General features: G+C 44.9%; 2 long non-coding RNA genes across 2 annotated transcripts; both read left to right on the top strand.

Annotated features, from left to right (window-relative positions):
• The first annotated feature begins 23853 nt into the window (after window positions 1-23853).
• LOC310836029 lies at window positions 23854-28748 on the top strand. Its single transcript, XR_014559847.1, has 2 exons — window positions 23854-23917; window positions 28598-28748. It is a non-coding gene; the product is annotated as an uncharacterized lncRNA (long non-coding RNA).
• A 15646-nt stretch (window positions 28749-44394) lies between these two features.
• On the top strand, window positions 44395-56960 carry LOC310836001. The gene is made up of 3 exons (XR_014559820.1): window positions 44395-45723; window positions 54623-55260; window positions 55628-56960. It is a non-coding gene; the product is annotated as an uncharacterized lncRNA (long non-coding RNA).
• Window positions 56961-72089: the final 15129 nt, after the last annotated feature.

Raw genomic sequence — 72089 nt, 5'->3', positions numbered from 1 at the left:
AGTCAACTAATATCCCAACGATAAGAGATTGGCAAAGCAAATTATTCGAATACATAGAATTGGCAAAAATGACACAAAAAATTAGAGATCAGAAAGAAACAAAGTTTATTAAGGAATGGAACAAATTTATAATATATATTGAAGCAGATTTAAAAAATGTAAAGATCACAGTAGGCTCAATATAACCCTACGACGTGCAGATATTTTAAAGAGAAACTGTGGGAAAAATTCCTTTGTTACATAACCCAAAACCGAGGTGGAGGGAAGTCAATTAGTTATATGTTGTTTTGGTCTTCTGTTTTTTTTTCTTCCCCTTGTTAGTTTTGTTGTGTGTTTTGTTTTTATTTGTGATGAATTTGTTTTGTGTGTATTTGTGTGTAATAAAAATCAATAAAGAGAAATTTAAAAAGAGAGAGAGAGAGACCATGTAGGGACTTCTTCAGAGAACAAACAAATCCCTATCTTACCTGTACGCCATCAGGTTGAAGCATATAAAGTGATTCACCCAAGGATCCGTCCAAAAATGCTGTATTTACATCGTGATGAGAAATGTGTAGATTCTATTCTGCAGCAAGTTTGAGCATAAGCCTAATGCTCTCATACCTCACGGTGGGTGAGTAGCTCTCGTGATAGTCTTCACCTGGTACCTGTGAAAAACCTCTGGCTACCAATCTGGCTTTGTGTCTTGCCATTTTGATCTGTCTTCACTTTGAAGACCCATTTGCTTCCAAGCAGTTTCATTCCTGGAACTACTGGAACTAGCTCCCATGTTTTGTTCCTCTCTAAGGAATCAAGCTCAGCCTTCATGGCAGTTAACCATGGCTCAGCATCCTTTGAATCCAAAGCCTGGATCTCTTGGAAACTTGAAGGTTCAAATACCTTCTTGGAGCTATTAACAGCAGTTACAGCTTTTGCTGCTTTAGCAAATTCATCAGCAAATCTCTTTGGAGGTCTACCTTTTGTGGCACTCTCAGACCTGCGAATTAGTCGTAAGTCTTCAACGCTCTCCTCTTCTTTCTTAGGAGAATAGTGACCTATAGTGAACAATGGTTCCTCCAATTCTCGATCAGAGCCTTTCAGAGGGTCGCATAGAGGCTTTCACACTCTTGAAATCCTCTGAATCATCCGATTCAGTCTCTTCACTGCTGCTGCTTATCCTCAGTCTCTTCACTGTCATCAGGAGAACATTGGAAAATTCCCACATTCTCCCCCCACTTGGCATTGTACTCAACACTTCTAGTGAGCCTAATTGTCTTAGAGTCAGTCATCATTACTCTGTAAGAACCTTTCTGATACCCTAGAAAGATGCCATGCAATCCACGCTTGCCTAACTTGGAGCTTTGTGGTGTGTGAACCCACATGTCAGAACCAAAAATTCTCATGTGCTTGATGTATGGTTTCTTGCCAAACATCTTTTCATAGGGGGCACAACCAATCAATGATGATAATCTCCAATTATAACTGTAAACAAAACAGCTGAGAGATTCTGCCCAATAACTCTCTGGAAGATTGGCATCATGCAGCAAGGTTTTCAAGCCTTGAAGCAATGTTTGATTTGTTCTCTCACAAAGTCCATTCATCCATGGATAATGAGGACTTGACAAATCATGTTGAATTCCTTTCTCAGTCAGGAAAGCTTCAAACTGCTGAGAAGTGAATTCTCCCCCTCGATCTGTAAAAAGACACTTTACCTTCTTACCATGCACATTTTCCAGCCAAGCACAGAATTCCTTGAACCTAGGAAACGCTTCTGATTTCTGCTTGAGATTGAACACATAAATATACCTGGAAAATGAATCAATAAGGACCATGAAGTACCTGACTCCACCCAAAGAGGGCGATAGTGGACCAACGAGATCAGCATGCATTACTTGGTATGGTTCTGTAGCTTGTCTACTAGACACCTTACCTTTTGCAGCCATTTTGACCTTGTTTGCTGTGCATGCCTTACATTTCATGTGGTACCTGCAGGGTTTAATAGTCATACCTTCAACCAAGGCAGGCATTTTGGAAACTGCCTCAAAGTGTAAATGACCAAATTTCCGATAAAAATCATGAATACATCCTGCATGCAAAACCTTGTTAGTACCTGCAATACAAGTTTCATCCTGCACAACATCAACAGAATCATCATAATGCAATACAAACAAACGATCAACATAATCAGCATGCATTACATAATCGTTTTTCTTTGTGATGGTGCACTTCCTTTTTTTGAAGGAAACATCTATGCTCTGTTCAGTCAGCTGCGCAACACTCAGTAGGTTGTGTGCAGCATCTGGAACATAAAGAATGTTGTGTATCGACACATCCAAGCTGTGAAGAACAACAGTTCCGTAGCCTTGACTGGAGATCGTGCGGTCATCCGCCTGGTGAATCACACCTTGCTGTGGAGTAAAGGACACGAACAGACTTTTGTCCCAGCAAATGTGCCTGGTAGCGCCCGAGTCGACGATGAAGAAAGATCTAGATGTCTTCTGGACCTTTGGGACCTTTGGAGTGAAGCATGAGACCATTGCCTTGTGTTGCATTGTCCTGGACACCGGACCTTTGCCTTTGCTTTTTCCACGCGTTGAGCTTCCGCTGCGCTGCTCTGTTGCCTTGGCCTTGGGATACTTGCATTCCCTTTTCAAGTGGCCTAGACGTCCACACGAGTAGCATTTCACTGCCTTCAAAGCTTTGGCGCCATCTAGTGGTTCCACTGCATTCTGGGATGACGTCTGTGAAGACTCCCCCTTAGTGATGCAGCTAGCACTACGGCGATCCGCTTCATTCAATACCACAGCAGTAACATGTGCTACCGTTAGCTGAGCAGTTGGCAAAACAGCAAGCTGGCTGGCAATCGCATCCCAACTCGAACCCAAAGAATGTAGAATCATGAAGGAATACACAGCCTCTGGAAAGGTGATTTCCTCTTTGTTGCAGTTCATGTCTGAGATTCTGCATCTCCATCAGGTGAGCACACACATCTGCACCTTTAACAAGTGCCATATCATGCAACTTGGCATAGTAGAACAAAGAAGCACCCGCCTCTGTTCTCAAATGTGAGTCTTTCAAACTGTCCCACATTTCTCTGGCTGAGGCCTTGTCACGCAAAAGACATAGCTCTTCAGGGGACACAATCAGCGTCAGAGTTCCCCTTGCTTTTGAATCCTTAGCTCTCCATTCATCTGTTACAGGAGCTGGGGTGGCGTCCGTTATGACATTAAACAGACCCTCTTTTCGTAGCAGAGCCTCTGCATACTGTTAGAAATTCTGGCCCGGTCAGAGGTATGTGCCTATCTGTTCAGGCACCGGCTGAATTCCTTAGACCTCCCTCCGGCGACTCCCGGCAGGAAAAACATACGAGGTCCGTTCCGGCGATTTTCCTCAGGCTGTGAGAAAAACACACCAACTGCTTCTCCTCCTCCCTGCTCCCTGCATATCCCCAGGAAGGGGAATCAGACACAGACAGAAATGTAACTACATGCTTTTATTCCTGTCTTTAGCAGTCATACAGTAAAAGATGTCTGCTCTCTTCAACTAACAGAGAGAAACTCCAAACTCCACCCATGTACATCCTGTACAGGTCATATGACACACACTGAGCTCACATCCTGTGCTCAATAAGGAGAATGGACTGCCCCTTCGTTTTCATGGTAACAGTCACATACTTCCTGTTTGGCTTTCCAGCCACAAGCAGCAGACTGAGCTGCTAGAGCCTTTGCTTGCTGCAGCATTGCTGCTTTAGAATAACAAACTCCCCCTAAAGTATCAATGCGTGCTGCGAGCAAAGCGTCATCCAGAGAAGAAAACAAACAGTTGTTATACTTATAACATTCCCCTGTTGTTTCAGTTCCACCCTTGGAACTACCCGCCACTGGTTTTACCAATGTACCTCTCTGGTTGTGTGACTTCCAAGGAATGAGTGCTTCTGCATTACCTTGGTTAACAACTCTCTGTTGTGCCTTTGTCTCTGACTCAGACACAGCTTCAATTTGACCTTGGTCGTTTACAACAGCAACAGCTAAGTTAGCAAACTCTTGTGAATACCTCTTGGGTGGTACACCCTTCGTTGCTCTCTCAGACCTACGTAAGAGGTGCTGCTCTTCTTTGCTTTCTGGTTCAACCTTTGGACTCTTTGGAGAACCAGTACCAATTGTAAACAGTGGTTCATCCTCCTCTTCTGAGGGTCTAGTCATTATGTGAGATTTCCTCTCAATGACTGTGACAACTGAGCTGTCTGAGCTATCGCTGTCATCATCAGTACTACTGAACTCAATAAAATCAACATCATCATCATCATCAGAATCATCATCATCACCTGTGGGAAATGTGTGAACAATCACTCTCTCCTGTTCAGGAGCACTCTCTAGAAATTTTGTGAGAATCACCTTACCAGATTCAGACAAAATTACTCTGTAGAGACCCTTTTCATAACCCACAAAAATGCCTCTGGCATTCTTTACTCCACCCGGAGCTTCTGTCCTCACATGAGACCCAAACACCTTGAAATGGGCAACAGAAGGTTTTCTGTGGAACAGTTTCTCAAAAGGAGAACTTCCCAACTCTTTTGAAAACTTTCTCAACCACGTATAACAAAATGACATCAGCGACTCAGCCCAGTACTCATGTGGCAGATGTGAACTAAGCAACTGCGCATGCATTCCCTTTTGCAATTCTTTGTTCACCCTAACACACAGACACATCTGTTCCAAGCTTCTTCGGAACTAGCAATTTTGTGTCTTATCCCTTTCTTCTTCAGGAACCTCTGGAAATCCTGTGAAAGAAAAATTGGCTTCTCATCTGTGCAAAGACAATTTATGTCAGCATCATGCATATTTTTAACCTTGTCACAAAACTCTTTAAAACTTTCTAAGGCTTCTTGCGGTCTCTCCAAAAGATAAATCCAGACAAAACCTGTAAAAGAATCAACACATATTAGGTAATATTTTGCATTGCCTCTAGATGGTGCTAAAGGACCAATCACATCAGCATACACCCGCTGAAATGCCCTGTTGACCCTCGAGGTGACCTGCTTGGCGTTCTTCTTGGCTACACCTGCAAAAGAGTTCATGTTAGAATCACAAGAATTACATTCCATGTAATCACTTTGATCAAATGTCAACAAATACAGTCCATCTTTCTCTTTGGCAGAAAGATACAGCTCTCCATCTTTGTAGATCTCGCAGTTCTGATCATCATAGGACAGTTTTAGTCCCTTCTTGGCAATCTGCGAAACACTGAGCAGATTGTACTTCAACTCTGGAACCAAATATACATTGTTTATAGTCAAGTTCAGACTTTCAAGATACACAGTCCCAATTCCGGTGGCTTCCAGCTCTTGACCGTTGGCCTGTTGAACCGCGAAGCTTTGCTTCTTAAACGTAAAAAATAGTCCTCTGTGTCCTGTCATGTGAACTGTCGCTCCCGTGTCCAAAACGAAAGAATTCCCCACTTCTGGTGTGGCTTTTAGCGACATCAAAGCCTTTGCAGCCTTTGCCTTTGGGATGGTATGACTTTTGCCTGATGCCTCAGACTTTGCGGAGCTTCCCTTGGCTCCTTTCTGCTGACGTGGCTTCTTACAGTACCGCTGAAGATGCCCAGTTTGGTCACAATTGTAGCATCGGACAACGTTTAACGCTACAGCATTTTCTCCAGTAGCAACAGCAGTGGGGGTGTCAGAACTCCGTTCAAGTCTCCCCCTGTCCTTGACTTCCAGGGCGGCAAGTCTGTCCTGTTCATTCAGAACTACGGCAAAGACCCTCTCCGAAGTCAATTCATTCGCTGGGAGAGACCCCAGCTGACTGGCAACTGTTTTGTAAGTCCGATTCAGACTGTTGATCACCATGAAGCAAAACACTTCCTCATCCAGACGGAAATTGCGTTCCACCATCTGCTGACGCAGAAATTTCATTTCCGTCAGGTGCGCTTGAACATCTCCATCAGGCGCAAGCCTCAGGTTGGTCAGCTTCTCAAAATACAGCAACGCTGAAGAACCTGCATCTCTCTGATGTGTCCTTCTCAGCATGTCCCAAACATCTTTCGCGTGCTCTAAATGCTGTATGTGAATAAGCTGAGAGTCTGACACGCACAGAATTATAGCAGTTCTGGCCTTCACATCCTGTGACTCCCAAGCACGTGTTGGTGCTGCAGGGATTGGGTTCTCAATCACCCCAAACAGTCTCTGATTCTGCAGCATGGCCTTCATCTTAATAGACCAAGATGCATAATTGTCACTGGTCAGGAGGTCTGGAGAAGGCAGGCCTCCCCCCTTCTTGGCATCCATTTTGAGTCCTTGCATTGACTCTCAAACACAAGCCTCTAAAATCCAAAAGCTGGCTTGTTTACACTCTGTGCACCTGGCAGCTATAACACTGGCCGCTTTGGAAAGTCCCTTTCCAACAGTTCCTTTGGGCCTAAGTCAAAACATAGGCTGTTTTTGCCTCTCTGAGGCAAAGCCTGACTTCCAGCCCTCTCGTGAAACTGGCCTTCGTTGCTAAGCAACAGCATTCCTTTCCTTGGACAGGATTAACCACAGGAATGTTTGGAATGCAGAGCTCTTCTCTCTCGGAGCTGTTTTTCCCAAACCTTGCTCCCTTGAAGCAGAGAATGAATCAACCTGCATTCACACTTCCAAGCCCGAAAATCTCATACCTGGGCTCCGTTGCTTGGCTTTCAGCTTCTTCTGGTCAGCTTCTGGCTGCAGAGAAACAGCTTTCTCACCTCAGGCCTCCATGGAGCAATGAATACAGCAGCTCTGCCACTCTTTCTGCAGACTTCCGTGGATCGTAGAAACCATCAGCTCTGATACCACTGTTAGAATTCTGGCCCGATCAGAGGTATGTGCCTATCTGTTCAGGCACCGGCTGAATTCCTTAGACCTCCCTCCGGCGACTCCCGGCAGGAAAAACATACGAGGTCCGTTCCGGCGATTTTCCTCAGGCTGTGAGAAAAACACACCAACTGCTTCTCCTCCTCCCTGCTCCCTGCATATCCCCAGGGAGGGGAATCAGACACAGACAGAAATGTAACTACATGCTTTTATTCCTGTCTTTAGCAGTCATACAGTAAAAGATGTCTGCTCTCTTCAACTAACAGAGAGAAACTCCAAACTCCACCCATGTACATCCTGTACAGGTCATATGACACACACTGAGCTCACATCCTGTGCTCAATAAAGAGAATGGACTGCCCCTTCGTTTTCATGGCAACAGTCACATACTTCCTGTTTGGCTTTCCAGCCACAAGCAGCAGACTGAGCTGCTAGAGCCTTTGCTTGCTGCAGCATTGCTGCTTTAGAATAACACATACTGCACCGACTTCGCGAAATTCTTTTTGTTGAGCTTTGGAATCCCAAAAGCATCTGCTAATCTTGCACTGGCCATCTCTGTGTCTTTAAAAGCAAGCTGCGTCTGTTTACAGCTGCATTCCAAAAGCACATTTTCACTTTCTCCCGAGCTTCTGCCACAGCCTGTTAGTGCTTTGGCTTAAAAGTTCAAATAGCTCATGTCATTAATTGGGAACTGGCAGGCTTCCCGTGGCAAGAGCACATACCTCTCATCAATCTTCTTGACGCGCAGAGAAGATAACTTTCCGTTCCTCTGCTGTCCGTCATCTTGATTCCGTCCTTCTGGGCCCATAACCAAAAATGTTAGTTAAATTTCAGCTCCGGTCCTCCGAGCTGATACGGCTCATCTTGGCTTGAGTCCGCAACAGAAGGATGAGGCAGGTATGGTTACATTGCTGCGCTTTATTACTAAGCTATGCTGAGAGCATACAAATATACATCTTGTCTCTGTGAGAAGCAGAGAGCAACTCCAACAAAGAAACGACAGTAGAAAGGAAACAGGAAACCAGTAAATGTCACATCCCGTCTCCCTTTCCCATGGGAATACAACAGTATCTGGACTGTGGAATGAAAACATAGTCTTGTGACTACCAGCAGCTGCTCAGGGAGGGAAACAGAAACCAACATGTTGCACCTCCATAGCTGTTATTGGCGAGTTCAAAATTCCAGTTTTTTTCCTTAGGTATTATTGGTAGTTTATTTTTGCCCAAATAAGCAATTATTTTTTCTAGATTCTCTGGACCTTCTTTATATAGATTTCTGAAAAAAACTAGCAAAGTTTTTACTAATTTCCTTCAGTTCTTGAATCCATTTGTCTTCAATTTTAATTTTATTGATAATTCTATCTTCCTTTTTCAGTTTGCCTGATTTATTTGCAAACTCAAAATTTCCATGTCTCAGCCATTTTATCTTCCACTCTATCTCTTTGTTTATTATCATGGAGAATTGCGTCTGTAAAATTTTTATACTTTGCTTAATTAATTCATCATCTGGTTTTTGGAAAAGTATCCTTTCCTTTTTTCTAATTTCCTCCCAGATCTCCATTTTCTTCTTCTCCTTTATTTTCCTTTGGAATGCATTTTGTTGGATAAAGAAACCTCTTATAACGGCTTTACTCACGTCCCAAACCATCTCTAAAGCTACTCCTTGATTTAAATTAAACTTAAAATATTCTTCTAAGATTTGCTTGGCCTTCTGTACATTTTTTTCATCATTTAACATACTCTCGTTAAGTTGCCACCTTTAAACCTTTTCTTCTTTTCCTTTAAAGTTAACCCAGACCACGGTATGATCTGAAATTGTCCTTGGATGGATTTCTGCTTTTATAATATTATTTAATAAATCCTTTGTTGTCCAGATCACATCGATTCTTCCCGCAGATTTATGTGGCTCTGAATAATGTGTAAATTCTTTCTCTGTTGGATTCTTAAACCTCCAAGCATCAAACAAATTCAGGAGTTCTATTAATTGGACAAATGTAGTTGGGAGTTTGTTCTGCCTCTTTTCTTTCTTCTTTATTGTTCTGTCCATGTTTGGATTGACTACTCCATTAAAATCTCCTAATAATATAATTCCCCCCTCCCTAAATATTCTATGACTTTTTCTTCCAAAAACTGATAGAATTCAAATTTTCTTTCATTTGGTGCATAAACTCCAATAACTATCACTTTTTCAATATTGATCTTGACTTCTATAATCACTATTCAACCTTCATCATTGTAAAGCAGTTTTGGCTCCAACTGAGGTTTTACATAGATTACCACCCCTCTCTTTTTTCTTTACTTGATGTAATAAACTCAAGCGCCAATCTTCTATTTATTAATACTCCTTTATGTTTTTGCACTACATGGGTTTCTTGCAGACAGATTAGATCATATTTTTGCTTAACCAGAATATGTTCCACTTCATTCCTTTTTGATTTTTCATTTAAACCATTTACATTCCAAGTACAGTGGTACGTCAGGTTACATATGCTTCAGGTTACATACGCTTCAGGTTACAGACTCCGCTAACCCAGAAATAGTACTTCAGGTTAAGAACTTTGCTTCAGGATAAGAACAGAAATAGTGCTCCAGCGGCGTGGCAGCAGCGGGAGGGCCCATTAGCTAAAATGGTGTTTCAAGTTAAGAACAGTTTCAGGTTAAGAACGGACCTCTGGAATTAATTAAGTACTTAACCTGAGGTACCACTGTAATAAATTTATAATCCATACTTTATTTCTTATGATAAGTGAACAGGTTAAAAAAAATTACACATTCAAGGTCTCAATATACTTTAAATATTTTTTTTAAAAAAAAATTAATTCCCTTCTTAGATCTGTCCCCTAACTTTCAACTGTTTGTTCAATTTCCTCTGATTCTCCCAACAATTGTCTTTTTCCTCTGCACTCTTTCTGGTACTTTCTCCAGAACTTGTCCGCATCTAATGCCGACAAGCACGTTCTATGTTTCCCTTTAAAGAAAAAGGAGATGTCTTCAGGGTACTCCCACCTATAGTCCACCGCCTTTGCCTTTAGTTCCTTGGCTAGAGGTTTGTAAGCTTCTCTCTTTTTTGGGATAATCTTGTGGACGATAATATCATTTACTTCTGATTGAAATTTCTTCTTGTTATTTGCTTGTAAAATTCTGTTTCTGAAATCCATAGAGTTAAAAGAGACTAAACAGTCAGCCAGCCAGTTATTTGCTTTTGCTACATTAGATTTGACTCTGAATGCTTTTTCTATTTTTTGTGCCACTTCTGCTGTTGGGATACTGCCAGGGAGACAAAGGCCACCACTGCCTCCACGTCGACTCCCGACGTCCATCGATCTCCCGTAGATACAGTATCAGCGATTAGCGACACGAGCTCCAGAAATAGATTGCCACATTCCTGGGCTGATGCACACTCTATCAGCACAATTCACACACAGTGAAAGTTGCACTCAGGAGGGTATCATTTAGAATGTTTATTCAGCGTTGGTCAGAACAAAGAAAAGCATGACCGCCTGCGAGCGTGTTCTGGCGCAGAGAGAGAAAACGAAAGCAATAGCAAAAATAAACATCCTGTGAACAGGAAATACGCAGACTCTGTGACTCACAAGCCTGCTCCCTTTTAAGGTGGAACGGAAATATCCTAACATCTGCTTCTTCTAGGTCTAACCAAGCTACTAGATCTTTTGAGACCCCCCCCCCCCCAGTTATTTTCTCTGCGTCCTCTGTTAATCCTCTGAATTTTAGGGTATTCTCCCTTCTCTGCATTTGCAACATCACAATAGAATCCAGAGTTGAATCCTGCTGCACTTTCAGATCTGCTGTTTCTTTCCTTATCATATCGCATTCCCTTTTCAACTCTCTATTTTCATTTTGTAATTTTTTCTGAGCTTCCTCTAGATTCTGTGTTTTACCGTTAAGGTCTAGCACTATTTTTGTCAGTTCTGATTTTTTTTGTACTAAATTGTTGACCTGAGTTGATAACTCAGCTGTTATTTTCACATTTTCATCTATTTTAACTCCCATTGAAATAAGTTTTTCTTCTGTTGCTTTTGCCTTTTCATTTACATTATTTTTCAAAGAATATTTGAAAAATAAATATAGTAGTTTAAACTCTGTTGCAGCATTCAAGGAACTTCAGTAATAGTTGCAAGGTAGATATAAGAAATTAGTTATATTAAGAAAAAGTTTAATTATGATAAAAGTGTGTATTGGTAATAAGTAATATGAAATCGAAATATGGAATAGATGGGAGGTTGGTTCTTTAGTGTTAAGACCAATATATGTTTTATTGTTTGTTAAGAAAATTATGTGTCTATGGTTATTCCTGTGTGTAATTTGGTATTTGTGTTTTTTCTTTTTTCTTGCTGTATCAATATTTATTTATTTTTTTAAAAAAGGAAAGGACACATCATTCCCACTAAAGAAGATTGGATAATTAAATTATGTGAATTTAGAAGATTGGCCAAATTAATGGCAGCCATAAGAAATCAGTCCAACTAAAATCTAAGGAAGGAATGGCAATGTTTTGAGGACTATATGAAAAAACACTGCTCTAAGGATAATATATTGCTATGCGTAGAATAAGTATGTAAAGATGAATCAAACTAAGGTAAAATTAATAATGGATATATATTGGATAATACAAGACACAATGTTAAACTATTTATAGTATAAAGGATGTCGAGTTGTGGTGGAGGGAAGCTACACGGGTGAAAGTTTTAGTATTTCTTTATTTTTGTGTTTATGGGTTTTGTTTTGTTTTCCCCCGAAGTATGATATGCAAAATGTAATAATGATTTTTCTTTTACTTTTTCATTTTGAATAAATAAAAAAGTTTTTTTTTAAAAAAGAAAGAAACTAGCTGTCAGCCATCGTATACTATACTATACTATAGCATTTCCACATTAAGTAAGTTACTTGGTGTACAAGTTCTGTGAAAGGAATGATTTTACCTTAAGAGAGTGGACACTCAGACTGTTTTTAATTATCTTGTATCACTGCCCCCAATGATTATTGGTTATTTACCATCTGTTTGTTTCTTCATGGCCTTCATTATACAACATGAAGTCAATCTGCTTGTCTGGGCCAAACAACAACAAATCCATGGCTTGTTCTTCCAGCACCATCAGCAACATACAGATACCTACAATAATGAAAATGAGAAAGTTCAGAAGCTATCACTGGGTGTTGGCTTAACTCCCGATCTTAATCCACAACCAAAACAAAACCTACTTTTGTAATTGCACCTGCTAGCATGCCACTCAAACGTTTAATCTATGGAGCCCACCAGAGCTTGGGAATACAACTCCCATCATCCCTGGCAGCAGACCATATTGACTAGGGCTGATGGGAGTTGGGAGTCCAACAACATCTGGAGGGCATCATGCTAGCTTCCCCTGTTTTTCATTGCACATTTCTTTGAACAGGTTGCACAAACATAGTTGAGATGGTGTAATTTTAAAAAATGATATATGCAACAGTTCAATGCCACCAAAAAATGTCTGATACAGGTAAAGGAAGGAAAGTTTTCATTCTACAAGGGACAGGAGAAAAGGAGCCTGGGGGCGCAAGCCTGCAGCCCTCTAAATTCTATTAGATTACAATTCCCATCAGCCCCAACTGTCATAGCTAATAGTCCAAGATTATGATAAACATATTCCAGCAATATATAAGACCACAGGTTAGTAAGCTTTTAGCTATATGGACCAATGGTCAAATTCAGTGTAAGGTAGCATATGTGTGTACGTGTGCGTGTGTGCACTGGAGGGGAACACACACAGACTGATTGTGGGGTGGTTGTACCCATGTTCACCCCATGCCCATTTTGGGGGCACACACAGTGCTGGCATGAAGCCCTCAGAGGTGTTGTTATGAGCCAATTTTGCCCTTGCGCCAAAAGACAAAAAGGTTTAGCCATGTCTTCTGTACTACAATGCTACCACTCTCTATAGAATGGGGCATGCCTAACATCTCAGCTTGCTTTTACTCACCCAGCCAGTAGATTTTGTAACTGGTGGTATCATACAGATGGCGAGGCAACAAAATAAGATTTCCCTTCTCAACTACTGCAAGGTTATAAATATCAGAGTTTTCAAAGTGGTCCAGCTCTATGACTCTGAACAAGCACATCAACACTTCCTGGATGTTGTAATAGTCGTCCTTGTCCACCTTCCCCAGGATCCTGGCTTTCAGGATAGCCCACTGGTGAATCTGTGGGTTTGGAGGGACACTAGGAATTACTACAGTAAGGAATCACAACAGTAATTGTTAAGACAAATTGGGGCAGGAAGCAAGCTGGCATGAAAAGCAACTATTATGAAGCATAAGATAAAGGTTCAAATTCCAAACCAGACAGCCTAAATATCTATTTCTACAAATGCTTATTTGAAGGTTGTGAACTTCTTAGCCTCCTCATTTCCTGTAGGGATGATCGCGGAGTGGGCAGTGGGGTCCGGAGGGAGCACACTCCCCACCAGCAGGCAGCCACAGTCTGCCTGCACGCGTGACCTTGGGGTGCAGGGCACCCCCCCCAAACAAGCCACAGCTGTCTGAACATCGTTCCCTCTGTCTAACCTTTTGCGGTCTCAGTAGTCTGCGGTGTCCTGTCTGTAACCTTTGTCCCTGATACCTTTTGTCTCCTTCATCATACACTGTGCAAGGGGAAAATGACGCGGTGGAAACAGGTGCCAAAATAACTTTGCACCACCCCACGATCTCAGGACCGGAAGATGTGTAAAGGTCACAGCCCAAAATGTATCTGCTTGGGTTTGCATATTTGTCTCAATAAAAGGATGCTCCACAGGGCTGGCTGGCAGCTTGCATGCAGCCCACCTGTGCGCAGCTCACCTGCATTATCAACTCCTGCCTCATGTCCTTCACTTCACTTCCCAACCACCCTAGACACTGAGGGACAAGAGACCACCTTTTAACAACAACCTTTTAAAAAAAGATTCTGGGCAGAATTACTAAAAATAGAACTGTGTAAATAACAATGTAGAGCAGTTTGGATGTTACTTTGGGTTGTATCCTGTGTCAGTCCTACGCAGAGCAGACCCATTGAAACTGGATGTGTATGGTTGCTCACGAGTAAACAGCCAGGACTCCTACCTGTCTTTTTACAGGTTCTGAGAGTGGGTTCTTCCGTCCCCCCCCCCCGCATAAGAACCTGGACACCCCCAGCCTCCCCCTCTTTTCCTTACATTTGATTCCCTTGCGAAAATTAGGCACCGGAAGCTGCATGTCTGTTTCCCTATCAGCCTCTGTGAGCCTTTGCCTCACTTCCCCCCTTCTTTCCTCTTCCATTTTGCTCGAGGCTTCGCTCTCACCTCTGACGAGGTGTTACTGCTCAGCAAAGTAGGAGGCTCCCTGTAGGTTCCTGCCTCCCTCCCCTGACAGGCATGATCACTTCAATGGGTGTACTCTTAAGTATAAGTTAGTTCTCAATCAATCTCCTTTACTGACATAGTAAGAGTATATGTATACATGGATTGGAAAACAACACAGGTAACAAAACATAGTAGGAGGCACTTTAGGATAAAACTGTCAAGACATTGTGAGATACAAAGGTGGCTCTTAGGACCTATGGTGACGTAATTTCATGGCAACACTCCAAAATCTTGCCACATTCTCCAAGTCATTCCTACAATTATTCAACAGATAGGTCACCCTGGAAGAACTCCTCCTTCAATAAGGGGGGCAAATACTTATCATTTATTTTTGCATAAACTGGGCAATGAAATAAGACGTGTGTGAAATGAAATAAGACGTGTGTGATAGATACAGCCTGTTTTGTGTCACAAGGGCAGTAATGTAAATATGGAGGGCCCTGGCCAAATGAGAGTAGAATTCCCAACCCCAATGGGGAACAGGTTTTATTGGCTGTACTGCTAAGGGCTTGGAATTCAATCTCTAGGATTCTGCACTTGATTGTCTGGAATGCTTCCAATTGTGGGAGCATAAGCAGCGACTCGAGTGATAGGCCACAGGTTCTGATTCTGCTTTCAGTGCGAGTCAACCATTTGGAGTGGTGGGATTCCACCAGCATATGGAAAGTTAAAGAAGATGGGTCAGACTTCTTTATAAGCAAACTCGGCCAAGAGGAGCAAGGCCACCCAGTCATCCTGCTGGTAACTGACATAACAACACAGGTACTGCTGCAATGTGTTGTTGGTTCTCTCTGTCTCTCTGTTGGTCTCCGGATGATGAGCTGAAGAGAGGCACAGTTCCACGTCAAGAAGTTGCATGACCTTCTTACAGAATTGGGAGGTGAATTGGGTTCCTCTTTCAGACACAATCCACTGTGGCAGACTGTGCAGCTTGAAGACATGATCTACGAAGAACTTGGCTGTCTCTTAGGCTGTTGGAATCCCCTTGCAAGACACAAAATGTTCCATCTTGGTAAACAGGTCCACCACCACCCAAACAGGGGTTGCAGTAGCTCCACCAGGGCTTCTTGTGGCCGCTTGGCAAGCTGACAGGTTTTGCAGGCGTGAAACTACTCCTTGAAGTCCTCGCGCACCCGCGGCCACCAAAACTGCCGCATCCAAGATTGTCAGCTTGCATCAAGGTGCAAGCGGCAGGACACTGGGTCCCAGAGCACAACACAGCTGGCACTCTCCGATGTCATTCTCATAGCCGGAAATATCTGTTCGATAAAATGATTGGAATTGGATGATAAACAGACATAGCCTGGACCGAAGATGACTAAGGAAAAATCTGCAGAACTGTACAGTTCCTGGTGTTTAAGCTCGGACTTCAAAGAGATTCTCATCATGGCGTGTGGATTACGGAGGTGTTTGGTATGTCTTTTTTCTCTTCTTAACATCTATAATTGGTTTTCAATGCCAAGCCTCATTAAGAAACTTAATTTTTTAAAAAATGAGTAAAGATGGGCTTCCATTTATAATTAAGTATTCAATTGCACAGCTTTACTTAGACTTGAAAGACTTGATAAAGCTAAATGAAGAAACAAAATGGCGCTTGTTAATATGATGCAGCACGGAAAAATGAAAATTCCTCCCTTTTCGAGAGAAGCAGGAAATATTTGCTGGCTGACTTTGTAATGACTGGAGATAACAATTTGGGACAACATATAGTGCAGCTGTTTGCAGAAGTTTTTCATTATGAGCGAGAGAAGGCTGATGGATGTCTAGCAGCCCCCCCCCCATAGGGCACAGAGGGGGGGATTGTGTGGTCTCCAAGAGGCTGATCGATCGCCAAATGACTTATATCTGTGGAATACAGCTAATTTACATTGCATTATTGCAAACAGTATGCTTAAGAATTTACAGTAATAACTTAACAATGTGGAAGCTACTATGTTATTAAATCTCAAACAAAAAGCTTGGACAACAGTCCAGATTGGAAGATTGGAATGGAGTCAGGGAAAGCTGCGCTGGCAAATAGACAGTTGAAAAAATATATATACACAAATAAAACTGTATTTGACAGACAAAAGGATATATGATTTCTGACATGACTGAGAATCGCAGAGCCAGGGACGGAAAACTTTAAAGCGTTAAGATCAGAAGGCGGAAAATATGAAAACAAAGAGAAGAGGCAGGAACAAAGATTTGGAGATATGCTTCAAAGGTCCAGACTATGGAGAGCCCGGGAAAATTAATAATTACAATTTGGACTATAATTGATCGTTTTTTAAAATTTTAGTTTATTATTTTTAATTGGATTATGATCCGGATATGTTGATTGGCTGTTTTTATTGGAACATCAATAAAAATGATTTTAAAAAACCCAAAACCTTCCGCATCAAGTGATACAAGGTTTTATGCTGTCCAAAGTGGCCCGCCAGCAAGCTGCCGTGGCACTGACGTAGAACTTGGTCATCTTTCTCTGAAAAAAGCTCCATCCTGGTGCTTCCTTCCCTCGGCGCAGCCAACTTGTCTTTGGCGAAGGCATTGGCCGCCATCTGTTGCCGGAAATCACAGGAACCCCTCTCCCCAAACTCCCCAGCTCTGTTGCTTCCTTGCTAGTTCCCTCCATGGATTGCTCTTCCATGTCCTACCAGTCTGAACCAGGCTCAAAATCTTCTTCTTCCCCAGTGTCACTCCCTGTTCCCTCCTGGTTAACTAGCTGCCACCACTACTCATCTAGCCAGTCCCTGACATTGGCTTAGTGTGGGCATATACTCTGACAGGGTTACGTCTCCTGCTTTGCAAGACAGTTCTGTTCCAGCCCCTTTCCTGCTTGGCAGGGGGTTGGACTCGATGGCCCTTGTGGTCTCTTCCAACTCTATGATTCTATGATTCTATGATTCCCTCTCCCCTTCAGAGCTTGAGAGGGTAGAGCAAAGGGCAAAGCAATTTAGAGCTGAGTCACAGAAGGCTGCCGGGAGGGAGGGTTAAATGAGGGAAGGAGAAGTCGGAAACTCAGTCCTGCAACTTACTAATGTGGAGTGTGCCTGGCTATCTCTGTGTGTGAAGCAATAAAATGTTCATCGCTGGTCAAGTCTTTGTCGGCTTCTGAATTCCAGAAACAGATAATGGCTGGCTGGCTGTTCTGACAGCCTGACAAAAGTTTTCTAATGAGAAAAAGCAACCTTTCATCAATGTTCATTTGGGAGAATTTATTCCAGAGCAATTCCTTTGGGCTTGAGTCAAAGGCTCCCTTTTAGGTCCAAAAAGGCCATATACACTTTGACAAAAAATGAAATGTCTTGTGCAACAAATGGTCTTGAAAAAGTGTTTGATGTAAAGTATAAATAATGGAAGAAAAAATGTTTTCAGACCCATTTGATGTGTAAGGTTTTAATTCATAATTCTGTTTGATATGTATGTTTGATATGCATTTGGTTGTAATTCACCCTAAATAAAACCCAATAAAGCAGACATGTATGTACATTAAAAAAAAAGTGATCCCATTGAGATCCCAAGATGAAATTTTCTTAGAAATATTAAAATATAGTGCTCTTTCCGAAGTGTGCAGAGAGTTGACCACATCCAACTTACCCAGGTTCGTGGTTCTTACATTCCAGGTTCCTATGCAATATTTTTCTTTACAGCATTGGACTTTCCTTTCGCTTCCAGGCATAACCGCAACTGAGCGTCCTTTCGGCTTTGGCCCAGCCGCTTCATCAGCTCTGAATCTACTTGTACTTGTCCTCCGCTCTTCCTCAGTAGCATGTTGGACGCCTTCCGACCTGAGGGGCTCATCTTCCAGCGTCATAACTTTTATATGCCTGTTGCCTTTGTCCATGGAGTTTTCTTGGCAGGGATACTGGAGTGGCTTGCCGGTTCCTGCTCCAGGTGGATCACGTTTGGGCAAAACTCTCCACTATGACCTGTCTATCTTGGGTCGCCCTGCATGGCATAGCTCAAAGCTTCTCTGAGTTATTCAAGCCCCTTCGCCACGGCAAGGCAGTGATCCATGAAGGGGAAAGAGCAGTTACACACAGCTTATATACCCTTTCTGGTCCCCCTCAGGAATCCAGCCACGTCAGCTTATACACGTAAGTTGACATCCATGACCATAAACAGATGTTCCTGTTCCTGTACTCTTGACCATAAAAGGATGCTCCTGTTCCTGGATTCCTTATCTTGGGGTAAGAAGGTCACCAAATCTAAGAGCACTCCTGGCGCCATCCTCGAGCATGGGGGTGTCTTGCAAGGTCTGTGCATTAGTGTGTCAGGATATTTACAACCCACAAGATAAGATAAGCCCCAGCTCTGCCATCCTGTCTCCACTTTGGAACTGACAAGGCCATCCATTAAGCGTCATGGACTGATAAAGGAGAGGGCTTTGTTTATACAGCTGGGTTCCTGTTATACATTTGCTCAAGTGCTCAAGTTAATGGTTTTTAGCTAATGCACCCTTGGAGAAGGAAAAATGGGGATTTTGTGTTTTTTTTAAATAATATTTATTAAAGATTTTCAAATATAACAAAAAAAAGAAAAACATCCAAATTTAAAACCTTATTTTCATTGACATCTTTCCAGGACTTCCCCTCCCCTCCCCCTCTTGTATTCCAATTCTTTCAAATAAATTCAACAAGTTCTTACCCCCAATTTTAAACTTATTATCATTGACCCAATTTAAAAATATTTTCCCATCCCCTAAAATTGACCTGTTCCCTTCCACGAGTTCCCCTCTTTAATATGCAATACAGATTAGAATAAAAAAATTAAGAAAAAGAATAAGATATAATTTAACACCCTTTGGATTCCAAATTTCCCTCCCCCCTTTCCCGGTTGCGTTCCCAATGTCCATCAATGTCTACTGTCGTCCTGGAGCTCCCACACTTAAGCCATAGTCCTTCACCAGTCCGCTTTGCCGTCTTTTAAATAGTCTTTGCCGTCTTTTGGTCCTTTTTAGTTTCGAATGTCCAATCTTGGAAGGAGTCTGTCTCAAAAAGGTCCATTTTTTCCATCCAGATCTTTGTATTTAAGAGTAAAAACTCCAATTTTATTTCTTTAGACCTTTCAAATCTGGATGTCCCAAATGTTCCCACTTCCAACTTTATCCAGTTCTTGTTGTTCTTGTTGTTCTTGTTGATCTCTCTCCTCCTTTTTTTTTCTCCCCTGCTCTCCTGCACAAATGTTCTAATTCCAAAAGCTTCTAATTCCTCTGCAGAGGCTTTGTTATTCAGGAACAAAACATTACATCAAGTCCCTTCCATTCTTCAATAGATAAATCTATTGTCTCCTTTAGTGTATAGACCTCTGTAGACAAAATAGTGTTCCATTTCTGCAGTTTCCCAGGAGATAAAAAATCCTATTTCAAATTCCATGCCAACAATGCTTGTAGTGTCCCACAGCTCCTCTAGAGGGATTATAGTAACTCAGTTTCCTTCCAGATCACACCCAACAGTCAAAGTAACTTGTTATTCCTTGTTTTAAACAATTTATATCCAATTTGTAACAAATGTAACCGGCAAAGTCCTTGTAACAAAGTTCTCTTTTTATTCTTCCGCTTTGACAGCTCCTTTGACAGCTGTCAAAACCTCTATTTCTCCTCTCCCGGCGCTCTCACGGATCGCTCCCGGGGTTCGGGGGGGGGGGGGTTGCATTTTAATTCACATTCCACTTTTCTCCTCCAGCCCAGTCTTATAATTTTCCATCGCGAAATTAATAACTTTCTCAAAATAAGGTTACACTCGATCTTAGTTGTCAAATCCTTTGCTTTAACTCCTCTACAACAGGGGGGAGGCTGACTTCCTTTTTGCACCTCCCCCGCTCGCTCCGAATTTTTAACAAAATTTTTTTTTCTCCTTTTTAATCCAAGTTCCAATTACTCACGGGTTATTCTTTTAAGGCCAAATTTTCAATGGAAGAAGTCAGCGCTCTCCGTCGAATGGCATGCGGCTTCGCTCGGCAGGGAAAGCGGAGGACTCATAGCACCCCCCCCCCTGTCACCCGCTCCGCAGCCTTTAAAAAGGCTCCTTCGCGGGTCGGGGGGGCGCAAAAGGTGCCCGCCGAGTCACCATGCCCATGGGTTTCAGCGCCCATGGTTTTTGAGGGTCCCCGCGTCGCCGGCGCGGTAGGACCCAGCCCCTGCCGAGCAGGCTCCCTCCGGAGCTCGGAGGGAGTCCGCCATTCGGCGATGGCGCCAACCCGGAAGTCAGAAAAATGGGGATTTTGGGGCCCGTTTCAGACTGACTGCACAGTCAGATTTTAGATTTGGGAAACCCATTCCTTCACAGCAAGACCAAAATTGTTAATGTTTTGAAATTTCAAACCCTCATAACTGAAAAACAGGATGAGATAAAAAAAAATAGATTTAAACTTAGTTTTGATCATTCAACAAGTGTAAAAAATATTAAGAAAATTAGATCACTTGATATGGAATGACCCAGTTGGAGAAGTCTGAGTTGAGTCTGTAGTCCAGGGATTCTAAGCAGAAAAGCTTTGCTTACCGTCAGAATCAGAGCAGATGCGAGCATGGGACTGTTGAATTTGGTGGCCAAGGTCAAAGATAAATCATCTCTAACAGTGCAGTCGCTCATGGTTCGAGCTGGCTCAGTTCCATTGACAGGGGGTTCCTGAAGGGGGCGCATGGGAAAGGGGGAGTTGATAGTTAAGCTCACAGGGAGATGGTCACTCTCGATGAGGTCTCCCACTTAAAAGTTTTCAAGCTGATTTATCAATGCAGAGGAAACTAGGATGTAGTCAATCACACTGCTTCCTCTACCGGAGTGGTCCGCGTCCGGTCTGAGGCTGAAGCGGGGTCCAAGGCAGGGAGTTGGGCATGGTCAGGAACTCTGACAGAAAGCAGGACAGGGTCTTGGCAGGAACAGGTAACCAACGATGTTGCTCCCGCAACCTGGGACTGGGTGGGCTGGCCTTTATCTCCTCTGAGGCATAGGGCGGCCCCGGCCCACAGGTGACTCGCCTCTCCTTGCCTGGAGGCGAGCACGCCTCCTGTGAGAACCTAGTTCCCTCCGCCTCTCTGCCCTGAGCCTCTGCCGCTCAGGAGAGGCTGGAGGGTTACTGGACCCAGAGGCAACCTCACCTTACCCTGACAGGGCTGGGAGAGGAGCACCTACAGGCAATGAGTCCTTGATCACCTCTGGAGCCAGAGCGGATTCAGCTGGTGTCTGCTCCTGAGGATCCGGCACAGGTGAGGGCCCTTCAGGTTCAAGCCCCTGCCCCGGCTCAGCCGGCCCTGGAGGCGGGGACTTCTGTGCAGGCTGGGATTCCTCAGGTTCAGCCTCTGAATCAGATTCTCAAGCCATCACACCATCCCCCCTCCCAGGCCTCCCCCCTCAACCGAGGGTCCGGACGCGGCTTGCTGGGGTACGCCGCATGGAAATCACGGAGGCAGGCAGGTGTGTGGACGTTGGCCGCTGGTTCCCAGGAGTGGTCCTCGGGTATCATGAGTCCAGAATGCGCTCCACCTCGTACTCGGGCTCCCCCTGAACCAAAACTGGCTGCGGTCGGGGACGGTTTGGGTGGAACTCGTCAGGCGGGGCCACCGAACTCAGTAGGGACCTGTGGAATACCAAGTGAACCTTCAGAGTTGAGGGTAACTGGAGACGCAATGCCACAGGCGAGACCTGGTCCACGAAAGGAAACTGGCCGGGGAAGCGGGCGTCCAGCTTCCGCGAAGGCCGAGAGGGGTGGAGGTGGCGAGTGGAGAGCCATACCAGGTCACCAATGTGGAGTTCCGGCCCCACCTGGCGGTGGTGGTTGGCCTGAGCCTTGTATGCCTCCTTGGCCTGGTGCTCCATCAATAGTTGTTGCTGAGACTGGAGCTCCTGAAGCCACTCTTTCACCGCGGGGACTGCAGTTGCCGGCAGCACATCTGGGAACAACAGCAGATGGTAACCGTAACTGCCCTGGAACAGGGTCTGCTGGGTGGACGCGTTCATCGCCTTGTTGTAAGCGAACTCCGCTAACGCTAGGTGGTCGACCCAGTCATCCTGCTGGAAGCTGCAGTAACACCGGAGGTACTGCTCCAGCACCGCGTTCCCCCGTTCTGTCTGGCCATCGGTCTGTGGGTGGTAGGCTGACGATAGACAGGCCTCTGTCCTGAGGGTCTGGTGCAACGCTCGCTAGAAACACCACACGCTCAGGTAGGCCATGCAGGCGGAAGACATGCTGAAGGCATAGTTGAGCGGTTTCCTGAGCTGTGGGAACGGAGGGGCAGGGGGCACAGTGCACCATCTTAGTGAAATTGTCTGCAAAAACCAGGAGGCAGGTACAGCCACGAGACGGGGTTAAGTCCACCACAAAGTCCAGCGAGACCATGTGCCAAGGACGTGGTGGGACTGGCAACAGCTGGAGTAGGCTGGGGGGTCGTCTGGTAGGACCCTTGGCCCGCCAGCCAACGTCACATCCAGCGACGTAGCGAGCCATGTCAGCCTTCAGGCGGGGCCACCAAAACTCCCGGCTTACCAGATGTGTGGTCTGATACCGCCCGAAGTGTCCCTCTGCTGGGGCCTCATGGGTCATCCGGAGAACCTCAGCCTGCAGTGGTCCTGGCGGGATGTACAGGTGACCGTGGTGTAGCATTAGGCCCTGGTGCACGAGCAGCCTCGGATACTGAGGCATGACCCTTCGGCCAGTTCCCGGAGTCGTTCTCGAGCCCAAGTGTCAACCCGTTGCTGTTCCCGCACCCGAGCCCGCAGTGGCTCAGCCTCCTGAGTGGCCAGGAATGCGGCAGGTGGTAAAATCGTGGTTGGTACCGCTTGCAGTACCGTGTCTGCGACATCTTCGGGTTTCCGGAACAGGGCACCCGCCTTCTGGTTTTGGGAGCTAGGGATGTAGTGGATCTGGAACTGGAACCAAGAGAAGAACAGCGCCCACCGGATCTGCCTTTGATTCAACTTGCGGGTAGTTTGGAGGTACTCCAGGTTCCGGTGGTCGGTTCTCACTTCCACCGGGTGTCGTGCCCCCTCAAGATGATGGCGCCAGACCTCATAGGCCACCTTGATGGCCAGTAGTTCATGCTCCCACATGGTATAGTTATGCTCCGCCGGAAGGAGCTGGCGGGAATAGTAGGCGCAGGGTAACAGTGGAGCATCCAGTCCGTGCTGCTGGGACAAGAAGGCACCGAGTGCCATGCTGGAGGCGTTGGTCTCCACCACGAAGGGTCGAGAGGGATCAGGATGCTGCAGAATCGGTACCCTCTGGAAACAGGCTTTCAACCCCTGAAACGCCTCCTCTGCCTCCTTGTCCCAGGAAAATGGCATCTTGGGGCGCAGCAGTCGGGTCAGTGGGGTGGTGTGATGAGCATAGCCTGCAATGAAGGTCTGGTAATAGTTGGCGAACCTCAGGAACCGCTGTAGGTCCTTGCGGTTCCGGGGTGACGCCCACTCCCGAACCTCAGCCACCTTCCCAGGATCCACCTGCACCCCATCTGGAGAGAGTCGGTGACCAAGGAAGTCTACCGACCGCTGATGGAACTCGCACTTGCTGAGCTTAGCATACAGGTGGTGGTCCCGCAAGCGCTGCAGGACAGTCCGGTTGTGGGAGAAAATCAGAATGTCATCTAGGTACACCACCACGAACTTGTCTAGCAAGTCCTGGAACACGTGGTTGATGTACTGTTGGAACACGGCGGGCACGTTGCACAATCCGAAGGGCGTTACCAGGTATTCGAACTGTGAGGAGAACCTGAGCTTACAGGGTTAAACAGCTCAGAGTGTACGCCCTGCCTACAAGTTGGGAGGGGGGAGATTCTGCGTCATTTCCGAGAGTCTCCAGCCTTTGTTCTTTTTCTCTACTTTCGCTTTTGAAGAGAGTGGATGTGTTTTCACGATGCTGTTCGACAATGGATCGTCTGCTGTAAATAAAAACTGCTTTTAGCTGCTGAGATCCTGAGTGGACTTTATTTAAGCACACTGAAGAAAGCACTTGAGTTTGCAGCTTTCTCTGACCGCTGCTTATCTCTGCGTTTGCTCAGAGCCTTTGGAATGTGGCCTTTGAAGTCCGGAGGCTGGCTGGTAGCTGCACAGCCGAAGCGGGCTGGATGCCAAGGCTTATCTGAGCAATAAATATTCTTCAGGTTATGGACGACAGTAACGGCAATTGGGGAAAGCCTGCTTTGAAGTGCTGTGTGCTGTAAAAGGCTGTGAAAGTTGAGAAGCTGCTGTTTTTGCTGCCGGAAGAAAAAATCCTGCTTTGAGGCTTTGCCTGGGAGAAAGCAGGGAAACTGGCTGAAATGCTGTGTGCTGCAAAGAGCCACTGGAGGCCTCTCCTTTGAAGCTGGCTGGTACGCGTGAGTACTTCAAAGCCCCAATGGGAGCACTGGGGGAGGAGATGGCTGAGCTCCAGGACTTTTATGATGTCCCGTTTGAAAAGCTCACAACCCAGTCCTGGGATATCTGGGTTAGGAGAGTAAGGGGGTGGTTTTTGGCCAGAGGGCTCTGGAGTATAGCCCAGAAGGAGCCGGCCCCACCCATGCCAGTTGCTGCTGAAGATGGCGCAGCAGACCTGGAGGCTGCTTTGCTGAAAGATAGAGAGCAGAGAATGCAAAGAGAGCTCTGCATGTTGAGAGCAAGCGTGGACGCTTTGCTGTTGCCCCACCTGGAGGGTGTTGAGTCAGCTCAGGCCGCCTGGCAGGTGCTGAGGAGTCTGTGTGAAAGCTCAGCAGGAGCCCAGGGCCGGGAGGAAGCCGAGAGCAGGGAGGAAGCTGAGAGCCCAGTGGTGGCCATGTTGCTGAAGTTACAGCTGGGAGTAGCTGCTTTGTCTCCAAGGGGCTGTGTGATGTAGAGGCCCGCAACCAGAGTGCTGGGGAGCGTGCAGGCCCAGGCTGTGCACCCAAAGGTGGGGGTGCTGGGAACGCAGAAATGGCTGAAGAGGGAGCTGTGAGAGCTGTTGCTATGCGTCGCCGCTGTTATCGCTGTGGCTCCCCCTCCCATCTGGTGAGAGAATGTCCAGTGGAGGCACAGGAACAGCCGAAGGCCGTCTCCCGTAGCAACTAGATAAAGGGCTCTTCTTCAAAGCGTGGGAAAGGCAAGCCGAAGGCAGCTGGCAGAGACACTGAATATAAACATTTGGCAGCCTCTATGGCTGCAGTCAAGAGTTGTCAACAGGATGCTGTGCTGGCTTTTGTAATAGACAGTGGGGCGTCCCATCACCTAGTGCCATCTAGAGAGTGCCTGGAGAACTGCACCTCTGTAACTTCTGGGAAGACTGTCTGTTTAGCAGATGGGACTCAACACCCACTCACGCAGACTGGCTCACTGTTTTGTTCTTTCTTACAGGATTCAATCCAGGCTTCTGTTGTTCCAGGACTGTCCTGCGCGTTGCTGTCTGTCAGCGCCCTTCTTGCTGAGAACTACAGAGTGTGTTTTGAGAACAATAAGTGTTCTATTTCTAAGAATGGACAGCAACTAGTCAGTGTTGAATGTAAAGACAGGTTGTTTGTGATAGATGCTTCTTTTGCAGGTACAGGTGACACGGAGGTGGCTCAAGCACAGTGTGCCAACGTTCCAGTTCATGATGCGTGTGCTCACTTATGGCACCGACGCATGGCTCACGTGTCCTGGGGGTCAGTGAAGAAGATCCCAGAGTGTACGCAAGGGTGCAAAATGAAATCATGTGCTAAGTTTCTAGATTACAGAGCGTGCAAGTCTGCAAAGGTAAAAAAGTGCACATACCCTAGGTCTGAGAGGGTGACCACTAGGGCTTTTCAGTTAATTCATGCAGATTTGTGTGGTCCGATGTCTGTGACCAGCATGGGCGGAGCCAAATATGCGCTGGTTCTGATTGATGACCATACACGCAACTCCTGGACCTTTACGATCCAACACAAAAATGAAGCTGCGCCGCTAATCAAAGACTGGATTGCGGCTGTGGAACTGCAGTTTTCTACACGGGTGCAAAACTTTCAGAGCGATCGCGGTGGGGAGTTCACCGGGTCTGCACTGCAAAGTTTCTTCCGAAAAAAGGGGATTCAACACAGATTGTCCTCTCCACACAGTCTCCAACAGAATGGGATTGCGGAAAGACGGAACAGGACTCTAGGGGAGATGTCTGCAGCTCTTTTGTTTGATGCCGGGCTCCCACAGCGCTTTTGGGGGGAGGCTTGGCGAACGGCCAACTTTATTCTGAACAGGTCGTTCAATTCAGTGGTAGGTGACACACCGTACTTCTTGCTGCACGGAAAGGAGCCGAAAGTGCACTACTTCCGTGTTTTTGGCTGCGAGGCTTGGGTCCTCATACCAAAGGCCAAATGCAAGAAAGGTGAACCCAAGTCCCAGAAGATGATTTTCTGTGGGTATGAGCCAGGGACCAAGGGGTGGAGGTTTGCTTATCCGTCAGGGAATCAGTCCAGGATTCTGCTCAGCAACAGTGCTGAATTCTGTGAGCAGAGTGGCTGGGCAAGGATACATGGGAACCCTGACATCCTGTCAGAGAGTCTGCTTGACTCTGCCGATGAAGGACAGGAAGAGGTTGAACCTGCTACTGAGGCTCAGAGTTCAGACCCAGTGCAGGCAGAGGGGAGAACTTCTCCCAAGGCTGTGAAGATGGAGCAACGCAGTGCTCCATCTTCCCCCACAGGTTCGGCTGAGAAGTCCAGAAGGCGCAGTAAGTCAGAGGGGGAGCTCTCTGATGCCAAGGATGTTCTGGCTGGCCCCAGTGGGTCAGAGGGGGTTCCTGAAGTAGTGCTGCGCCGTTCAGCTCGGACAACCAAGGGGAAACCTCCTGAAAGGTTTGCCGTCACTAGCGTGTGGGTTGGAATGGCACAGTGTGAACCCGAGAGTTTTGAGGATGTTCAGAAACTGCCTCAGGAAGAAGCCAGGAAATGGCATGAGGCGATGCAGAAGGAAATGAACTCAATGGAGTCTCTAGGTGTGTTCTCCCTCACGAAGTTGCCGGTGGGCGAACAGGCCGTGGGTAGCCGCTGGGTTTACCGTCTTAAGCCCACAGCGACAGGAGAACCGCAGTATAAGGCCAGATTAGTGGCGAGAGGATTCACGCAGCGCAGGGGGTTGCATTATACGGAAGTTTATGCTCCCACCTGTAGGAGTGAATCTCTACGTTTGGTCTTGACCATTGCTGCACAAAGAGGGTTGCTGGTGCATCATTTTGATGTGGACGTTGCTTACTTGAACTCAGACCTCCAGGAGGATCTGTACATGCTTCCTCCTCCAGGGTTTGAGGGCAATGAGCAAGGTACTGTGTGGAAACTTCACAAGTCAATTTACGGTCTGAAGCAATCGGCCAGGAATTGGAACTTGTGCCTGAATGAAGCTTTGGAGAAGCTAGGTTTCAGGAAGAGTCTTGCTGACAGTTGCCTGTTCCTTAGAGGATCAGGAGACTCACAGGAACTGGTGTTATTTTACGTTGATGACATCATCCATATTGGAAAGGCAGACAAACAGGTGCAGAAGTTTGCCAAAGAGCTTGGGAAACGGTTTCAGCTCAAGAACCTGGGTGCAGTAAGGATCTACCTGGGCGTGCAGATAGCGAGAACTGAGGATGGTAGCTTCTTGCTCAGTCAGAAAGGCAAGATTGAGCAGTTGCTTGAGAAGTTCAGAATGTCAGATTGTGCAGGAGTTCGGACACCCATGGAGATGAACTTTGTGAAAGAGAGCCAGCAAGCAGAAAGTGCCGAGTTTGAGAATGCTGAGCTCTTTCAGTCAGCTCTAGGTAGTCTGTTGTATCTGTCCCAATGGAGCAGACCAGACATTGCCTTTGCTACCAACCTGCTAAGTAGGGAAGCGTCAAAGCCCAGTGTGAGTGCTTGGCACGGTATCAAGTGGGTACTGTGCTACCTGCAGCATACCAAAGACGTCTGTCTTAGGGTGCCAGCTGAAGGTGAGGCGAAGCTCACATGCTATGCGGACAGTGACTGGGCGAATTCGCAGGACCGCAAGTCTGTGTCTGGGTTGGTGGTAAAGTTTGGGAAGTCACTAATTGGGTGGAAGTCCCGGAAGCAAAGTCTCATTGCGCTGTCTTCTACTGAGGCTGAATTCAGTGCACTGTCTGATTTGTGCCGGGAACTAGAGTTCTATAGATGCTTGGTGCAAGAGATCTTTGGGGATTGTAGCTTGCCCATCACGGTTTGGGAAGACAATCAACCTTGTTTGAAATTGGCTGAATCTGCGCAATTTAAGGCCAGAACCAAGCATCTGGACATATGTTTCCAAAATGTGTGTCAAAGTGTTCAATCAGGTTTGATTCGGCTGAAGTATTGTGCCAGTCACATTAACTTGGCCGATGGATTTACCAAACCTTTAAGCTTCCAGCGTCATGGGGAGTTTTGTGGTGGTTTGGAGTTGGGGGTAAGTTCTGTACATACTTTCCCCACAGTAGCGCAGGGCGAGAGGGGGTGTGAGGAGAACCTGAGCTTACAGGGTTAAACAGCTCAGAGTGTACGCCTTGCCTACAAGTTGGGAGGAGGGAGATTCTGTGTCATTTCCGAGAGTCTCCAGCCTTTGTTCTTTTTCTCTACTTTCGCTTTTGAGGAGAGTGGACGTGTTTTCACGATGCTGTTCGACAATGGATAGTCTGCTGTAAATAAAAACTGCTTTTAGCTGCTAAGATCCTGAGTGGAATTTATTTAAGCACACTGAAGAAAGCACTTGAGTTTGCAGCTTTCTCTGACTACTGCTTATCTCTGCGTTTGCTCAGAGCCTTTGGAATGTGGCCTTTGAAGTCCGGAGGCCTGGCTGGTAGCTGCACAGCCGAAATGGGCTGGACGCCAAGACTTATCTGAGCAATAAATATTCTTCATGAACTGCCCATACTGGGTCCCGAATGCGGTCTTCCACTCATCCCTGGCTCGGATCCGAATCAAATTGTAGGCCCCCCGGAGGTCTAGCTTGGTGAACACCTGCGCCCCTTGCACCCTCTCCAGCAACTCCAAGATAAGGGGCAAGGGGTACCAGTCTGGGATAGTAATATTGTTCAGGGCCCGGTAATCATGGCAAAGACGAAGCTCCCCACACTACTTCTTAACGAAGAGCACTGGAGCGGTGGTGGGCAAGGTGGAAGGCCGAATGAACCCATGCTCCAGGTTCTTGCGAAGGAAGTCCTGCAAAGCTTCGCGCTCTGGCTCCGTAAGAGAGTATAGGCAACTCACAGGCAGGGGAGCCCCGGGCTCGAGGTCTATGCCGCAGTCGAAAGACCGATGGGGCGGCAGCTGGTCTGCCCCCTGTTCCTCGAACACGTCTTGGTAGTCCTGGTAGACAGCAGGGAGCATTGATGCAGCCTCCCCAGTGGGGGCGGCCGCTAGCATCTCGGACCGAGCATGGGGACACGGGTCTGGGAAGTGCACAGTCCAATTGAACCAGTCGATCTGAACATTGTGAGACTTCAGCCAGTCCATCCCGAGCACCAGGGGAAACCGGGGCATGGTAGCAATGTCCAAAGTTCGCACCTCCCAGTGCTGCTGGTGACATAGAACCAAGGGCTGGGTCTCCTGAGTAACGGTGCCCGAGCGCAGAAGCCGGTCGTCAATTGCCTCCACCTGTACCGGTTCTGGCTTGTCCTGAAGTGGCACCTGATGATGGGCGGCAAAGGCAGAGTCCATATACGAGCGGGTTGCCCCTGAATCCACCAAAGCATGCGTGAGAATCCAGGGCCCGCCAGGGGAGTATAGTCGCACCGGAACCATGAGGTGTCGTAATTCCACTGGTGAGGGCCCCTCTTGAATGGTTTGGGACCCCAGGTAACCAGGGCCTTCGGCTACCGGGGTTGGCGGTTTCCCTGCGGCTGGCATCTTCTCGGGACAGGATCTGGTGTAATGTCCACTCCCACCGCAGTAGAGACACAGGTTCCCCTCCGCATCTTCTCTGAGGGGGAGAGGCGAGGCGACGCTGCCCCGAGCTGCGTTGGCTGGTCCGGCAACTCGGCTGTAGCCGTGCACCTGCTGGGAAGGACTGGAGCCAGAAGCCGGGAGTGCTGGCAGTCCCAGGCCTGGTGACGGTCCTCCAACTGATCGTCTATCTGCAGGCTCCATTGAATGAGGGCGTCCAGCGTGGTGGGGCAATCCATCATGGCCAGCTGGTCCAGTATCTCGTCCAAAAGCACCTCGAGATACTGGTCCCGAAGTGCAGAGTTATTCCAGGACAAGTCCCGCCCAGGAGGACTCTCCTGTGTGAGTGTCTGAGGACCCTGCTCTTGCCGCTTACCACCTGGCCCAGGACAGGGCCTGACAGGCCTCGCAGGGACGGTTGCTGTCACTGCTGCTGTGGCCCAGGGGGATCCGAAGGGGCGCAGAGTTCTTTTTAAAATGTTTTAAAATTTTCCTTTTCCTTTTTATTTATTTATTTATATATATTGTATAAGCGGGGATGGGGGTGGGATGGATGTTTAGTTGGGAATTTGTTTGATTTTGATGGATTTGTAATTTTTACAGTTTTTTATTTGTATTGTTTTCTGTTCTCTGGGGTTTTTTTGTTTTGTTTTGCTTTTATTGTTTTAAGGTCTTACTTTGTTCTTAAGGGGAGGGGTCAGGGCTGCCGGGGAGTGGGTCCCAGCCAACAAAATGGCTGGGGCATGTTCCACAGAGGGGGATGTGCTGGGACAACCGATCTCAGTGATCATGGGTAGGAGGAGGAGTTACGCTAAGACCAGACCATGTCATTACAGAGGAAGCAGGTTTAGTCGTTGTCTGAGGACTATCCCTGCCTCCAGGTCTGGTCCTGACCGGACGGATACTAGAATCAGCAAGGGATACCCACATGACCTGAAGGTGCTGCTGTGCAATGCCAGGTCAATGATTCATAAGACCACTGCCATCCATGATTTGATCATGGATGGAGGATTTGACCTGGCATGTGTAACAGAGACTTGGTTGGATGAAGCAGATGGGCCTGTCCTTGCCGCTGCTTGTCCACCAGGTTTCTCTTACACACAGCAACCCAGGCCTTGTGGGCGGGGACGGGGGGTTGCAGTGATTTTTAGGAAGTCATTAGTTTGCACCAGGCGTCCTATTGGGAAGACCCAGTTCTCTGAGTGCATGTTCTGGAAGTTGGGCAATAGGGGCAGTACAGGATTCCTTTTGGTGTACCGACCTCCCCGCTGCATCAAGGATTCCCTGCCCGAGCTGCTTCAGGTCATGGCGGATGTTCTCCTGGAGACACCTAGTTTGGTTGTCCTAGGGGATTTTAACATCCATGCTGACACGACCTTACAAGGGGCTGCTCGGGATTTCGTGGAAAGCATGGCCTCCATGGGGCTGTCCCTGAATAAGTTTGGCCCAACTCATAGCCGCGGACATGCCTTGGACCTGGTGTTTACCTCTACGGATGTTGGTGATCTGACACTAACTAAAAGTGAAACAAAAGAAGTGCCATGGTCAGATAACTTCCTGGTGCAACTGGACTTCTCCGCGACCCTTCCCCTCTGCAGGGAGGTGGGACCGATTCGGATGGTCCGGCCCGCCACTTAATGGATCCAAATGGTTTCCAGAGAGTGGTAGGGGATGCTTTATCCCATGTTGATGGCCTTTCAGCTGATTCCCTGGTGGCCCGCTGCAATGTGGAGTTAACCAGGGCTATTGACTGTTTGGCTCCGAAGCGCCCTCTCTGATTGCATGGAGCCCGGACAGCCCCGTGGTTTTCCACGGATCTGAGGGCAATGAAACAATCGTTGAGATGGCTAGAGCGCCAGTGGCGGACGACCCATTCTGAAGCTGACCGGACCCAGGTTAGAGCTCAATGTTGAGCCTACCAAGTGGCGGTAGCGACGGAGAAGAAGACTTTCTTCACCGCCTCTATTGCATCTGCAGAAAACAGCAGCAGGAGACTTTTTCAGGTGGTCCACAATTTAGCGGAACCACCTGCTACATCGGGGCCCAGTACGGGCCACATGATCTCCTGCAATGATTTTGCAAAGTTTTTTGCAGATAAAGTCGCTCAGATTCGGGAAGAGGTAGACGCCACCGCGGGAGCAGGGCCGGGGCGGGAGAGTGCTAGAGTCCTGTCTAGTCAAATTGCGTGGGATCAGTTCCAATCTGTTACCTCCGAGGATGTGGACAGGCTGCTTGGACGAGTGAAACCAACCACCTTTCTCCTTGATGCTTGCCCATCCTGGCTTATAAAAGCTAGCCAGGAAGGGCTGGGCGATGGGCTTCGTGGGGTGGTGAATGCTTCCCTCCGTGAGGGAGCCTTCCCGGACCCGCTGAAAGAGGCGGTTATTAAACCGCTTCTTAAAAAACTATCTTTAGATGCGGCCACGATGGCCAACTATCGCCCAGTCTCAAATCTTCCATTCTTGGGCAAGGTGATTGAGTGAGTGGAAGAAGTGGACCATTTGGATCCCTTCCAGTCAAGATTCAGGCCTCATCACGGGACTGAAACTGCCTTGGTCGCACTGGTTGATGATCTCCGGCAGGCTAGGGACAAAGGTGAGAGCTGTTTCATAGTTCTGCTGGATCTCTGAGCGGCGTTTGATACCATCGACCATAACATCCTTCTGGACCGTCTTGAGGGGCTGGGAGCGGGGGGCACTGTCATACAGTGGTTCCGCTCCTTCCTTCTGGGCCGTGTTCTGAAAGCGGTGGTGGGGGATGAGTGTTCAGACCCCTGGGCTCTCACTTGTGGGGTGCCTCAGGGTTCTGTCCTCTCCCCCATGCTTTTCAACATCTACATGCAGCCGCTGGGAGAGATCATCAGAAGGTTTGGGCTGGGTGTTCATCAGTATGCGGATGATACCCAGCTCTACCTCTCTTTCAAATCAGAACCAGTGAAGGCGGTGACGGTCCTGTGTGAGTGTCTGGAGGCGGTTGGAGGATGGATGGCGGCTAACAGATTGAGATTGAATCCTGACAAGACAGAAGTACTGTTTCTGGGGGACAGGAGGCGGGCAGGTGTGGAGGATTCCCTGGTCCTGAATGGGGTAACTGTGCCCCTGAAGGACCAGGTGCGCAGCCTGCCAGATATATCTTGAAATCATTCTTTGCCACTCCTTGAACACGCTTGTTCCCCTGATTATAGGGATCGTTTGAAACAGAAATAGCATCTTTGGAAGCACACACATTTTAATCGTTGATATTCTGCCCCAAAAAGACAGTTTCATTCTACTCCAAGTTTCTAAGTCTTTCTTGATGCCGTTCCACACCGGTATATAGTTGTTCTGATATAAGTCGATATTTTTGGGGGTCAGCCAAATTCCTAGATATTTTATCTTTTTAGCCACTTCAATCCCTGATTCTCTTTGCATTTCTTCTACCAGACTTTGATCTGTGTTCTTAACCATTATTTTGGTTTTCCTCTTGTTTAGCGTAAATCCAGCCACTCTACCGAATTGGTCAATTTCATTTAACACCTCATTTAAGCTATTTTTGGGGTCTTCAATCGTTATTACTAGGTCGTCGGCAAAGGCTTTAACTTTATATTCATTTTGACCGATTGTTACTCCTTTTATTATTTCATTATTCCTTATTGAGCACAAAAGGACTTCCAGGACTGTTATAAATAACAGTGGCGATAGAGGACACCCCTGTCTGGTACCTTTTCATATCTTGACTTCTTCTGTGAGAATATTATTTACAATCAGTTTGGCTCTTTGTTCTGAGTAAATTGCCCTTATTCCATTATAAAAGTCATTTCCGACTTCCATCATTTCCAAATTTTTTAGCATAAATTCCCACGATATATTATCAAAAGCCTTCTCTGCATCCACAAACATTAGTATAGCTTGTTTCTCATTCCTGGCAGACAGATATTCCAAAATATTTTTTATATTTCTAACATTATCTGTCTGCCTGGAAGAAAACCTGCCTGATCTGCATGTATAACTTCCTGCAGAATCTTTTTTAATCTTTTTGCTAATATTTCAGCAAATATCTTGTAGTCTGTGTTCAGCAGAGAAATTGGCCTATAATTCTTCACTTGTGTCAAGTCGGAGTCATGCTTGGGAATGAGTGTGATAAAGACATCTTTCCATGTTTCGGGAATATCTTGTTGTTTCAATATACTATTCATAACTTCCTTCATTGGTGCCGTCAAGGTGTGCCTCAATTCTTTATAATAACTTGATGTAAAACCATCCGATCCTGGTGCCTTTCCTTTTTTCAATTCTTTTATGATCTCAATTATTTCCTCATTTTCGATTGGAGCATTCAGTCTGTCTTTCTTTTCTGTCGGGATCTTTTGCACCTTTTTTTCTCTTAAAAATCTTTCAATTTTCTTCATGTTATTCTTTTCTCTGTTATTGTATAAATGATTGTAAAAGTCCAAGAATCCTTTCCTGATGCCCTTTGGATTTTCTACTTCTTCTCCATCCACCATAATTTTGTTAATTGTATTTTGTTCCTTCCTTTTCTTAATTTGCCATGCGAGCCATCTGCCTGATTTATTGGCGAACTCAAAATTTCTTTGTCTTAACCTTTTAATATTCCATTCCACCTCTTTGTTTATGATCATTGCAAATTGTGTCTGCAGGGCTTTGATATTCTGTTTTATTTTCAAATTATTCGGTTTCTTAATTAGTTTTTGTTCATTGTCCATTATTTGTCTTAAGATCTCCTTCCTTCTTTTCTCTCTGTTCTTGTTTTTAATCGCATTCTGTTGGATGAAGAACCCTCGCATTACTGCTTTGCTTGCATCCCAGACTATACTCATTTTTGTGCCTTTATTCATATTGTCCATGAAATATTCCATCAGCTTCTTCCTTGCCTCTTGAATGACTTTTTGGTCGTCCAGGAGATAATCATTGAGTCTCCATCTGAAAGATCTTTCTTCATATCCTTTAATCTCCATTTTTATTGGATTATGGTCTGAGATTGTTCTTGGTTGAATTTCGATTTGTCGGATTCTTGGAGTTAATTCATTAGAGACCCAAATTTGATCAATTCTTGACATTGACTGATTTGGTTCTGAATAAAACGTGAACTGTTTCTCCAATGGGTGTCTAAGTCTCCAAATATCGATTAGGTTGCAGTTTTTTGTCATAGAAAAGAAAGTCTTAGGTAATTTCCCTTCCCTGCTTGCCTCTTTTTCTCTTAATCTGTCCATTTCCAATGAAACTACACCATTCATATCACCCATCAGTATCATTTTCTGATCCATATAATCGAACAGCTTTTCTTCCAAATTTTTGTAAAAATCAGTCTTATTTCCATTAGGTGCATAGATCCCGACAATTATTAATTTTTCGCCTTGCCATTTGACCTGTATTGCAATTATTCTTCCGTCTTCATCTTTGAAAATTTGTTGAGCCTCAATATTTTTCTTTACATATAATACGACCCCTCTCTTTTTCCCTTTGTCAGAAGATATAAATTACTTTCCCAATCTGTTATTGATCAAAATTTTTCTGTGTTTCCTTGCCACATGTGTTTCTTGAAGGCAGATGATGTCCAGATTTTTCTTTTTAAAATATTGTTCAATTTTATTTCGTTTTTTCCTATCGTTCATTCCATTAATGTTCCAATTCCAAAGTTTCAGCGCCATCTTTTCTTCCTGATTAAAATTTATTTATTTAATTATAATCTAGCTTCTTCTTGTTCCTCTCCTTCTTCTTCTTCCTCCGTCTCTTCATTTTTTTCTCCCTTTTCTTCCGGAAACTTCCTCCCCAATGGACCAGCTCCTCCTATCGCTCCTCCTTCTTCCTCTTCTTCTTCCATCAGTTCCTTGTAGCGCCTCTGGAATTTACTTATATCCTCCGGGCTAACAAGTCTGTGTTTCTTGCTCTTGTATACAAAGGAAATCCCCTGAGGGAATTCCCATTTAAATTCAATCTTATTCTTCTTGAGAATTTGGACCAGTGGCTTATATGGGTCTCTTCGTTTCAACAGTCTGACAGGAATGTCTTTAAAAATAATTATATAATTCCCTTCAATATTTAATCTTGTTTCTCTATTTTTTTGAAGAATTAAGTTTCTCATATCTTTGTCTTTAAAAGTAATCAGACAGTCTCCAGGCATTTTCCTTGTTTTGGTTGTTCTCACTCTCATTCTGAAGGCATTCTGGACTGATCTTTCAACTTCTTCCTTTTGTAGTTCCAGCCATTGTGCAATTCCTGTTATCAGTTTCTCTCTGATGTTCTCACCTTGTGTTTCCGGGACCGCTCTCAGCCTCAAATTCACTTCCCGCTGCCTCAGTTCATTCATGGCAATTGCATCCCATATCTCCTCCTGTGTCTTATTAACTTCCGATAATCCTGCTTTTATTTTCTCTTCTTCCCGCTTCATTTCCTTCATTTCCACTCTTGTCTTCTTCATCCCTTCTTCCAAAGATTGTGTTCTCTTGGAGACTTATTTAATTTGGCCTTTCAATTCTTTTACAGTTTCATCAATTTTTTGGTCCATTTTCCCGATTCTCGTGTCTACCTGTTCTATTCTTGTATCCACATGCTCCAACTTGTCCTCCATATTTTTTTCACTCTGTCTAATTTCCGCAAACATTTTCAAAATTTCTGCCTTAAAATCTGCTTCTGGTTTTGACCCTCTTCTATCTCCTGGTGTTCCTCCCTCCCCTCCCTTCTTAGGTATATGAGACATTCTTACAATATATGCTTCAAAACATAAAGGTAGTCACAGATCAGATACCACTTAAATCTTATATGCGCTCAACCCCAGTGCACATATATCATTTAAAGTCAGATTCTCTAGTTCATATAGTTCATATAGTTCATATAATATCCGACTTAAAGTTGTCAGTTTTAATACTTTTTCAAATTTGTGGGATTTACAGCCCACTCCGATAAGTTCAGGAAAGAATAATTAGTTAATTAGCTCCACAAGTCCTTCAAAATATATTCTTCTTGCCACCAATTAGGCTAATCCATTTAAAAATCGTAATAATCCTTTGTTAATCAATATTTATTTCAGTTAAATTCCACTTGTATCCACCAAAAGTAAAAGAAAATAAAAGTTCTCTCTTTTCTTCTGCCACCAATTTGGCTAATCCTTATAAAACCTTGTGGACTGGTTACAAATCCAAATGAGGGGAAAGCAAAAGGAGCACGCGAAACAAGTAAAAAACAGATCGTAGTAAAAAAAAACAAGTTGTAGTTATCCTTCTGACCACTAGGGACCCAAAATCTCCAAAAGTTAAAGGAACAAAATATAATGACAAAGAAATGTTTCCAAATGATAGATTAATAACCCAATTCTCCAGTGACTGATAGTTGATGAATGTTGGATATTAAATAGTTTGTCTAATGGGCAAAAGAGGGAATCCCTTTTAAAAAGCAGAAGGCAAACCAAAGATCAAACGTCAGTGAACAATGGAGTCGAGGACTCTTCTCTTGTTGCGCAGTTGTTGTTTTTTTATAAAGGTAAAGTCTCAGTCAATCTCTCCGCTTTCCCTTCCACAAGTCCAAAGAGGACCTAAAATGTAGCAGATCTAAACCTTCTGTCCCCCCTTTTAGCTTGCATTCTTCTTTTGCAATTCAGTATCATTTGCAATTCAGTATCTTCAAAGAAAGGTAGTTTGTAACAAGTCTAAAAGGGAGAAAGAAACAATAGCCGCGAGCAGCAAACTCACTTTCACTTTTGACAGCTCTGCTTTTTGAAATGCGTAGAAGCTGATTGCGGATAATAGCTGGTCTCGTAGTTCCTTACTTTTCATCCGGTGCCTTCCCTTTACTTCAGGTTGATCTTTTGCAAATATTTTAGGTCCGAATTCCTTGTAATCGAGAGTTAAGTGCTCCCCCTGCAAGCTCGGGGTTTCGTTTTCCGGAGTTAGCTATGGCTTCCCTTCAGCCCGCTCCCCCCCCCCCCCCGCCGCCGCTCTCTTCGCTCCTTTTTGGAGTTACCTGGCGGCCGGGTGGTCTGCGTTTCGGCTCTCCGCGGGAACCTGAGTGTCTGAACACCCTCCAGACACTACTTCGGGGGGTCACTGCGCCCTGTGACACCCCTAATTCCTCCGAAAAACCCGGGATTCTCCACGAGGAAGAAATCCCCGCTTGCAATGGAGTCACTCTCAACCGGAAGCTCTGGGGCTTTGCTGATTTTAAGTTTAGAGATTAAATTCAAGATTTCATCGGGGTCAGTAGGAGACCAGATGGGGAGATGATCAAATACATCATCAAGAGCATTGGTATTGGGTTCTGGTGACGCAAAATATTTCCTTAAAAAGGATTCCCAGACCGGGGCAGGAATTATTGTTAAGGGGTATCTCCTTGATCTTCTATTAACCAATTGCCAAAATTGCCGTGAGCTACATGAACTAGAGGCGACTATAAGCGCCTGCCAGCGATTTTGTTGCCACTCTTGCTTAGCCATTCTCTGGGCTTGCTTATATGCTGTTTTTGCTTGTTGGTAATTCCTAGGTAATACTAAAGCACCAGAAGATTTATATTCATTGTAAATGGCACAGAGATGTCGTCTAGCTTGTTTGCATTTTAAGTTAAACCAGGGGGCACCGGTCTTAAAATGGGCCCGATTTACTTGGATGGCTGGTACTGTAAAAAAGGACATAAGATCTTCTGTAAGCAGAGAGAATGAATTAATAATTTGTTCATGCCCATACAGATCTAAATCTAAAACAACATGAGTTTGAATTCTCTCTTGTTGGAAAAATTCCATATATTTTTGGGCTTGAGTTACTGACCATTTTATTCCTCTCACTTGTTCTGCAGTATTTATTCCCATATATATGGGGTGTCTAGACTTGACAGACTGCCAGTCTAGGGAAAGCTTGGCACTAGAACAGAGCCAAGATGGCGCCGAGGCAAGTCACGCTCCCCGGCGCTCCCCGGCACTCACTTTTATTCTTTTAAAACCTTACCTTAATTGCCCTCCAGATGCCAATTTTTAACAAACAGAAAACATTTTAAAGACTCTGAGTACTTTTACAATTCCTGCTGGCTCTGCGAGCTTCAGCCTGTCTTCAGCTTGTCTCAGCCTGCTTCCTCCCTCCTTATCAGCTGCCTGGTCAAGGTTGCCAGGGAGGAGAGAACGCTGCCGCCTGTACTGAGAGCAGAGAGAAAAGAGGTCTAAAGATAGAACTGTGAACTGCTTACCCGACCGACGGTATCTGGAGAAGGAGGGAAGTTTCTAATCTACACAATAACTTTACAAAAGTGCATCGGATAGGACCCTCTGGAGGTCTGGTAACCGGCTTCAGCACGACTTCGTTCTGGGCCCGGCCTCAAGTGGTAGGCCTTGAAAGACTGCTTAGAAGGAATCAGTGAACCAGCCCACAGAAAGTCTCCCTTCTGGGGCTCTTGGCTCTTCAACGAACTGTGGAGAAATCCCTGGAGCTAAACACTCAGCTGTATAGCTAAATCATTGACTGTGGTAAGAAGTCCCCTTCTTCTCTCCTGTATTATTTACATTATTTAGCTCATATATACTGTGGCTATGGGCAAGAGGAAACGCCTCAGAGAAGCAGAGGAATTACTACTTCTCCCTAGCCCTAAGCTACAAGCTAAAGAAAGAAGAGACCAAGCAGCAGCTATTACATACAATAGATTCCTTCCACTAAGTGACTTGGATGTAGCTAATAACATTCCCAAGTCCCAAAATACCACCCTACACACTTGTAATCTAATGAGCACTCCCATCAAGGGTGGGCCCGAGCTGGATGGGGAAAAGTTCCGAGACAAAGAAAACCAGCTGGGAAATGAGTCCTCCCATTTACAACTAGTCATTACGACACTGGACTGTATTTTTAAAAAGATAGACTCTCTGACGGGCTCAATTTCCAAGCTAACGGAAAAAGTTATGGATATGGATGCCAAAATTGCCCCCATAAATAACTACCAGAGGGGACCTCCAGTGATAGCCCCGCCAAACTTCGGGGCAAAGGGGATGAGAAAATACAAACTAAACGATCTCATGTCTAAGCAAAATCTAACACTGCAACCTAAGAAGGTGTGCCTAACGATAAGGTCTGAGATATGTGATTGGTCAAGCTTGGAAGGAGCTAAAACTGCCCTAAGCAAAATCCTGAGAATAAGCATAGCTCATATCGATCTTTATGCTATACTTCCGCTAACTCAATCAAATGGCCCTTACAAAGTTATTTTAGCCTTCCGTTCGCTGAGACTACCCTTATTAATAATAAGACAAAAATGGGAATTTATAAAAACAAAAACATACCCACAAGGGTTTTTGCGGACAGTATAGTAAAACCACTACTTGTGGAAAAAGAGAAAGAGATATTAGATCCAGAAACAAGCTCTACAAAATCACTAGACAAAGAGATGTTGCTTTCCCCACTGAGAACGGAGGAGATTGCCTGCAGTCCACAACCAGGAACGAATTTGGGCGGCTCCAGAATATCCAACAATGAAAGCGCACTTATGAATTCATTTGACGAATTACAATCACAAGAAAAGGAAAAAATAATAAATAAATTAGATAAATTAAGAGAGAAGATGTCTCAGGCCAAAAGCAAAATAGGAAACAAAGGAATTCAAACCAACAGGGCTATTGGAGGCTCAGTGGACCTTCTCAAATTCAGCCCACAGCCCCAAAATAGGTCCATAAAAGCCAAGACAACGATACAGACAATTGTCTCGCCACCCCTATTAGCTAATCTGGATCCAGCTCTTTCTGCATCTGCTGAAATGGTTATACCTACTAAAGAACAGCCAAATATAAACAAAATTTCGACACATTCCTCAATGCCTGACCTGGAGTCATCATTATCGAACGGAGAATCTCTAGCTGATGATTTGGAAGTCCAATCTGCTATCGATACGGACTGGACAGAAGACCCCTTGGGCCATATAAATAAGATGATATACCCACGGAAGGAAAATCTAATAATAGTTAAAACTTGTACCGACTTAATCTCTGCTCCCCTAGATGATAAGCTCTCTGATAAAACAAGGGATTTCAGAGAGGAGACTAGACCAAACCAGGACACTACCCCTATAGGACCGGGCGAGCAGAGCATAATTACAAATAGCTCAAGAGGCACACCTGCGCCAAAAGGAGAGAAGTCATTTACTATTAGCCAAAGGAAAATTACTGACTTCTTTAAACTTGACAATCCACCAAGAGCAGCGTTCCCCCCTTCTCCATTGTGACTACCCAAACCTCAGCCAAACTCTCCCCCGTTCTCCCTTTTAAGCTGGAACATAGCAGGTTGGAAGGGGAAAAAATTCGACCCGGACTTTGTAAAACTAAGAAATTCACACCAAGTAATTCTCCTGCAGGAAACATGGGAAGAGGGGAGAGTAAATATTAATGGTTTTGATGCTATATCATTACCGGCATGCCCATCTACTAAAGGAGGCCGGCCTAGTGGAGGATTAGTCATAGCAATTTCCTTGAAAATACGGGCAAAACTCACGCTTGTAAATGCTTCCACCCTTGCAATTACAGCCCTGATTACGGGGAAAAACTTCGAACTTGCTATAACAAATGTTTATCTTCCTCCTGGAGGCAACATTGCAGACTTATACAATAAATGGGGAATCCTGGAGGAACATCTTATTCTTTGTCACTCCAAACACCCCAATATACCCAATGTTATAGCAGGGGATTTCAATGCTCGCATTGCAACAAACTGGGAGTCCTTAATCAAAGCCAAATGGTGGATAACCCCTGAATTCATTAATGACCTCTCCCTCCATAATCAAAGACTCTCCAAAGACAAAAGGGTAAATGAAGCAGGAACCCTTCTTTACCAATTGGTACTACGTCTAAACGTAGTGATTCTAAACGGGAACTGCCTGCCTGACATACCGGTTGAGTTCACACACATAAGCTCCTCTGCAAACAGTGTCCTGGATTATATGCTGGTATCTCATGATATATTCCCCAAATTTTCCCATTTTAAAGTTGAAAATATTCAACTGAGCGACCACCTACCGTTGGTCGCCACAATGACTATAGACTGGACCCCAGATGGAGACAGACATCCAACACATTTGATTACGAACTCAGTACTGCAAGTCAAAAGTGTAAAATGGTCCGAACTACAGGCTCAAAAATTCTCAGCATATTTACAACAAGGACTAAAACAAGCATATTCAGGCTTAATTGAGGATTATCATGATTATGACCAAACCCTAAGACTATTCTCGAATCTGTCGGAAGATCTAACGTCTTTTTTCTCTGTCCCGACGCATAAAATAAATCGAACACAAAGGAAGACAGGTGCATTGTGGTTCAACAGTGCTTGTAAACAGGCTAGACAACTTCTTGGTAACATCTACAAAGAGTATAAAGCCTCTGGGGCAACGGTCTTGCCCAAAGAATATTTCCAAGCAAAATCGGCCTACAAGCAAATTCAAAAGGGTGCCAGACTGGAATGGCAAGTGAATCAATGGCGGGCAATTATAGAAGCCTCATCATCATGGAACACCAGACAATTTTGGCTCCTGGTAAATAAAAGAACTAAAAGATACCCTTTAACTATTATTCCCGCCCCGGTTTGGGAATCTTATTTAAAAAATTACTTTGCCACAACTGACTGTATCGTTAACACAAGAGACGAATTTCAAGATCAGCTTCCCCTCTGGCCCCCTACCGATCCGGAAGACATCCATGACTTGATCGTCAAACTCAAAACAGGGAAAGCACCTGGGCCAGACCTGATCCCGGCAGAAGCTATAAAATACCACGCGGACTGGTGGGCCAAGGTCCTGGCGAACATCTTCGATGCAGTTAACCCGGAGGGTGATCTCACCAATTCAATTCCCATTAACAGAGGTGTCCGACAGGGTTGTATATTGGCTCCACTCCTGTTCAATTTGTTCATAAGTGACATGAGGACTCCCCTAATAGAGGCCCAAGAAAGGATTCATGCACCCCGCCTAGCACTTTATTGCTGCCCCTTGTTACTATATGCGGATGACGCAGTCATTCTTTCTTTTTCTAGAGTAGGTCTCAGGAGGGCCCTAAAATTTTTTGGAGCATACTGTAACGCAAATTCCCTTACAATTAATTATGGAAAATCTAAGATCCTGATTTTCTCAAAGAGCCGGAAACTCCATAATTGGAGAGTTGATGGGAGAGTCATCGAACAAGTCTATAGATTCCAATATTTGGGAGTTTGGTTACAACATAACCTCAGATGGAAGGCCCATGTAGCCTATGTTACAAATAGAGCCAAAGCTATCTCCTTGGTGATCTTGCGATTCTTCTTCATCGATGGGGCCCTTCATATCCCATCGGCGTTGAAAGTCTTCAAGGCCAAGGTGATCCCGACAATTGCTTATGCCATCTCAATTTGGGGGACTTTTGCCAACCTATCTCACCTGGAGGTAATTCAAAATCAGTTTTTAAGAGGGATATTGAAACTGCCCAGCTGTGTAAGTAATACAGTGTTACGCATGGAACTTAATATTGTATCCCTGGAAAATGCTCTGTGGAAGCACATACTTTGTCACTGGTTATCTCTATGGCACAATCTCCCAAACTTGTACTTGATACAATGTATGTGGAGAGATGATTTCCAGAGCCCATGGGTAAAAAATTTACAGCTGAAAATAACGGCAATGGGAATCTCCCCATCCAAATTACTAGAGCAGGACATAGTCCCAGCTAAAAGAACAGTAACCTGTAAGCTAGAGGAGATGGACTTGCAGCAGAAAATGATCTTGGGCAATGGTACCTGCTCACCTCTAAATCTTGGTTTATTACCCCTCTTAAGGCTCCCAAACTATTTGAATTCCTTAACTTCCTCAGCTCATAGATATGCCTTTGTAAAGGCAAGATTCAACACCTTCCCATCGAACGTGCTGAGAAATAGATTCTCCAATGGACAGATATCGCTCTTATGTGATTGTAATTGCGGGGCACCGGAATTGTTGCATCACATAATTTTTGACTGTGCTTTTCACTTACCGGCCAGGAGCAAGTTTCTTGCTCAATATCTTAAGGGAATTGCCGATGATACGATTGAAGCCAAACTGAGATATCTACTAATTGATGATGACCCCCTAAAATCACTCATGGTTGCCAGATTCCTGATCAGCGTCCTATCCCTAAAGAAGAGAAATGGTCTCCTGTGTGATTCGGATAACCCCTTTAAACCATGACCAACGTTTTAGGTGATATCACCATTGTTTTAAACCATGATCTATGTTTTAGGCGGTATCACCATTGATATCCTTGATTAATTTAGAGCAGAGGGCGATGTATAGGTTACAAATTTATTGTAATGTATGATGGTGGTTTTTGTTTTGCTTAGGTTACTGTTTGTCTTTTGTAAGTCTTTTGTAAGTTTTGGCGATTATAAATTTGGAGGTTTAAGTATAATATGTTGGTATGGGAAACTGTTGTGTAATGGGCCAATGGCCGTAATAAAGATCAATCCAATCCAATCTTGGCACTCAAGGGGAGATGGTCGCTCATTTGGACGTTTTCTATTTTAAAATAAGAAAAAATTGGGAATAAATCTCTGGAAACAATAAAATAATCGAGAACACTATTTGTAAGTGTGCTCAAATGAGTAAACTCACCCGGAATATCCGGGGGACAATTTCCGTTTAAAATTATCAAATTCATACGTAGGATCAGCTGATAAAGAAGGGTTCCCGCTTCATTGACCCTATTATCTTTGGATTTTCTCTGTATATGGGGGGAGAGATCCAAGTTCTGGTGATCAGGTATGTCCCACCATTTGGCCTTGCCTAGCGCTTCCCAGTTTGCAGCTGTACGAGCATTAAAATCACCTCCCATGACTGATGAAATGTTTGGGAACTTAGTGTAACAGGAAGCTAGGTGTTCTTCAAGTGTTTCCCATTTGGAATGGAGGTCCGCTACCTGCCCCCCAGGGGGGAAATAAACATTTGTTACCAGTAATTCAAATTTCCCTCCTGAAATCAATCCTGTAATCGCGTAAGGAGAGGAAGATTTAACAAGTGTAAGTTTTGCTTGCAGTTTGAGGGAAATGGCTATTACCAAACCTCCCCTAGGGCGTCCACCTTTAAGAGAGGGGCTAGCTGGAAGCAAAATGGTATCATATCCATTTATGTCAATCACCTCTTCTTCCCAAGTTTCTTCTAGGAGAATTACTTGGAATAAATTAACAAAATTTAAGAAGTCTGGATCAGATTTCTTCCCCCTCCATCCCGCAATATTCCAGCATAGAAATGACATCAAGGAGTGGCTGGGTTGGTCGTTAGGTAGTCAGAACATGTGGGAATGGGATTCTAAATTTGCGGGAGTTTCAGCTTAAAATAAATAAATCAGTAATTTTCCTTTGAGAAGGTGGCAATCGTGCTATACATCCCAACTGTTTAGATTTATTGGGGTGGTTTGGCTGTAAAGTCGTGCCACTCGTCTCGCTAAAGACAGATGTTAGGCCTAAGATAGTCGACTTTTCAGAGCCAGATGGTAGAATTAGGGGGGTATTACTTAGAGAGAGCGAAATTAAGTCAACAGGTATCGTGCCACTAGTTGAATGATCATTAATTGTTTGGGTAGTTTTGTTAATACGACCTGTCGGGTCTTCAACCAGATCACTCTTCGGGGCTGAAAATAAAATGGGGTCGTCTCTCATTTGTTGGGCTGGTTCAGCTGGTTCTGTTACCGGTTCGATGGTATCTATGGATTTATTCAACTTGCACACGTTAGAAGAGAGTGGGTTAATAAAGTTACAAGTAAGTGGACCCATATGGGGCACTTTACATGGAGAGCCTAATTCAGATTCGTTAAGTTCCCTCATTTTGTTTTTGTTTTTTAAAGATATTTATTAGCATTTCAAAAATTATACAGAAAAACAATAATAAAAACAAAACACAAACAAAAAACATATCATATATATATATATAAAAAAATACAAAACTAAAATCAATTTTAAAACAGGTAAATTTTCGTTCCCTTGTTTTCTTATAACTTACTTCCCAGACCTCCTCATACCTCCCCTTTTTGTATTCCAATTTCTAATTATTAATTCAGCAAATCCTCTCCCTTAATTTTCATTTAATTTTCAACCTTTCTTTTCTTTTTACTTAATCATTACAGCTGAAAAACCCCTTAATTTTCTAAACCAACATCATTCTAACATTCATTAATTCTGCAATATTTCCCAAGATAGTCCTTAAATTTCTTCCAATCTTCTTCCGCCGTCTCTCTTCCCTGGTCTCGGATTCTGCTAGTCATTTCTGCCAGTCCCATATAGTCTATCACCTTCATCTGCCATTCTTCCAAGGTGGGTAGATCTTGTGTCTTCCAATACTTTGCGATGAGTATTCTTGCTGCTGTTGTAGCATACATAAAGAATGTTCTATCCTTCTTTGGCACCAATTGGCCGACCATGCCCAGGAGAAAGGCCTCTGGTTTCTTCAGGAAGGTATATTTAAATACCTTTTTCATTTCATTATATATCATTTCCCAGAAAGCCTTAATCCTTGGGCACGTCCACCAAAGGTGAAAGAATGTACCTTCAGTCTCTTTACATTTCCAACATTTATTATCAGGCAAGTGCTAAATTTTTGCAAGCTTGACTGGGGTCATGTACCACCTATAAATCATTTTCAAAATATTTTCTTTTAAGGCATTACATGCCGTAAATTTCATACCGGTGGTCCACAACTGTTCCCAGTCAGCAAACATAATGTTATGACCAATATCTTGTGCCCACTTAATCATAGCTGTCAGGACTGCCGCTAGGTCCCAGCTCACAGAGGACCAACGCCCAGTGGATATTATATACAAAAGTCTTTATTGAAGTTTAGTTTCCATTTCCAAGCTCTGGGCGCGCAGACCCACGTCTTAACGCTAGACCGGCTAAGTCCCCTCTGACTCACTGCTAAAGCCACACCAGTTTAAGATTCTCGCTTTGCTCCACCTCCTACGCTGCTCCTTCCTACGCTGGGTCCTTCTGCCCTCTGGGGTTATCTCCTTCCTTGATTCCTCTGAAGCTGACCCCCCTGAGTCCCGCCCTTCCTTCCGGCAGGCTTTAGGACCTGGCTCCCTGTCAGGACTCCCTGCTGTGCCGCTCGCCTGTACATTTGAACTTGGCGCGCGCGCCCAGCCGGTAACCTTCCTTCTGACCGTTTCCCCGCTTCCGGATGTGGGCGTGGCCAGCCCTGCCTCCTCTCCTCCCGCTGGTGGCAAGAACACTGGTTCCGACTCCTGGGACTCCCCCTCCCCACTGCGCTCTGGTGGGGAAGCTGGTCCCGATTTCCAACTGCTGCTCAGGGACTCCCCGCTGGCCCCTCCCTCTTGAGGTTTCTCCCCTGGAATCTCCCTTGCTCTGGCCATCGGTGCTCCCTTCTGCGAGTCTTCCGATTCACTAGAGAGGCTTGCGGAATGACTCTGGCAGCTGTCACTTCCTGCTCCCCCTTCGTCCTCTTCCTCCTCACTCTCCATTTGCTCCCCCTCCTGTGTCTCTCCTTCTGAACCCCTGACATCCATCCCCCCCTCGAAGCCCCCCCTTCCCCCCTCCCCCTCTTCCGGTGCGGGTTCCGGGTGCTCCATTGTTGTAGGGGTGAGTCCAGGATACAGCTCGTCCCCTGAGGCTTGCAACCATCGAGATAAGTCCGGGAAGTCCCCCATGGGCTCGTCGACGACGACCTCCTCCGCTTCCATCTCCTGCGCGGTGTGCTCGAAATCTGAGCTCGACCCCAAATCACCCAAGAGCCCTCCTCCCCCTGTTGCTTGATGGGGGTCCACCTCCCAGGGTCCCTTCAGCATGTCTCTGCGCCAGCCCACTTCGGGTTGGTCCTCCCACCAATAAGATCCCCCCGTGCCAAAACCTGAAAGCGATCCCTCCGGGGAGCTGCCTCCCGGAGCCGAGTCCTCAGCTGACGAGAAACCCCGGAAAGTGCTGGCCGAGAGTGTGGGTGTGAACAAACAATCCTCGAAAAAGCCCGCCGGCATAGGCTTGTGCGGGAAAAGTGTGTGGAATTCTTCCTTGAGCAACTGCTCTTCCACTGCGTAATCCGGCACCCACCTGTTGGCGCTGGCCGGGGTGTCCTCTGTGGCGAGAAGATATTCAATCCCGTCCTCCCCCCACCTTGAGTCTAAAATCTCAGTGGCTTCATTAAGTGGCTCCCCTTTCGGCGACCCCCCTTTTTTGGGCGCTTCTCTGAGCGGGTCTGGCGCCTTCCCCGGTGCTTGAAACCTGTGGGGCTCTCTGTAGGGCGTGAGCACTGATCTATGAAAGACCGGGTGCATTCTGGAACCCTCCGGGAGTGTCAACCGGAAGGCCACTGGGTTGATCTGCGCCTCTACTTGGTAAGGCCCTAGCTGCTTGTGCCCTAGTTTCTTCTTGGCTAACGATCTGGCTGGAACTGCTTGTGCTGCCAACCAGACCCAGTCTCCCACCTGGATGTCCTCCCCAACCCTCCTGTGTCGATCTGCCTGCACTTTGTAAGCCTGTTTTGCCAACTCTAACTGCCGCCTGAGCTGCTCGTGGATCTCCTGCAACTCCGCTGCCACGTCCTCTGCTCCCTGTGGCTCCCCCTCCCGCACTGTGTCCAAACCCGGGAAGGTTCTGGGATGCCTCCCGTAGTTGGCGAAAAATGGTGTCACCCCTGTGGACCCGTGCTTCGTGTTGTTGTAGGCAAACTCGGCCAACGGTAGATAGTCCACCCAGGTCGATGGCTGCTGGTTCGCGTAGCATCTCAGGTACTGCTGCATGATGGCGTTGACCCTTTCCGCCTGCCCGTTAGTCTGCGGGTGTCTCGCCGACGCCAGGCTGACCTTGACGTTCAGGAATCCCATCAGCTTTTGCCAGAAGTTGGAGATGAACTGGCGCCCCCGGTCGGACAAAATAGACCGTGGTAGGCCGTGCACCTTGAACACGTGGTCTATAAACATCTTAGCGGTCTGCTCGGCCGTGGCCACCTTCGCGCACGGAATGAAGTGGGCCATCTTGGTGAACAGGTCCACTACCACGAGCACTGCCGTCTTGCCCCTCGAGCTGGGTAGATCTGTGACAAAGTCCAGGGCCACCCTCTCCCACGGTACGAACGGTGTCTGTAGCGGTTCCAACAGGCCCGCCGGCGGCTGGTGCACAGGCTTAGCCCTTTGGCAGGTGTCGCACCTATTGACATAGTCCGCGACATCCCCCCGCATCTTAGGCCACCAAAAGTCTCTGGCTACTAAGTCCACCATCTTCTCCTTGCCGAAGTGCCCCGCGCTGGGCGCGTCGTGCAGCTGTTGCAGGACCTTCGCGCGGAGGCTGTCTCCTGGTACGTAGAGGACTCCCTTGCGTAGGAGCAGGCCGTCGCGCACTTGGAATTCGTCGCCCCTCGCCTTGCCGCTGCACACCTCCTCCATCTTGGCTCGGGCGAACGAGTCCGTTTGCAGCGCGCGGCGCACCGCGTCCAGGTCCACCGTGGCTGATGCGCATGCCCACGCCTGTGGTGTGAAAATGTGCTTGGCCGCCGGCGGTGCCTCTGCCTCCAGATACTGCGGTTTTCTGGACAGCGCGTCCGCCAAGACGTTGCTGTTTCCTGGGATGTACTCAATTCTGAAGTCGAAATCTGCAAAGAACTCCGCCCAGCGGATGTGTCGCTGGTTCAGGAACCTCGCCGTGCGCCAGTACTCCAAGTTCTTATGGTCTGTGCGGACCTGCACCGTGTGCTTGGCTCCGACGAGGAAGTGCCGCCACGCCTTGAAGGCTGCATGTATGGCCAGCAACTCCCTGTCCCAGATGGTGTAGTTCTGCTCCGCTTTGCTGAGTTTTCTGGAGTAGAAAGCGCACGGCCTCCAGTCCCCCTGGTGGTCTTGCTGCAACAGAACGGCTCCCACGGCCCTGTCTGAGGCGTCCGTCTCCACTCTCATGGGCCTGCTGGGATTTACGTGCAGTAGGTTCTCCTCGGAAGCGAAGAGCTGCTTGAGCTTCTGAAAGGACTGCTCCGCCTGCTCCGTCCAGATGAACCTCTTCTTCTTGGAACTGAGGGTGTCGGTGATGGCCGCTGTCTGCATGGCGAAACCCTTGATGAACTTGCGATAAAAGTTGGCAAAACCGACAAACCTCTGTACTTCCTTCCTATTGCGTGGGCTCTTCCAGTCCAGTACTGCACGTACCTTGGCACCGTCCATAGCCAGTCCCTTGTCGGACAGTTTGTAGCCCAAGAAATCCACCTCCGTCTCGCCGACGCCAGGCTGACCTTGACGTTCAGGAATCCCATCAGCTTTTGCCAGAAGTTTAAAGTCTGGCAGGGCAAATCCCCCTTTTCCTTTGCATCAGTTAAAATCTTAAATTTTATTCTGGGTTTCTTGCCCTGCCAGACAAATTTAGAAATATCTTTCTGCCACTTCTTGAAACAGTCCATCTTGTCCACAATTTGCAATGTTTGAAACAAAAACAACATTCTAGGCAATACATTCATCTTTATAGCCGCAATTCGACCAGACAAGGAAAGCTTCAAGTTTGACCAGATTTCTAAGTCTTTTTTCACTTCTGTCCAACATTTCTCATAATTATCTTTAACTAAATTCACATTTTTAGCTGTCATATTAATCCCCAAATATTTCACTTTCTTAACCACAGTTAGACCTGTCTCATTCTGAAACCTCTCTTTTTCAATAGCTGTTAAGTTTTTCTCTAAAACCTTAGTTTTTGACTTATTCAGTTTAAATCCGGCTACTTGACCAAACTCTTGAATTAATTCTAAAACCCTTTTAGTACTAGATTCTGGCTCTTGTAATGTAAGTACTAAATCATCTGCAAATGCTCTCAGTTTGTACTGTTTGGCTCCGACCTGTATACCTTTAACCAACCGGTCTCTTCTGGTCATGTTCAGCAAAACCTCCAGGACTGATATAAAAAGTAGTGGGGAGATTGGGCACCCCTGACGTGTCCCTTTTTCTATCTTAAATTCTTCCGTAACCACATTATTTACAATTAGTTTAGCTTTTTGCTCAGAATATATTGCACCTATACCGTTTTCAAACCCTTGGCCTACCTCCATCCCCTGAAGATTCTTCCTCATAAAGCTCCAAGAAATATTGTCGAAGGCTTTCTCCGTGTCTACAAATATCAAGACTGCATTAGTATTTATATTCACTTCTAGCTTTTCCAAAATGTCAATTATGTTCCTCACGTTATCTGACAAATGTCTTCCCAGGAGAAAGCCTGCTTGGTCTCCATGAATCTCCTCCATCAAAACTTTTTTCAATCTCTTGGCCAAAATGTCAGCAAAAATTTTGTAATCCACATTTAGTAACGAAATAGGGCGGTAGTTCTTAAGTTGAGTCTTTTCAGTCTGTGTCTTCGGTATAAGTGTAATATATTCCACGATTCTGGTGCCCTTTTCCTCTCCAAAATTTCATTGCAGACTTCCTTCAAAGGTTGTACTAACCACTCCTTCAAAGCTTTATAGTATCTGGAAGTCAGCCCATCCGGTCCCAGAGATTTACCCAATTACATATTTTGAATGGCACCTTCTATTTCCTGTTCAGTTATTTTATGATTCAACACTATTTTACTTTCATGGGAAATTTTTTGTAATCCATTTGTCTCAAGAAATCGGTCTATGTCCATTTCTTTCTGTGGCCCTTGTGAGTATAATTGTTTGAAGTACCTCTGGAAGCAATTTCTGATCTCAGTTGGGTTGTAGATGTTCTTTCCTTCCACTTCTAAATTTGTAACCATATTTAATTTTTGTCTTTTCCTCATTTGCCAAGCCAATAGTTTACCACATTTGTCTGCTGATTCTAATGTCTTTTGTCTCATTTGTTTAATTTTCCATTCTATTTCTTGGTTCATCAGTTCCATATATTGTGTTTGATATAACTTAATTTCTCTCAAAATCTCTTGGGACTTTGGTTTTGATCTTAATTTCTTTCCCCCCTCTTTTATCTTCTCCAAAATCTTATCTTTTTTTCTCATTTTGGCTTCTCTTCTTTATTGCATTCTGTTGAATCAAAAACCCTCTCATAACAGCTTTACTTGCATCCCAGATTACTCTTTTTTCAACATTGGTCTTCATGTTTATTTCAAAGTAATCTCTCAAAGTTTTTTGGGCCTTTTTATACACTTCTTCATCTCTAAATAAGGTGTCATTCATCCTCCATCTGAAGGAACCAGTTGTTATTTGCTTCATCTCCATCCTTACAGCATTATGGTCGGAGCAAGCTTTTGGGCAGATTTCCACTTTCTTTATCTTTGGTGCCATTCCTCTAGTAATCCATATTTGGTCAATTCTAGTCCATGTCATCTTGGCTTCTGAGAAAAAGGTTCCCTCTCTCCCAAGAGGATTCTTTGTTCTCCAGATATCAATCAAGTCCATATTGTCAGTCAATTCAAAGAAAGTTTTTGGTAGTCTTCCATCTTTAGTGACTACCTGTCTTTGTGCCTTGTCCATATTTGTAGATACTACTCCATTCATATCTCCCATCAGAATTAAGTTATAGTCCAAATAGTCCAATAAAGTCTCGTGCAACTTCTTAAAGAATTCAGATTTCCCCTCATTCGGTGCATAAATTCCTACGATCAAAAATTTCTCTCCTTGAACTTGGATTTCAATTGCCAAAAATCTTCCTTGTTCATCTTTAAAAATTAATTTTGGTAACAATTTTTCCTTTGCATATATCACAACTCCTCTTTTTTAAACTTTGTCAGATGAAATAAATTCTTGTCCCAATCTCTTATTGATAAGTATTTTTCTATGTAACCTCATCACATGTGTTTTTTGTAAACAGATCAAGTCCAATTGTTCTTTTTTTAATATATGAAAAACACTTTTTCTCTTCCGGGGTGAGTTCAAACCATTACAGCTTAGAAGTTGCAGAGCCATGGTGGAATTACTTACTTTCCCCTCCTACTGCTCCAAGTAGTTGTTCTTCTTCTGTCGGTGGTTTCAGTCCAAATGATAAGTTTGCTATGTCTAGTATTCCTTTTCCTGGTGGGATTGGCTCCTCTCCAGATTCCGCTTTTTTCTGAAGATCCTCCTCGTGGTCTCTCAAAAACTTTATCATTCACTGTCCTTATTCTTATTTTCCTTCCTTTGTATTTAAAGGATAGGCCTTGGGGGAATTTCCACCTGAAGAGTATGTTATTTCTTCTCAGTAAAACAACCAGATCTCTATAGTAGGTTCTTACATCCAAGATATGCTTCGGTATATCCTTAAAGATCCGCCAAATTATCCTTCTCACTTTCAGGTACTGCTCTGATTCTTAAATTTCTCTCTTTTCCTTGTAGTTCAATCATAGACAGTGTCAAATCGTGATCCTCTAATTTCTTATAGACCGGTGGTATCTTCTCCTGGGTAGCAATTGCAATTTCCTTTGCCTCCTCTGCAATCTTTCGAGTTGTGGCCGATTCCTCTAGAAGTTTTTCGATGGACTGTGTATTAGAATTCACCTTCTTTCCCAATTCGTTAATGCTTGTAGTATTCAAATCAATTTTTGCTGAGGCCTCAGCTACTTGTTTATTAGTTTCTGCAACTTGTTTATTTGTCTCTGCTACCTGTTTCGTTAAATTTTCCAAAGATTCATTAATTTTGCCAAGTGCCTGTGCCAAAGTGTCTTCAGATAACATAGCTTTTGATTTTATTTGCGAGGCAGCAGCTGCTCCTGTGCCTCCGGATGTTGAAGCCCTTCGCTGGTGTGGAATGTCAATCTTGTATTGTCTGCCAGACCTGGTAGTTTTTTCCTGTACCAGCTCTATTTTCCCTTTACCATTTGCCATAACACTCTCATGCAAAGCCAAGGTCAGTCTCACGCCTGTAGATTTGTTTTGAAAAGGAAATTTCCAGTGGCTTAGCTGCTTAGTGGCTTAGTTGTTGTTGCAACAAAGTCTCCTCTAGGGGGACAAACTTCCAACTTCACTTTGCAATTTTTTGAAACAAATATAGTCTTTAAAAGTCCCCCATATCCCCTAGAAAGCCACAGCTTAAATTACCTTAAGGGTTATTTTATAGTCAAAACAGTCCAGAGACACTGTATCTTTCGCAGAGTTGCTTCAAAAGTTACTTCAAAAGTCTTTACCTTAACGCGCTGACAGCCCACTGATCGGCTTCCCTGTCAAAGGCAGCCCGTTCCCAGGGTTTTAAGGCAGCAGATGTATCTTTGTTCTCCCCTTTTCTTGCAGGTATATAATGCACAAATTCCTCCCCCTCCGCTCCTGCAAACAGGAGGGGGGCTGCTTTTTTGATGCTGGATTTACTCTTTTTCGAAGAAAAAATCTTCCAAAGTTACAGCTTTACAGTCTCTTTGCTTTAGACTATTTACAGGCAGGAAAGGCAGACTTCCTGTTTATACCTTTCCCGTATCAGTGCCAAAATTCTTCTAATTTTGTTCCAATTAAATCATTTAAACCTACTCACTGGTAGTTGCTTTTGAGTCCAATTTTCAGGAAGAAATCAGCGCTCTCCGATAATGGCCATGCGGCTTCACTCCACGGAATGGGTAAACAACTCTCAGCACCGCGCCGCTCACCCCCTCCCGTTCCGAAGCCTTTAAAAAGGCTCCTTCACGGCTTGGGGGGCGCAAATGGTGCCCGCCGAGTCTCCTCGCTCACAGGCTTCACCGCCTGTGATTTTTTGGGGTCCCCGCTTCGCCGCAGCGGCAAGACCCAAACCCGCAGAGCCGATTCCCTCCGGAGCTCAGAGGGAATCCGCCATTGATCGCTGGCGTTGACCGGAAGTCTCCAAGTTCCCTCATTTTGTCCCAGGCAGATGTTGTAGCCATATTTGCCTCAGAGATGGGATGCATGATAGATGGGTCTGGTGATGGGGTTTCCGCCTCCAGAATATGGAAGAGTGGATTCATCTCCGCAACAACCTGTTGGCTGGTAGGGGTGGGTGTCTTCCCAACCCACAGGTCCAGTTCTTGGTGGTGTAAGCATGGGACAGAATCTGAAACACAGTCTCTATCAAACATATTTTGTTTAGGTAATCTCAGCTGTTCCTCCGTCACTTTTGTCAGGCAGGAGTGAAGGGTATCAATTTTATGAAGTATTTCTTTCTGAACTTCTTGCGGGAGAACGCTATAAGAGTGGAGTAAGTTATTGTCAAAGCTATCAAGGACGATTCCCTGATTCTCCGCATACCTGGGCCCAAGGGAGTCCAACTTTTCAGAGTTCTTGGCAACCAGACCAGTAGGATGTTTGGAGATGTCCTCCGCAGAGTTTATATCAATTAGAACGTGTTGGTCAATCTCATGTTGAGTTTTTGGCAAATTTACAATATGGGGGATAAGTGGAATTGGAGGTGCTTCATTTTTAAAGTACCTTGAGATTCTTATACCACTCGTCTCCAGGTGTTCTCTCCAATTGTACACTAGTTTTGCAGGTGGTGCTGTGGGTAAAAGCCTCAGCGCCTAGGACTTGCCGATCGAAAGGTCGGCGGTTCGAATCCCTGCGGTGGGGTGCGCTCCCGCTGCTCGGTCCCAGCGCCTGCCAACCTAGCAGTTCGAAAGCACCTCCGGGTGCAAGTAGATAAATAGGGACCGCTTACCAGCGGGAAGGTAAACGGCGTTTCCGTGTGCGGCTCTGGCTCGCCAGAGCAGCGATGTCACGCTGGCCACGTGACCCGGAAGTGTCTCCGGCCAGCGCTGGCCCCTGGCCTCTTGAGTGAGATGGGCGCACAACCCCAGAGTCTGTCAAGACTGGCCCATACGGGCAGGGGTACCTTTACCTTTACCTTTTACCTTTGCCAGTCTCCCATCATAGAATGAGACCACCGCTCTGGCAAGGAATCCGTTGAAGTATAGATATTCCACTTGGGCCAAATCAGTAGGGTTATTAAGGATGCCTGGCATATAGATCTTTAAAAGGTTCAATAGATGGGCTTTACGCTCTTCTTGTGACAGGAGTCCTGGGGGTTTAGGATAATTTGATAAAACGAGCTTATTTCGGTACAGCACCAGATTCCAGTTTTTATTTGTCAGATTTGTCAGATTTCTCTTCTTAGAGGGATTGGTTTCATCTACAGATAGAATGTGAGACCATGGATCTTGGATCAAAATGTCTTGCTTGGAGTTAGGTGTTGGGGTAGGTGTTAAGGGTTCCAAGCATTCCATCGCAGCGTCACGACAAGGGTTTATAGAACGTTCTTGCTTAGAAGATTGCTTGATTAGAAGTTTCTCAGTGTTCCCACTGGTCTCGGTTATTGGGGTACTCTTGAGAAGATTAAAGAGCTTTTTAAAATCCATTTATTTGTAACGCACTGCCTTAAAATTTTTAACATTTCTGCTCTTTTTTACCCTTATGGGCCTCCTTTTCAAGGCAGTAGCCCTACAAGATCTCTTGGCCTTCCTTGGTGATCTGTTTTTGCAGGTGGTAGGAAGGAAGTTGTTATTACTTTCCAATTCTACAGTCACCCTGCTGGGTTCCCTACAGAGAGTTTTGCAAGTGTCCATCATTATAGTGAGGATTTTTGTACAGGTGGCCAGATAAGATTTTATATTTTCAATATCCTCAGTTAAAAGCACAAGCCATTTGATAACTGATAAATCCTCATCATCATTTGTCTCAAGTTGGAAGCAGGAATCTCTTGATGTTTTAGGGTTTCCTGAAGACATCTCTGCAATTTGTTTTAACATTAGTTCCTCCACTTCTCGGACTTGGGATGGTTCAGGAGAAGCTTGGGATTTAAGTCTCTGTTTTGGGAGTACTTCGGTGACTGTACCAATTATGTTTGAATTTACTTTGGGCTTTATTGGCCCTTTGTTGTGGCATTCTTCTACACAATCCTCTCTCTGCACAGCTGGCCCTTCAGTGCAGGAGGGAGAAGTTTCAGTTTCCTGCTGATTCTCACTCGGCTTGACTTTACCCCTATTCTTATAGGGCCGAGTGCTTTTTGTTTGTGCTCCCTTTAGGGTAGCTCTTTTAGAAAAAGGTCTTAGATCACTCCAATGAAAGCCTGATGTTCTACAGCAACTCCTGGTCGTCACCATTATTTATCTTGTAAAGGTCAAATTGGTAAAAGTCTCACCTCGGTTCATTAGCTCCGTCGGGTGTTGCAGCAGGGCTCTCCGCGAAACTACTTCCGGATTCTTTGGATAGTTAGATAAGTTTCTTCTTCAAACTCTTGAAGTGCCCCCTTTCCCAAAAACATCTGGTTCATTGGTCTTTCCTCCCAGATCAGAGCTTTGCTTTTGCTTTTGGAGGGAGCCAGCCGAGTGCTTAGCTAACAGTCCTGCCTCGCCAGAGTGGTGCATGCTCTGGTTATCTCCCGCTTGGACTACTGCAATGCACTCTACGTGGGGCTACCTTTGAAGGTGACCCGGAAACTACAACTAATCCAGAACGCAGCAGCCAGACTGGTGACTGGGAGCGGCCGCCGAGACCATATAACACCAGTCTTGAAAGACCTACATTGGCTCCCAGTACGTTTCCGAGCACAATTCAAAGTGTTGGTGCTGACCTTTAAAGCCCTAAACGGCCTCAGTCCAGTATACCTGAAGGAGCGTCTCCACCCCCATCGTTCTACCCGGACACTGAGGTCCAGCACAGAGGGCCTTCTGGCGGTTCCCTCACTGCGAGAAGCCAAGTTACAGGGAACCAGGCAGAGGGCCTTCTCGGTAGTGGCACCCTCCCTGTGGAACGCCCTCCCACCAGATGTCAAAGAGAACAACAACTACCAGACTTTTAGAAGACATCTGAAGGCAGCCCTGTTTAGGGAAGCTTTTAATGTTTGATGTATCACAGTATTTTAATATTCTTTTGGAAGCCGCCCAGCCAGATGGGCGGGGTATAAATAATAAATTATTATTATTATTATTATTATTATTATTATTATTATTATTGCCGAAATTCTGTGGCGTAGGCGGCGGCTTTGGACTTGTCCTGTTTCAACCGACGAATCGACCGATTGGCTTGGCTCCCCTTCAGGAGGTTGCCAAACACAGTCTCCAAGTGGTTACAAAACCCCACATAGTCTGTCAGCAAAGGAGAGTCTTGCCGGAGCAATGGCAAAGCCCACTTGGCCGCCTGGTCCTTCAGCAAGCTGATCAAGAAGTGCACCTTGGTGCGATCGTCAGGAAAATTCCGGGCTCGCCCCTGAATATACAGCTTGGCCTGGGCGAGGAACATGGGAAAGCTGGCTGGGGATCCATCAAATTTCTCTTGTAGGGCCACTGGGTACTTGCCAGAAACTGGAGCATTGGCACCAGGAGGCAGTAAGGCGTCCAAACGCTGCTGAAGTGCCGCAACTGCGTTGCTAAGCTGCTGCACAGTGTGGGTCAAGGCCTGGTTTTCCTGGGCCAATGCCCCCAGTGCAGCCATGGCTTCTGGTTCTTCCTGAACGCACCCCAACAAAGGGGGAGTGCGGGTGTGGCGGAAACAAACTGTGCTGGTCCTGGGGGGTGGTTACCGTGCGGCATGGTCCGCGTCTGGTCCAAGGCTGAAGCGGGGTCCAAGGCAGGTCCAAGGCTCTCCCATGCTGAAGCAGAGCCCCAGCACCACACAGGGAGCTCAGGTACAGACGGGTAGTCTATGCCTGTGCCTTTGGCACAGGAAAGGAGAGTGTTAAAGCGCAGGGATCAGAAACGTCCCATGAAGCTTCCCCGCCTCTTCTGTTGGAGGAGAAGCAGGAGAAGACCACTCCCCAAATCTGAACCGGACGATTTGGATGCATGATTGTACTGTGCCGCTTGTACATATGTAAAATAAAGAACTGTAAATATCTCTCTGAGTGAGCAGAGGGTGCTTATTGTGAAGAGTATACACAAACCATCACAGGCAGGTCACCTGGTAATGAACCATTCAGGATCACCCTGTCGAAGCACACACACAACTTGGCAAGGCAAACTCTGGCATCGTTTATATGGGTGTCTTTGGAATGTCAGGGACGCAGGTGGCGCTGTGGGTTAAAGCCTCAGCGCCTAGGACTTGCCGATCGAAAGGTCGGCGGTTCGAATCCCTGCGGCGGGGTGCGCTCCCGCTGCTCGGTCCCAACGCCTGCCAACCTAGCAGTTCGAAAGCACCTCCAGGTGCAAGTAGATAAATAGGGACCGCTTACCAGCGGGAAGGTAAACGGCGTTTCCGTGTGCGGCTCTGGCTCGCCAGAGCAGCGATGTCACGCTGGCCACGTGACCCGGAAGTGTCTCCGGACAGCGCTGGCCCCTGGCCTCTTGAGTGAGATGGGCGCACAACCCCAGAGTCTGGCAAGACTGGCCCGTACGGGCAGGGGTACCTTTACCTTTACCTTTGGAATGTCACATGCCAGAGAGAAACTCGGGTTAGGGGTCCTCGGTGCCAAAGCCCAGCTGTCTTGCAAGCTCAAAAGTTTCTTATATGGATGTCAGGGAACTGCCATCGGAGCCAGGAGTGGAGGTAAGGCTCTCCAGCGATGCCGGAGAAGGGCCCAGCAGGGAGAGAGGGAACTCATTCACTGAGGAAGGAAATCAGCGTGACACCAGGAAGAAAGGGGAGCAGGGGAGGGCTTCGGAGAGATGTCTCCAGGACTCTTCCACAGAAACTAGCGGGGAGAGCACAGGTCCTCCGCTGGCCACGGCCACCCTGCGCAGAAGACGTCCACGCAGGGAGGCTAGGCGGAGACTTGGTGTCAAAGAACCTTTATGCTGGAAGAAGTTCAGGAAACGCCCACTGACGGATTCTGCCAGTGACTGACACAGCCGCGGAGTAAGGGCTGTGCAGCCAGGGAAAGGTTTAACCAGGCAATTTTGCCAAGAGTAGAGGCAACTTACGCACGAGCAACCCCAATTCCCATTACAATAGGTTAGCTGAATACAAGCCTTTTAAAAATTATATCTCACCCTTTAGCCATAACAGATAGATGGACCATTGGCCTGATGCAGCAGGCTGTTCCTATGATTGAATTCTGAAATACAGCGGGCTATTCTCTATCCTTTTATTATTAATTTATTTCATAAAAATTTTGCACCACCTGATTGTGGTTTACAAAAGAAATAAAAGAATAAAATGATTGGTGAAACTACTATACAAATAGTGTTGAATGTCCTCCACATCTCCAGACTCACAGATACAGAGCCTTTGGTGCCCAGGGGTGTTATTGAATCTTCCCGTTAGATATGTGGAGGGCATACACTGAAGATGAAAAGCTGCAAATGCTTTTCTAAGTGGTGCCACCGTGAGATTAATAGAGTACTGCTCCAGCCCAAAAGATGTTTTATATATTGGATACCAGGATGAGCATGCCATCTGGAAAAGTGAATGAAGGTCCTGCCATTTAGTGAGTCCAAATAGATTTTTTTTTTGATGAGTTGTTTAATGCTGTTAGAAGCAAGATTTGGTAGGGAGTCCACATTAATCCCTATCAAATAAATTGCAATTGCTCTAGGAATAAATTGCAATTGCACTAGGAAGCATTTTTTAGGGAGCCTATTGTTACTCATGCTAGCCAACTTCAGCCAGTATAAGGTTAGCGTTACATGTACACTGGTTTATAAGGAGATTATCCCTGTTTCAGCTCTTTAAAAGGGGGAGGGTACCTTTGGGGACCATCAACAGTGATTTCAGGAAAGAGTTCTACACCACTTCTAACAGGAGGACATTACTATAACCCCAAATCTCTGCACCGTTCAGTAACTGTGGTACAATCTTCTTTTGAAATATCTCAACTATGGGGGCAACTAAACTGTTAGGGTGTGAAACCTAAGACGCTGGCAAGTTAGCAATGTCATGTGACTTTAAGTAGTCAAGCTCGTTAAGTTGTTAAGTTGCTCAGTATATAAAGAGTGTTTGTTTTCTCTGCCTGTGGGGCGTAAAGCAAAAATGTCTGAAAGCTCCGGAGGTGTTTCTGTTATCTTTCTGCAATAAACCTGTCTTTGGAAAGACAGGCTTCCCTGTGTCGTTATTTCTTTGCTGCTGAGACTCTGAAGCTTGTTCTGCAACAAGAATCTCTGCACTGGACCTAATTAATGCTCTGCAAAGAGAACTGTTGCTGGTTGCGCAGTGGAAGCGTTTACTGGACCAGTACACAGACTCTCTTAGGTTATGGATCCTTCTACATTTCTACAGCTGTATTGTGTGCAGAGAAAGTGAAAGCAGCTTTCGGATGAGAGAAGACCGGCTTGGTCGTAAATCCAGCTCTTAAAGGAACTGAGAAGCTGCAGAAAGTTGAGAGAGCTGCGTAAGTGAAGATTTTCAGCTTCATTAGCTGCAAAAGGCTAGCTTGACCTCCCGTTGTGTTTTTGTTTTGTTAATAAAAACAGAGGACGGTGGTAGGTTGCTAGTGAAGAGACGGAGGGAAAAAGTTCAAAAGGCTTCAGAGGAGGCTGGAGGCAGCTGAAAAGTGAGTAATACAAATCCCAAGGGGAAAGAGAAGCAAGGGCACACAGAGGGAGTAGCAGCAGACCCCAAGAATGGCAGTGGAAAATTTCCAGGTTCCCTTTACAAAGTTGAACTCTGCTAATTACGTGCAGTGGTCTAAGAGGGCTCAAGTCTGGTTGGAAGCCAAAAAAGTGTGGGCTGACTATGTCCAGAGGCGAAAGCCGTTTGTGGCTGTTGCAGCAGATGCCACAGCAGAGCAACAGGCTGCTGCACATGCTCAGAACAGGGAACATGATAAAATGGACACTAAAGCTAGATGCATGTTGATGGTATCGATAGACGATTCCCAATTACCTCATGTGGAAAATTTAAGGTCTGCATTTGAAATTTGGGAAGCTCTTAGGCGAATTCACCATAGAGCCACGCCCGGAGAGAAGGTGAACATTATACGTGCTTTGTATGAGTTGAAACTGAAGCCAGGGGATAGTGTGGTTGAACACACGTCACAGATGACTGAGTACTTCAACTGACTGTCATCTCTAGGTGTGAATTTTCCTGAAAATATTAAAGTTTATACTCTGCTTAGCAGCCTGCATGCAGGGTTTGAAAACTTAGTACTAACTTTACAAGTTTTGCCAGAGGACCAGCTGAATATGAATTATGTGACTGGTAGATTGTGTGAGCAAGAATATCAACATCATCGAAAACGTATTGATAATTCAAATACCCCAAGGGTTGGATGTTCAGATAATTCCCAGCGTGGGGGAACTAGCAGGCAGAGCTGTAAGGAAGCCTCACAAGTGTCTTCTATGGCCAGCAAGTCATGTTTTCGATGTGGCAGCAGGTTTCATTTGATAGCAAAGTGTCCAGAAAAGCAACAGGAATTTCAACAGTCCAAGGCCAGTTTCCGGAGCTACAGGGGAAGACGACGTGAGAACTACAAGAATCAACGATCCAGAGGGGGAGCAGGTGCTGATAAGGGACTATCTGCAATGGCAGCACAACAGAGTCCTAAAAGGATCCAACAAACCTTGAAGTGGATAATTGACAGTGGAGCAAGTCACAGTTTAGTTCCAGCGACATCTAGTGGCAGCTTGATGAACTGCAAGACATTGCCAGTTGCAAAAACTGTGACTATAGCAGACAAAAGTAAACGAGAAATGAAGCTTAAAGGCACAATTTATGTTAATTGTTTGCAAACTAACCTTCCTGTTTTCGTTCTTCCAGGAATGAAGAATGGACTTTTGAGTGTGTCATGCCTGGTAAAAAGTGGTTTTAAGGTTGAGTTTGAAAATGATGTGTGCACCATTTCGAAACAGGGGAAGGAGCTAGTTAAAATTCCCTGTGAGGATGGGCTTTTTGTTTTGGATGAAGAGCAGCAAGCAAGCAAGCAAGCAAGCAAGAAAGAAAGAAAGATCCCTGCATAAGATGAAAGTCATCCTCAAAGAATTATAGAACAGGAACAGTCACTATGCAGATGGTTTTATCCTATAAAGCATCTTAAGGGAGATACCTGCCTCGCCTTTTCATGAAGTTCAGAAAGGAGTGTGTTTAGCTTCGCTTTGTTTTGTTTGCAAAATGAATCACATGGTCAGGCATTTGAGGAAGGGGGCTTTCTTTGTTTTGATCCACTACCTTTTTATTATTAGTGTTTTGTCCCAGAAGCAGCAGCTCTGGTCTGTGTAAATACAAGTGATCACTGATGTCTTCAGTTAATCCTGGTGTCCTCTATTAATCTTGCCAATTAATTGTTTTTGAAAGATGCTTTCCCCCCCCCCCCCCGTCCTTCTCACACACACAGAACTAAATGCATATTTTATGATGGCACATGTCGCCTACAATTGTTAGAACTGGTTGTGGGATTTTTAAAAAGTCATTATTTTTTTCAGCACTTCTTATACCCCTGTATTGCAGACCAACCTTGTTACCCCTTATATTACAAATGCAGGAAGAGGAAGCAGAGACTGGCAGAATCGCTAGAACTTAGTTACTTTCCTCTAGACAAATGGTGAAACTCCAAATGGTGACCTGCTTAGGGAAGCTATTCCTGTCTGTTTAAATAGGCAGGACTTGGTTTGCCCAATACAGTGGTACCTCGGGTTACAGACACTTCAGGTTACAGACGCTTCAGGTTACAGACTCCACTAACCCAGAAATAGTACCTCGGGTTAAGAACTTTACTTCAGGATGAGAACAGAAATTGCATGCTGGTGGTGCAGCGGCAGCGGGAGGCCCCATTAGCTAAAATGGTGCTTCAGGTTAAGAACAGTTTCACGTTAAGAACGGACCTCCGGAACAAATTAAGTTCTTAACCCAAGGTACCACTGTACTTTTTGCTAGCTGGGGAAGAACAGTGGTATAGCACTAAATGACCCTCAGGGTCCCTTCCAACTCTACAATTCTAGGATTCTATGAATGCCTATAGATAACACATGAATGCTTTTTAACAAATATGTGACAAGAAAAGATGTAACCCCAGTGGTTGGATGAACTTGTCTGACTATGAGGGGTGCGTGTGTGTGCGTGTGAATGAATTAATTGGCATTAGCAGCTATATGGAAAGGGACGTTGGAGGCAAAGCTCTGTTAGGAAGAGAAACAGAACTTGTTGCTCTCTTTCTTTCTTTGGCTGGGGCTCTACATTTACCATTCTTCTGACAGGCAGAAATTCAGCATGTGGGGAGGATATGAGTCACTGAAATTAATGTACATTGCTAACTTAGATCTATAAGGACACGAGTGGCGCTTTGGGTTAAACCACAGAGCCTAGGACTTGCCGATCAGAAGGTCAGCAGTTCGAATCCCCGCGACGGGGTGAGCTCCCGTTGCTCGGTCTCAGCTCCTGCCAACCTAGCAGTTCGAAAGCACGTCAAAGTGCAAGTAGATAAATAGGTACCACTCCGGCGGGAAGGTAAACGGCGTTTCCGTGTGCTGCTCTGGTTCGCCAGAAGCGGCTTAGTCATGCTGGCCACATGACCCGGAAGCTGTACGCTGGCTCCCTCAGCCAATAAAGCGAGATGAGCGCCGCAACACAAGAGTCGGCCACGACTGGACCTAATGGTCAGGGGTCCCTTTACCTTTAACTTAGATCTATAAATTTCATTGGGTCTTCCATATGAGTATGACCAGCATTGGATATGTAGCTAGATTTTATGCAATAGCCATAAGTCAAAGAAAGCAAAAGATTACACAGCTGCATTGAGGCATCTAATCATAAGCCTGCATTTTTATCAAAGCTTATATCTTTGATCAGGGCCTGTATTTTAAAATGAGCCTAAAGATTTTCAAATGTTTATGCCAGGCAGAAGACCAGCTGCCTAAGAACCTTGACAATGTTTTTCCTCCTAGACAAGGGGGCCCCCTGATTTATAGCAGAAAACAATTCTCAAAGTCGTAAAAAGGGAATTACAGGCTGAGAGCGGACACTGACCTTGCATGTTGCAAAGTACAATTAAGCTGTAAGAGTTGGTAAATAGTAAAATAAAACCATTAAACTTGAGCCATATTTTCCTAAGGTTAAAAGGCCAAGAGCAAATAGCTGGCAGAAAGGGAGAGAGTATTTTGGGAAGTCTTTTTCTAAAGTTGTTTCTTTCTTAAACTGAGATCCTTTTAAGATTTCTTTTCCTTTTAAAAGGTTATTTATGTTATGTATTAAATATATTGGCTTAAATGTAATTATGCAAAGGATTTAAGAAATGATGGATTCTTATTTCATATAGTTGTAAGAGTTGTAACTATCCTGAAATTAAGTCAGCCATCAGCCCAGCCCCCCTGCCAAGCAGGAAACATCATTAGAGCACACATATGGTTGTCAGGCCTTTGTTTAGAGACCTCCAAAAGAAGGAGATCTTTCAATGATGATGTGAACTTAAGATCCTTGACATCTGTCTAAGATAAAAAGTTAAGATTAACCATCTGTTTTGGAAGGCAATAGGGCAAGGAGGGCAAGAGGTGAGCTGGTAATTAAGGTTCCTTGTTGAGACACATGTAAGATATATTACTACTTATTTGTCATTTATAGATAGAAGAATATATAGCTTTTTGTTTCCCATAAAAGGGAAGGGAAATGGGTGTATCTTTTGTGATTGGTTCTAGCAAACAGCCAATAGGAATTTCAACCAGGCTGATTGGACAGAGGCAGCCACAGGAGGAGCAAGGGGGCTGGATTAAGGAAATATAAGTGCTGGCCAGAATGGCAGGAGGCCAGGCCAGAGCTTGGTAACCATATACCACTGTGCCTCTCATTTATTTGTCTGACAAATAAATTACTATTTTAATTTCTCTATTGCTGCGTTGAATATTTCATTCCAGCTAAGCGTTAACCACAAGCAGGGTGCTACGTTATAAAATGTTATAAACCGCTACAGTTCTTAGTTAAAAGTCCTATTCTTTTAAACTTTTATGGTATTTTATTCCTCTAAACACACATTTTAAGTACATTCAATTAGTATCTTGATTGTTAAACCCCATATTTATCATTTTTATTGCTTATGTAGAGAATTATGCAGAAATTCTGGTTTAGTATGCTGGCTGTTTGGCGTAATAACATTGATTGATTGCTTTGAAGTCATTTCATTCTGCATCAGGTAAAGTAATTTTAGCCCCCCCCCCAATTCCCCCCATGTCCCATATTTTGCCCGACCTGTCCCTTATTTTGCCCGACCAAAGGTGACAATCCTAGATGAGCAGCAGAATATATATTCTATAAATAAATAATAATAATACTCATTTTTAATAGGTTTTTCTTGGGGGGGGGGAATAGTAAAACAAAAAAACAAAAGCCCAGTCAACATATCACCTCCAGCTGTATTCTGAGAAGACTTTCCATAGCTGCTTTTATTGAACTACTAATGCAGGGGGAGTACTGGATCATGTTCAGGTGCCACCAGATACTCACTGAGACGTTCATGAAGTAACAGGTAGGGATACTTCGGCACTTCCAGCAATGGCACTCTGAGGTTCTCCTCAAAGTTGGAATCCGTATAATGGCACAGTTGCGTTTCCCCATCTTTGTCTACAATGAAGAGGTCACTGTCATCTTCCTCCTGCATTGATTTTTCAAAGTGGGTAATAAGGCGAGTGATTTCAAGCTTGCACAGGATCTGCAATTTTTTTTGGGGGGGGACCCTATAAAATTCTAGAACAGAGAGAGGTTGTGGCAACTGACTCTGCTGTCCTAAGAAGACACCAGCTGAAAACAACAGAATCTGTAGATTATTATTTATTAAATTTATATCCCACTCTTCCTCCCAAAACGAACCCAGGGCACCAAACACACAAGTGATAAAACAATTAAAAGAGCTAAAAGCTATTACAATAGGGATGTAGACTGAGGAAGATCTCTGTTTAAAAGTCTTAAATGGTCAGACTTCCGGAGGCGGCGCGAAACAGCAATGGCGGTCCTCTCCGCGCTGTGAAGAGGGGCTCCGCGAAAAAGGGTCGTCCGCTACGGCAAAGCGGAGACCCATCAAGAAAAACCGCAGGCAGAGCGAGCCTGCGGCCGTGGGACTTGGCGGGCGCCTTGAGCCCCCCCAGAAGCGGAGAAGGAGCCTCGTAAGAGGCTCCGGAACGTGAAAGGGGGAGCGGCGCTGTGAGTTCATCGCTCTTTTCGTGGATGCAAAGCCGCGCTGCTGCTGCTGATGAGCGCCAACCTTTCTTCCTGAAAACATCGAAATTGGAGCAACATACCCGTGAGTAAAGGGTTTAAATCTTTAACCAAATTGGAGAAATTCGGCTGAAAACGGGAGGCGAGTAACAGGAAGTCCGCCTCCCGACTCTGCTAATTAGATCAAAGCAAGGGCTCTGAAGCGAGCTGAAGTGTTTAAAAGGGACTGTAAAAGTGGAAGAAAGAGTGCATTGATAGACTGTGTATCTTTGAGGAGAAAAGGGAAAGAATTGTGAAATTTATGGACTTTTGCTTTCTGGAACTGTCCCCCTATTTTTGAGCTAAACGGAATTAAAAGGGGTAACCCTGTCATCGGGCTGCCAGTGTATAGAAGAGAACTGTCAAACTGCTGTCAAACTGACGACATTGTAGCAGAGACTTAAACTGTTGCATGGACTGAGATATTAACGTTTAACATTGTTGCTGAGACCTCTTTTGACACCTTGTGGCTGGAGTTTAAGAAACTGGAAGCTTTGGAAACCTTCCTTTTGTGCATTGGAATTACAAAAATTTAACATGGGGAATATAGGAACTTCAATGGCAGAAAATAGTTCCTTCCTTTTTTGAAATTTTGAAATACTCCCCCTAGAGGATTGTGGAAGTATAGTGGCCTGGGAATTGAACTTTATTGAAATTCTTTGTGGTTTAATTGTTTATACTTTGGACTCGTCTTTCTCATGGGACAAAAGATCATTTGACCTTGAACAGAGGCAGGTGTGGAATGAGCGGCTCAGGGAGAACAAGAGCAGCTAATGCCAAAGATAAAGAAAAAGAGAAAAAATCTGGGCAACTTATGCAAACAACTTTAACTCATCATCGCAGATCATCCGTCCCAACTGTGCTGACAGCACAGGAGGTGGAATTTGTACAGCCTGCTACAGAAGATATGGCAACTGGAGGATCTGAAACAGTTTTGAAACAAATTTTGGAACAACTGGCAGTTTTAAATCAAAAAGTGGATAATCAAACATCAAAAATTGACCAAGCCACATCCTCTATTGGCAGATTAACTGAACAGGTTTCGCAGCATACCCAGGCGATTGAAAAACTGCAAGGAGCTACGGCTGAAAACTACAAATTAGCTGTGGAAGCCAACCAAAAAGCAGAACAGGCGAATATAAAGGTTGATGAAATTAAAGGGGAAGTAAGGCCTCTGAAAAGACAGGTAGGGGAACAACAAGCCTACCTGTCATTGGTTGAATTGAAAAGTAAAGAAAACAATCTCAGGATAAGGGCTATCCCGGAACTGGAGAAAGACAACCTAGAGGGATTTCTGACACTTTTGTTCTCCAAATTCTGGGGAATTGAGGAAGAAAAGGACTTTAAAATTGTGACAGCCTTTAGACTGGGAAAATCTGTAAAGAAAGACAAGTCCAGAGACTGCTTAGTTATTCTGAGATCAAGAGAAGAGAGGGATAAGATATTAGGCCTACATTTCAAGAAATCTTTGGAGATAGAAGGCAAAAAGGCTGAAATTTACAGAGATATACCCAAATATCTCTTGGAACTTAGGACTACCTATATAGACTTGACTAAATTGTTGAGACACAACGGAATTCCTTATAGGTGGGAGTTTCCACAAGGACTTTCATTTACTTATAAAGGAAGGAAAATAAAAATTAAATCACCTGAAGACCAGCAGAAGTTCCTATACGACCACGAGGAGGACCTGCAAAAAGGAGCTGCAGCTTCTTGGCCTCCACCACCACCGGGACCACCTTCAAGAGTCATACCACCTGGATCTGGACCAGCACTACCTCCTCCGGGATCGGAGGGAAACTTAGACACCCCATTGTAGGACCCGTCAATTGAATCAGGATGTCTCTGCAGCTTCTCAGTTGGAACATAAATGGCGGAAATTCCCCGGAAAAAAGAAGAAAAGTTTTTCACATTTTGAAAAAGGAACAATTGGACGTTATCTGCCTACAAGAAACACATGTGACAAGGCTCCATAGAAAAGTGCTAATTAATAAAAGACTAGGCCAAGAATTTATTTCTTCGGATAAAGTTAAGAAAAGAGGAGTGGTGATATATGCAAAGGAGAGCCTGTCACCGAAATTCCTATTTAAAGATGAACATGGCCGAATTTTGGCGATTGAAATACAGACACAAGGAGAAAAATTTTTGATATTAGGAATATATGCTCCAAATGAGGGAAAATCGGAATTTTTCAGGAAGCTGCATGAGACTATGCTGGATTACTTGGACTATAATAACATCATTATGTTGGGTGATATGAATGGGGTTGTGTCTGTAAACATGGATAAGTCACAAAGTGCCAACATATCGAAAGATGGCAGACTACCTAAAACCTTTTTTGAAATGACTGACAATATGGACTTAATCGACATATGGAGGGTTAAGAACCCTCTAGGGAAAGAAGGAACTTTCTTTTCTGAAGCTCATCTGACATGGACACGAATCGACCAAATATGGAGAACTAGAGGACTGGCACCTAAGACTAGAAAAGTGGAAATCTGCCCAAAAACCTGCTCCGACCATAATGCTTTGAAAGTGGAATTGAGACTAAATACAACCGGATCCTTTAGATGGAAAATGAATGACACTATATTAAGAGATCAGGAGATTGTTAAGAAGGCCCAAAAAACTTTAAAGGACTATTTTGAGATAAATTTGAATACCACCGTGGAAAAAAGAATAATCTGGGACGCAAGCAAGGCAGTCATGAGAGGGTTTCTAATACAACAAAACACGATTAAGAAAAGGCTCTGGAATGAAAAGAAGGAGAAGATATTGGAGAAAATAAGAGAAGGAGAGAAAAAATTAAGATCTAGGCCTAAGTCGAAGGATGTGCTAAGAGAAGTGAAATTTTTCCAGGCGCAATATTCAAAATTGATAAATCAAGAGGTGGAATGGAAAATTAAACAAATGAAACAAAGATCCTTTGAATCAGCGAATAAGTGTGGGAAACTGCTAGCCTGGCAGTTGAAAAAGAGACAAAAGCTTAATACAGTTACAAATCTAGAGATTGAAGGGAGAATGGTTCAGAAACCTGAGGAAATTAGAAAGTGTTTCCAGAGATATTTCAAAGAACTCTACTTACAAGGGCCGCAAAAAGCTTCTGAGGTGGATCAATTTCTTAAAACTAATGGATTACAAAAAATACCCCAGGAAATGAGAACAAACCTGAATTGCAACATCACACAGCAAGAAATTGAAAGTGCCATTCAGAATCTTCAATTGGGCAAGTCTCCAGGCCCTGATGGTCTAACCTCCAAATATTATAAAGTTTTAAAGGATTATTTGATACAACCCTTGATGGAGGTTTGTAACCAGATTATGGAGGGAAGGAAGGCACCGGAAACGTGGAAAGAAGCTTTCATCACATTGATACCTAAACTAGAAACTGAAAAGACTCAGCTTAAGAATTACCGCCCCATCTCACTCCTAAATGTGGATTACAAATTTTTTGCAGATATTCTGGCAAGTAGATTTTAAAAAGTATTAAATGAAGTGATCCATAAGGACCAGGCTGGCTTTCTCCCTGGTAGGCATTTGTTTGACAACACAAGAAACATTATTGATATTTTGGAACTTCTACAAACAAATCTTAACACTAGAGCGGTCTTAATTTTTATTGATGCAGAGAAGGCCTTTGATAATATTTCTTGGATGTTCATGAAGAAAAATTTGGAAGGGATGGGAGTGGGGCGGGGGTTTGAAAATGGTATAGAAGCAATCTATTCAGAACAAAAAGCTAAATTGATAGTAAACAATGTGGTGACAGAGGAGTTTAAAATTGAAAAAGGGACACGCCAGGGGTGCCCCCTATCCCCCCTATTGTTCATTTCAGTTCTGGAGGTGTTGCTAAACATGATTAGAAAGGACCGGTTGGTCCAAGGAATTGAGGTCGGAGTGAAACAATATAAATTGAAAGCATTTGCAGATGACTTGGTATTAACATTACAGGAACCAGTCTCCAGCACTAAAAGAGTGTTAGAATTAATTTCTGACTTTGGTCGGGTGGCGGGGTTTAAGTTAAATAAGCAAAAAACCAAAGTTTTAGCAAAAAATTTGACAGTCACAGAAACAGATGAGTTCTCTAAAGAAACGGAGTTGAATGTGGTTAAAAAAGTAAAATACCTAGGGGTGTATCTGACCTCTAAAAATTTGAATTTGTTTAAAGATAACTACGAGAAATGTTGGTCAGAAATCAAAAGAGATTTGGAAACATGGTCAAGATTGAAACTTTCCTTGTTAGGCCGAATAGCTGCTGTAAAGATGATTGTATTGCCGAAAATGTTATTTTTGTTTCAGGCCCTACAGATCGTGGACAAGGTGGAATGTTTTGGAAAGTGGCAGAAGGATATTTCTAAGTTTGTTTGGCAGGGCAAAAAGCCCCGAATAAAGTTTAAAATGTTAACTGATGCGAAAGAAAGAGGGGGATTTGCCCTGCCAGACTTGAGGTTATATTATGAATCTGCAGCCTTCTGCTGGTTGAAAGATTGGATTTTACTGGAGAACACTGATGTCCTAGATCTGGAAGGGTTTGACAATGCGTTTGGGTGGCATGCATATTTGTGGTATGACAAGGTTAAAGTGCACAAATTGTTTAAAAATCATATTGTCAGAAGAGCAATTTTGATGGTCTGGACAAAATATAAAGACTTATTGGAGAGTAAGACTCCGAGGTGGCTCTCACCGGTGGAGGCCAAGGCACGTAAGAGACTTAACATGGAGGCCCATTGGCCTAAATATTGGGAAATAATTGAAAAAATTGGAGACAATTGGAGGTTGCTGAGCTTGGAAAAACTGAAAACCAAGGTGCGAGATTGGCTGCACTATGCGCAAATTCAGGAGGTCTTTAAAATAGATAAAAAGGTTGGATTCCAGGTGGAAAAATCGAAACTAGAGACTGAATTGTTAGAGCCAAAAAATAAATTACTTTCGAGAATGTATAACTTGCTGCTTAAGTGGAATACACAGGATGAGACAGTCAAACCCGCCATGATAAAATGGGCGCAGGATGTGGGGCACAACATTATGTTTGTAGACTGGGAAAGGTTATGGAACACCGGTTTGAAATTTACGGCATGCACTGCCTTGAAGGAAAATATTATGAAAATGGTATACCGGTGGTACATGACCCCAGTCAAGCTAGCTAAGATATACCATCTGTCTGACAACAAATGTTGGAAATGTAGAGAGGCGGAAGGGACATTCTTTCATCTCTGGTGGACCTGCCCGAAAGTGAAGGCCTTCTGGGAAATGATCCATAATGAACTAAAAAAGGTACTG

Source organism: Podarcis gaigeae, assembly GCF_964106915.1.
Source record: "Podarcis gaigeae genome assembly, chromosome: W".
Lineage (NCBI taxonomy): Eukaryota > Metazoa > Chordata > Lepidosauria > Squamata > Lacertidae > Podarcis > Podarcis gaigeae.
The sequence above is the reverse complement of the archived record's forward strand: the minus strand, read 5'-3'. Positions and strand labels throughout refer to the sequence as shown.